At 33.4% G+C, this 61370-nt stretch overlaps 2 protein-coding genes across 3 annotated transcripts; one reads left to right on the top strand and one right to left on the bottom strand.

Annotated features, from left to right (window-relative positions):
- Positions 1–29479: 29479 nt before the first annotated feature.
- LOC108771370 (putative leucine-rich repeat-containing protein DDB_G0290503) lies at positions 29480–56754 on the top strand. Of its 2 annotated transcripts, none has more exons than XM_018536642.1 (10): positions 29480–29689; positions 34935–35075; positions 36998–37124; positions 49521–49759; positions 50559–51060; positions 51298–52783; positions 54058–54825; positions 55172–55338; positions 55424–55623; positions 56028–56754. In XM_018536642.1, the coding sequence occupies exons 1-10, from the start codon at positions 29522–29524 to the stop codon at positions 56064–56066; spliced, it is 3837 nt and encodes a 1278-aa protein (XP_018392144.1). In that variant the 5' UTR covers positions 29480–29521; the 3' UTR covers positions 56067–56754. The 2 variants fall into 2 exon arrangements, with proteins under 2 accessions (XP_018392144.1, XP_018392143.1); XM_018536641.1 differs by having other exon boundaries at positions 51280–52783.
- A 2122-nt stretch (positions 56755–58876) lies between these two features.
- LOC108783599 (uncharacterized) lies at positions 58877–60982 on the bottom strand. Its single transcript, XM_018552200.1, has 5 exons — positions 60886–60982; positions 60212–60383; positions 59677–60136; positions 59287–59513; positions 58877–59136 (listed from the first exon to the last, which is right to left on the bottom strand). The coding sequence occupies exons 1-5, from the start codon at positions 60980–60982 to the stop codon at positions 59058–59060; spliced, it is 1035 nt and encodes a 344-aa protein (XP_018407702.1). The 3' UTR covers positions 58877–59057.
- Positions 60983–61370: the final 388 nt, after the last annotated feature.

The following is a 61370-nucleotide window of genomic DNA, read 5'->3' as shown; positions in this document are numbered from 1 at the left end:
TATATATATAAATAAAATATAATTATATATATTTTAATCTTAGTTTTAAAATTTTGAAATTATTTTATAATCAGCTACTACAGATATTTACTCGTATTTAAAGTGTCATCATTATCATTGTTGTTACTTTACGTGCATTTAAAAAGCGACAATGTTGATTGCTTTGTCTCGTATAAAATTAAAATAAAAAGGATTTTGTATAATATACATTATTATATTATGGTTAATGCAATTATTTGTATAGCTTTTCCTTTTTTGTTTTAGTTTTATAAGAGAGAGGAGAGAGAGAGAGAGAGAGAGGCACACTAAAATAACAGTAACAATTATATAAATAATGACATTTGAAAAAAATATTGTAGTATTTGATTATAAAACGATTTTGGAATTTAACAAAACCAATACTCGATTAATTTATTTTAACATTTTTTTCTTCACGTATAGATACGTACAAAGCGTATGACATTCAACAATGTGTGCATACGATGGTATTATTCTGTTCCATAATTCCTGATTCTCCGTACCTACCAATGAGGAAACGTGGCGAACTTTACTTGACTCAAAAGTATCTTGACAGCCCTATTCATCACATAAGGTAGCACTCAGATCCATAACACTCAACACGATAATGACTGCGAGAGCTCAGTGAGAGCTTTTATTTCGCGAGACATGTCGGCGGCGTCGCGTTGATGCATCGATTTACGCGTCTATGGACTTCAGAGTACGTGTGTGTACAATTCAGTGAATGCAATTCGCTCGTTGCAGATGCATCGAATGAGCGCGAGTCCAGTAAACGTAATCGGACCTCGGAGAAGTGCATTCAGTACGTTTGTACCAAGCGAATTAATGCACCTGGTTGTATGCGTCGCATTTATAGTCATTTCCTGTAGCATATAGAGTATGTTGAAACAACTGGACGTTATTTGGATATTATCTAACAAATTAAATTTATCTCTTAGTGATAAATTATTAATGAAATAAATTATTAATGACAGAAGTAATACAAAATAATGCAATTTAGAGATATTTACAGAGATATATAATTGATAGGAAAAAAACAAGTTTATAGATTGTTTATATTCTTTACGTCTGTAATATGATATACACACAGAAAAAAATTTTTAATTTTGAAACAGATCAAACGAAGCGTAAAAAATAGTATAAATGATAATGTCATTACACATATGAGAGTACACATATCCTTTAATTTATTAATATCTCGTCTGCGCACTAATTTAAGTTTTGTAGTAAAAAATTCTTGATTCAATAAAACAGAGATTACCGCGTAGATTTTTGAGAAACTTACTATACTCTTTTTCGCGATTTTCCACCGAAAAATTCCATCGTGTGAATTGGGGAAGAGGTTTATTCTCTCATATAATTTTCCGCATGCGTATTCAACTGTGTAATTAATGCAGACATATGCAAATGCGCAATTTACGACTAGCAAAAAATGCCATTGGATTTCATATTATAACGTCTTTTTTAAAGCTACAAGTCAACTTTTCACACGTATTGGTCTCTATAATCAAATCACTTGATTTACCTTCAATACTCCGGCGCTTTCTCGAGTGTTAAAAAATCTCGCTGGTAAATATTTGAAGTGGAGATTATTTTCTCTCTCTGTAAAATTTTCGAAAACGTTATTGTTTTATCGGAAAAACTTCCGCTAATCGAAGCCCCGTCTATTCTCCGGTTATTATTTCCGTAGAATATCTCGGCTCTCTGATTAATGCGGACATATGCAAATGCGCAACGCATAACAGGCGAGACAATGTCTAGTATATCGCATAATCACGTTGTTTTAATGTCAGAAACACGTAATTGTGTAAATTTATTTTGTGATTTACGTTTCACTCTTTTTTTATGGGGTTTTACTTTTTACATGGCCGAAAAATCTCTCGATGTTACTAATTTCCACGGAAACTCTGTGGAATCCCACATTAGATATAATAACGGTCTTTTTTTCTAATTTACTTTGGTGATCGGTGTATTCTTTCATATTATTTCCGCATTTTCTTCCGTTTAATTAATGCGGACATACGTAAATGTGCAATGTAACAATGCGAAAAAATGCCGCAATATCTCTCTGCGATTTCACGTTATTACGTATTTTTTTAAATTGATGGCAGATTCTTATGAAGGCACATACCGAATTCACGTTATATTCTTTTGCGTAATTTTACTCCTATACTCATGAAAAAAAGATTCTTAAGTGAAATATTCAAAAGAACAATTAGCCAAGAGCACATTTTTTTTTTTACATAATTTAACTGCGTGTTCCATTTTCTGTAATTTGTTTCTGTTAAAATTTCTCCATTTCTACCGATATATATAACAGGGCGCGGTCTACTTAAATTAAAACCATGAACATTTTTTCGCATCATTAAAAATAAGTGAAATATTCCAGATCTTCAATTAAAGTGTCCGTCCTGTACGTGTAATTTTTAAATGTACAATGCATTTAATACGTTTGATTGATGCGGATATGCAATAAAAACGCGAAACACAATGTATAAAGATATAAATGTCGCGGTACATCCCGCTGCTCCACCCTCACCTTGGCCGCTTGCTTTTCGCGCAGTGTTACATACATGAATATATTTTATACGTGTACGTACTTTGAAATACGTAGCTAAAAGGTCGCAGAGCGGAAAATGAAATTCATGCGCCTATCGTAGCGCCATATATCCCTCACGTCCGAATAATCCGCGAGAAATTTTATCTCCCCCGTCATTGCTCGCGGATAGTCTTCGGATGCACACGCCTCATCGCTGTCGCGTCGTTCGTTCGTTCGTTCGTTCGTCCGCTTCCTTTTTTTGCTGTGCAATTTCCGTAGCACGCGGACTCGTCGATATTCATTCCCGTTTCCCTCTGGTCCGTACGCGCCAGCAGCGGCGCGGAACATTCGACGGAGGATTGATTTGTCCGTAATGTCGGAAGGAGAGGAGGTATAGCAGCACCAGCGTTCTCGCGCGTCTGATAACCGTTCGATCATTCTACTTCTAAACGGATTACCAGCAGATATACAAGAGGGAAACGACAGCTGATTTTCAACTCGATATTGCGTATAAAGACGTTAGCAACTTTGGTTATATTACAGAAAATGTTTATATCGTGGGAAAGAACAGAAGAGAAATTTCACGAATGTTGTTTTTCTTTTACTTGTCTTACTTCGTTTCCCTTTAAAGTGAATATTTAGTTTTTTTATATTAATTTTGTTTCGAATTAAAGTTTTTTTTGTATGCATATAAACTGTTCTGACATGTTATTCGAGATATGTCGTATTTATATAATATATATAAAATATTTTGAAACGTGATTTTGTATACTACAACAATGTTTGCGAAACAAACGAAACCAGAACGTAAGTATAATTTATTCTTGAATATGAAAGAGTTAATTTGTGCATTACCTCAGAATTTCTCGGAAAAACTTAGAAAACTTTTCTTTAACGCTGAAAAAAAATCAACAATTTAAGAATTTTAATAAGTTATTGGAATTTTATAGTTTTCTCTCGATTTTTTAATTAAGGCTGTTATTAGAACTGGAATGAAAGTGATTTTTATTCTTATTTGATCTCGAAATTTTACTGAGTTTACGATCAATTTATCGTGATTAAATTGCAGAATATTACTGAAGAAAAAAAGAAATCAAAAAATATGAAATTTACGGTTCACCAACGTCAGTTAATCTTACCTTAATTGATTCTCCGTCCCTTTCTGGCGTAACTGCTAAAAAGAAGCAGTTATTTAAAATAAAATTAAAGTTAACCGATGGCAAAAACGATAGCTAAAAGATTTCCTTATAAAATGATGTATGGAAAATTGGAAAATATGTGACGCATACTATTAATTACTTACACAATATATTCGTTATTTTTTACTATATCTGTAATTTTTTTCTCACGCAGAATTATATTTTGAAATTGATGATTCTACATTTTTCGTAAACTTTTCCAAAATTCTCTTTTAAAGTGCAAGTAGGTATGTGTATTCAACATCGCTCTCTCAAAACACCGCTATTAATCAAGCGCACTAAAGGGCGCAATTCCAGGGGTACTAGGGAATCTCCCACAATTGCCAAATAAATTATCGCTGACGAGATGTACGAGGCAGAAAAGAAAACGTGTCTATAAATCTTTTACGCGCGTGTCACGCGGTAATCAATTCGACAAGCCAATCTGACACGGGAAACGAGAACGCAACGAACATGTACGCCGTATTTTTCGTTTCGGCACAAAAATCGGATTGATTTTTAGCAGTCGTCTCGTAAATTCCACGTCCATTAAGGCATCATCTCCATATTCGAAGTTCGGGCTTCCTGCTATCGCCCGATTTTGCGCTATTTCTATGCTAATCCATTATATCATAGTCACGATCTTTATATCTGAGAAATTTAGCACGTGATTGATCGAAAAACAATATGACGACAGGTTGTTGTACTGTTTTTATGTCATTATGTAAAATTACTAAAAACTAAAAACTTAAACTTGGAGCTGAATTCTGGTGTCAATTTTTTTATGATATTCTTTATAATTCGCATACGCGAAAGGAAAAAGATTGATCTATTATTCATTGTCTGTTCGTGATAAAGTATCTAGACACAGAAAAATATCGTTCTGTTGCTAAGAAGTCATTATTCATTTTACTTTCTTAATTTCTTTTAAATGACGGTGTTGTCTTTAACAAAGAATAATTTTTTTACTATCTTCAGATATATTTATTTTAAATTTAAAAAAATACTCATTATTATGTACTCAAAACAAGAATTTATTTTCTTTTGAAGAACATTATAAAATATATCGAAGAAGCTTTAAAGACAAATCGAATTTAATTTAATATTATAATTTGGATAAAAGTATTAAACTATTAAGAGTCACATAAAATTGATATTTATAATAACTTAAGTGTGATGCGTACAGCTTTGCCGATATAATGAATTTTTGAAATAAGTACCTAAAACGAGTAATTATTATTTTCATGTATAGTACATATGTATACGTCTGTGTTTCTATAGCTTTGCTATATGCTTCGAGCTTTCCAAATGTACCGAGATTCCGATACATTTGCGTACGCAGCACATAAATCACAGGTTGTGTCGTCACGTAACCGAATAGGCTGGAATTAATTAACAATGTAAAATCTTGCAGCGATCTCTCCCTAACATGCATTATACAATATCCAAAGTTGTGTGATTTATATATACTGCGTGGACAAAAACCAAGGTCTACATAGGATGCTCGCTGATAGACTCATTTCACGAACAACAAAACATTCAGAGTTTTAAATTGGCTATTTTATTTTTTTCGTAGCTACTAAGTTTTAACAATAAATTGCATAACTATATTAAGATTTTATAAAAGAAATTATTGGATAATTTGTAATTACAAACAGTCTATTATACGTAAATAAAACTAAAAGAGACTGAAAATGAATAATTGTGCTAATATTTTCCGTGGTTTATCAAAGTAAAATCCTGGTTTTATCAAAGTAAAACTAACGCAAAGTATAATATATATTTGATTTGTGCGAATACAATTGTGGCTTTGTAGGCGAAAGGATGGGAAACGAAAAGGAAGTTGAAAAAAGACAAAAGCTCCTTTCATTCACGTTCATCCATTTGTGGCGCAATGCGATTGCAGCGGGATCAGCACTATGTCTAACTGTTTTAATTAAAATATTCATTTATATTGGTTATACTCTATTTAAACATATAATATTTTAAAACTAAAAAATGTACGTATTTGTAAATACCTTAAAAATATTTTGCATTTATTTGCTATCTGTAGGATTTGTTTTGACTATTTTTGAGGGAGGAGAACGTATGCTTCAATTACTCTATATCCACGTTGTCGTTTGGGAAACTGTATTTGAATTCGGTGCATTCGCTTTAATCAAAGCGTTTGACCCTTGTATATATACGGCTTATATGTATATAACTTCCGCTTCTGTTACAGTTGTGTCGTTACTTGTTTACTATAAATAAGCTGTTTCTAGTTACGAATGGCAGTTGATTCGCGACCCTTTCACCGTGCACTTGCTGCAGAAATAACAATTTGTTGAGATGTAGAAAGTGATAAGCTTGTAAATATACATACGCATGCTTCGCCACGCGAAGCGTACACGTGATTCGCATAAAAGTGAAATTTCTCGTCAACTCGCTTCTCTAACAGAATAGTGCCAATTTTAACAAAAGCCAGTCGACGAGATACCGTATCTTCGACCTTAACAGAGAGAGAGAAAGAGGGGGGGGGGGGTAGGATGGGAGAGAAACGAACTCACGATTGCCAGAGATGAAGCACTAGAAGTGAAATCGAATCTCTCCATAATCGAGAAAGAATATTGATCTACGAGCAACGCAAGTATATTGAAATAGCGCGAGAGGATTACATTTTTATCATCTAAGAATTACGTATAATATATGGAAAAAAAGTCGAACGAAATATTAACTTGTACAAGTAAATATTAAATTAAGTTTATAGGAATTGTATCTAGTAATATATTTTTATTTGATCTTTTAATAATTTTATTAATTTTCTTCTATGATATTTAATAGCTAACGGTATCATAAAAATTCCGATATTGTTTTTCTTTATTTTACACAACGAATTAATCGCATACATTTGTGGATAAAAATATGAAATACGAGTGTAAAAAAAACTGTTCTAAGTGTATATTTATTATAAAAATATTCTAAGTGTATATTTTGTGACGCTATGTACGAATTTTGCTACATGGAGATTGAATTGAAATAACTTTTTCAGTATATAACGAAAACCTATTTCAAGTATTCTGATTGTAGAGACCATTTGTTAATTTAATGTTTATTAATTTTGTGCTATTTAATTTATTTAAACAACGCAATGGAATTAAAATAAATTTAATGTTATTTTTTTTACAATTGCAAATATTATATTTAGCATTATTTGGCCGTTGTGCGATTTTTATTCTTTATTTAAGATTTACGGAGAACTCTCCAATTCCATTTGAGAGTCCATTTAAGTTGCAATGAATTCAACGAGCCATTTCGGAAATAAGTGCATCGCCAAAGAAGGTGGCTTTCCCATGTTGGAATCGAAATTTATTCCAGACATGTACGTTCAACCCTGACCCTGCTCAAAGCCTGGAACTTAGACCGAAACCAGAACCGGGGCAAGAACGCAAAGAGAATAGATATAAGAGACAGGCGCGGAAAAGAGAAAGCGAGAATAACACTCGGCAGCGCTAAAAGATATTAAAGAAGTACTGTGCTATTAGATTGTTACATATGAAAAAATAGCTGCTTTAGAAAATTAATACTTTGCAGAAGTGAGATGCGTTCTCATAAAGTACGTATCTCACTTTGAATACACATTTTATTAATTGATTATTATATACCAGAATGTTATAATGTATCGGTTGATGCTATTTTGAATGCATATATTTTCTGAATTTGCACCGGAATGTACTTTTTGTTATATAATAAAAGTTATTCTCCCAAAATTTATTTATTAATAAATTTAATAACTTGTTAATTAATTAAAGTAAAATATGCAAACGAAAAATCGATAAGTACAGAAATGTGCAAATAAAAATCTATTAATTAAGGTTGTTTTACGAATTTAATGTAATTTGTATGCATGTATCGTGAAGTGTGTGTATTGGCCTTCTCAAAATTATTTTGTTAATATTTTTATTAGAAGTGGGCAAATAAAAATTTGAAATGTGCGTATACATAATATGTGCAAATGATGAGCAACTGAATGAGCTACAGAGAGTTAATTTTTTTTATGTTGGAGGGCTAACTTTACACGGGTCAGATGGTGGGTGCACATCGCTCGATGTGTCACCGTATTACCCATTGAAATGTGATTGCATCAGGGACGAGAAAACATCTAATACGATTATTTCCTCCGAACAATTAACCTGTTTATCAGCGCGTGTAATTAACTTCTGCGATCGGCAGCTGCTAATTTATCGACTATTTTTAACGAAGCAAATACCTATTTCGGGTTCATTCATTTCACTTAAGAAGTATTAATTATTAAGAATTTTAGTATCGTTTTATTGAAATATTTACGGGTAATAATTTCAATAACGATATTTAGATTCGAATGTATCTTTCATCGAGCTTGGAGTTTTTCGTTAATTTAAACGTAATTTATTCACTTGCAAGTGGAGAGCGCGGATTAATACATGGTCACTATATAGAATATAATTGAAGTAATAAAAGTCTACGATATAACTCGTATCGCTCGTTTATTAATAATAACACATACCTTTCATTACTTTTGTACATACGAAATATATTATACAATACATACTGAATTTTAATTGCATCTTATTGGTTCGTGATTGTATTAGTCGTTAACTCGACTTTATTAATTACACATTCGTTGCTTTAATTTGTGAGATTTACGGGTGTCGAACGAATCATGAAGCTTTATATCCTTTTCGTGTTATTTTCAATCGCGTTTTGATGAGATTTTGTATACAGTGTGCGCTAATAACGTCGGAACTGCCGTGCAAAGTATCGCGCGATTATCCTGTTCCAATTAATATGCGTATTTGTAATTAACTGTTTTCTCATACTGTGTCGTGAATGTTACGAATTTAATTTTTCACAGTCTATCCATCTTTGTTTATTGATATTACTTTAATGGCACCAGAGAGTAATCGTTTCGTTTTTTATAATCAGCTGAAACGTGCAATCAGCATATATAATTCAAAGATAAAAAGAGTCTCAGAGATAAAAAAAACCCTCAGTTTTATTTCTAAGATTGATTCTGTAATAGGGCCATAAGCTATATAAAAAATTGATCAATCGTAGTCGATTATTCTTCTTAAATTCGATTGTGATTGGTCAATTTCTTACCGCTTACTCACCCTATTGTGAAATCGACTTAATCAAAATTACACTTATTGTAGGGTTAATAAAAATCATGTTTAAAATATATTTTTAAACATGTTCAAAATATGTTTAACCAATGTTTTAAACATGTTTCAAGCATGTTTTATAAAATAATGTTTAAAACATAATATTTTAAAAAAAGCACAACACAATTTTTTTTTTCAATACTTTTTGATTTTAAGATTCATGTGACGACTATAAAGGTTGAAGTCTCTTTCTTATCTCTAATTCTTTTTTTAATAAGACATTTAAATGTGATCGAAAGAAGATTTCAAGAACATGATATTTTTGATATTTGGAGTTTCGCTTCTTCAAGTGAATATTAGCTTTGTTCATCCGGATAAGATTTGTCTTATGTGACGTCGTCAGTGAAATATCTTATTTTACATGGCTATATTGGACCACTTCTTGGTTCATGGCAAACATTTCCGCGAAGTAATTGCGTCTTACGCAAACTCCGTTCTTTTTCGATAATTCAAGGCCCAGTGCAGAGAATCAAACTCACCAAAGTTTTGCTTCTCCACTCGCGCGTTCATTCGTTAGCATATCCATCGAAAGCTTTTGACGAATCGATGCTGCTTTTCTTGGCTCTTAAAGAAGTTTCGTTGGCTGCGGGTGCTCCTCTGATGCTTCTTTCCCACACCATGACATTTTAACTTTTATTCGATCTTACTACTAGACCTTTCATCACGCTTATCGATATTTGCTCGTCGATAGCTAGTCGAACTCTCGATCATGGCATGATTATAAGGCTCATTAAAAGGTGCACCAAAAGGAAGTTCAAAAATAAGAACTTCTCCTTGTTCAAAACTTTAATTTCGTTTTCAAACGGTTATTTAAATACCAAGTTTGAAAGAACTTTGCTAGTTCCTATCGATTATATTGAATAATAGAAGATTATAATAAAATAATAGAAGAAAAAGTGGGGAAAAAGAAGCGATAAACAAACGTTAAGATAGATTGTCTTATTGTTAGACTCCTTGAATTTACAACTCTGTGAATATAGGAGAGAGTGGAGGAATTACGAGCACAGGGTAAACGCGAACGATCTATACTATTGCAGTAGGTACAACAATAGAGTAGTGATAACCTCTCATTTCTCGCATCCAGTGATAATCCGATATAGTCTGTTAGTTCCGTACTATACATGAGAGCATAACGCACATGCCGTTTAAAATAAACATTACATGTTTTCGATGATATTAGTTCAGGAAAGAATAAGGAATTGCAAATATCGAAGAAAAAATTAAATAAAACCAACGATTATTTGTCAATTGTAGAATTCTTTATTTAAAGAATATCGACTTTAGACTACAATAATTAACATTTATACATTATTAAAGTAAACATTAATGTAAACTATAAGGGTATGTTAAGTTAGCACCCCATATATATATACTATAGTACTCAGGAGTTCTGATTAGAGTTCCCACTTCCTTTTGACGAGACGAAGAGTTCCTTATAGTTAATAACAAGAGTTCCGCTCAATAAACATTTTTTTACATTTTTTAAAAATCGGGTGCTAATTTCGAGGTCGCATAGTTCTGATCAGCTTAACACTATTAACTTAATACTATTTTGTGAATACCTAGAGTTCTTGATACATAAAAAACATTTTTGAAATATAATAAAGTTTAAAAAAAATAGTGGAAATTTTTGAAAATTTTTTTGAGAGTACCGAGTAGTTCTGTTCGGAGTTCTGGACAGTTCTCGGCGAGTTCTGTCGAAAAGTATCAGGGTTCAAAGCGATTGGACTAATAGTTTCCAAGATATACTCAAAAAATTGTTGATCTTCTGACAAATGTCGCTGTATCTTGCAAACCGTTGGTCCAATCGCTTTTTGACCTTACAGTTTTCGATAGAACTCGTCGAGAACTATAAGAAACGCTACTCAGAACTACTCGGTACTCTCAAAAAATTTTCCGACAAAAAAATTTCAAGTCAAAATTTTTTGGGAGTACCGAGTAGTTCTGATCAGAGTTCTGGACAGTTCTCGGCGAATTCTGTCGAAAAGTATCAGGGCTCAAAGCGATTGGACCAACGGTTTCCGAGATATACTCACTTTAAAAATTGTTGATCTTGTGACAAATGTCGCTGTATCTTGCAAACCGTTGGTCCAATCGCTTTTCCACCTTACAGTTTTCGATAGAACTCGTCGAGTACTATAAGAAACGCAACTCAGAACTACTCGGTACTCTCAAAAAAATTTTCAAAGTTTTCTACTATTTTTTTTAAACTTTATTATATTTCAAAAATGTTTTTTATGTATCAAGAACTCTAGGTATTCACAAAATACTTCTGTTAAGCTGATCAGAACTATGCGATCTTGAATTTCGTTAAAAAGTTAGCACCCCATTTTTAAAAAATTATTAAAAAATGATTATTAAGCGTATATATCATTAAAAATCATAGAGAACTCTTCGTATCGTCAAAAAGAAGCAGGAATTATCATCAGAACTATTGTATCTAAAAATTAATTTTTCAAAAATTTTTAATTTTTTTTTATTATTCGAAAATTTTTTTACATATCAGGAACTCTAGGCAATCGCAAATTGAAGCTATTACGTCGCTCAGAACTATTCCACCTCGAAATTCGATAAAAAGTTAGCATCCCATTTTTTAAAAATGTAAAAAAAATGTTTATTGAGCGGAACTCTTGTTATTAACTATAGGGAACTCTTCGTCTCGTCAAAAGGAAGTGGGAACTCTAATCAGAACTCCTGAGTACTATAGTTGAGGTGCTAACTTAACATACCCAAACTATAATGTTTAACGAAAAGCAAAACCGATTCTGTATTGTCCTGCATGGTAAATAATTATATAGAGCAAGGATTTTGTTTTTTCTTTAAAATTATATATAGTTGTTTGTATTTTCATACTACGTGAATGTTAATTATTATAATTTGAAGTTAAATAACTGGAATATCCTTTGAATAAACATTTCTATCAATTAACAAATAATCATCGGTTTGATTTAATTGTTTTTTCAGGTGTTGACAGTTCTCGTAATTCTGTAACTTGATATTCTTTAAAACGAATAAATGCAAGAAGTAGGTACTTCTACGAGTTAGAATCAACTTGTGGAAATACTATCGTTTTAATTCGCGATCGAAGATTGCTCTACACCGATAAATGTTCGTGGGACATTTATTAGCGCGACTAAATCTCTCTCTCTCTCTCTCTTTGCATAGGGTGGATTGTTACAAGAACACAGTACAGAGTCTGCGGTATTTCGCTAGCCAGAAGATCGTATTACATAGCGGATACGCAATACGATGGCAACGCTTGTGTCTATCAGATTTCCGTTTCGCTTTGCGAAGTGGTAATCTGTCCAAGTTTCAGATTTATTCCAGTTTCGACACGCAGCTCGTAGCCGGACAGTATCTAGTCTTTAAATTACTTTTTAAACGAAACCGAATCGATGAATCAGTTATTATATACATTTTCACACACTGAAAAAAAAGTCTCGTAATAGCTATGGTGAAATAATAATTTTTTATTATATTAACCAAATACCATTAACCATTTGATTGACATTATTTCACCATGCATTTAATAGCTATTACTAGACTTTTTTTTCAGTGCATTCCAATTTCAGATTTATTGTGCTGACACCCACGATATATTACATATATTTCACTCATTTTTTCCAGATTTATAAGAAATGTTCGAAAAAAAGCTCTGAATATTCGCGTCTCTCTCTCTCGGGAAAATGGTTGACGCTAATATGCTCATGATGACATAATAGAGTAATGAACGGGGCCACGGGCAATGTACCTATGGTATATCGATCGGATGGACGTTACGCGGCGTCGCGAGAAGATGCGAGATCACAAGGCGCAAAAGTTGGGAATTTAGTTTAATTAAATCTCCCGATAATAAAATTGCAGGCACAATAATTCCTGACAACAGAATTTTGCTTAGCCCGAGCGCTCATGGGTCTTTGTTACTAATCAGCTTGGGTTAACTTTTTTTTTAGCTCAGGAGTTCCGTAAAAAGTTAAACGCAACTTATATTAAAATGCAATTCGGATATTATTAGAACACTCTTGTTTTACAGGGGAGTATCATTTTTTTATTACGATTTTTTAAATATAACTGATAATTGACTAATAATATGAATATTTTATGATTAATAATAATTAATGGCAACATCGATTATTCGATTAATGATTACTTCTATTACGATTATTTTATTAATTACACGATAAAAGTATTAATTATTGTTTGATTTTGTAACATTTTATATCTTTTTTATGATATATGTGTATTAAATATAGAATGCCATAATTTTTCAATAGAGACTATCTCCACCTAGTTGTCGCTATTTGGCGATAACAACGAATATCCGTGCACAATGTATTGTTCTTTATGATCGGCTTATGATGGAAACTTTAGTAATTAATGTAACTTTAGCGACTGCAGCGTTCTCGCTTTCGCTTCGACTGAATTTCGACATCGATTAAAGCCAGTCGTTATTGAACTTGGTTGAAACGCTTCCCCTCGTAATAACGTGCTGAAAATTTGCAAGTAACGGTGTCATTAAGCTAACTGGGTTGTAAAACAATCTATTGCTTTTCAAATAACATATCTCTTGTCTGTGTACTGCATATTGCGTCGAATATATATAGAGTGTCTGAAAAAAATCACCGTTTTTTTTAATGATTTTGTAGCAATCGAGTTTTTTTTAGCAATTTTGTTTTAATAATTATTTAATTTTTACTGGTGTTCTCTCTACTGGTTTCTCCATATACTTCTTAAATTATTTAAAGAACTTCCAGATGATATAAGTGGTTCATATGCCTGAAACACCCTGTATATACTCCACCGAATGCCGCAATGAACAATGGTGCCTTCATCAATTGCGACAGCGCGCTGATGTCGTGTTCGTTATCACGTGGTGAATGCCACTCGATATCCGGTGCCGTGCATTACGCCTCGCGGTTGTGTGTGCGCCAAAATTCTGCCCCTGCTCACAAATTTTCCCGAAAATGAGATGGCATACCTCGCTCACAGTCGAAATTGAAGATGCTTCATGTTCGAACCGTAAGTTTCATTGTTGTCGTCGTCACGTTTCTATGACGACCACAAACTTGTTCGATAAACGCTGAATAATAAGTCGGTGGTTCATTGCGGCACGAATGTGAATACCTCTGATAATATTCCGCGGTGCTTTAACAAGCAAGCATTATTGCAATACTATTCCGTGATTATGTCAGAGACATTCTCTTTATTATTAAAGAGAAAACAACGAGAATATGTTAAAATTGAATTAATAAAAATTCTGTTCTAAAATCTAGTTAAAATATGATTTTGCTATCTTAATTGCAAATTAATTGATTAATTTAGTTGACAATTAAGATGGCTATTTATTTAAAAATGACGTCAAATTGATCATTCGAGATGATGTCTAGTAATTTTTTATTAAATGTTCGTGCCGTGACTCTACATTTATATTCGTGTGTATTTTTATTGAGCACTTGAAGGAGCTTGACCCAAGTCAAGATAAATTCCCTCACTCACTCACTCACCCATTCCCTTCCGAGTCGAGTAGTCGCACAGAGACTCATATGGTCGGATTGGTCCTGTTTTGTATCACGGAGACGGCCAGGCCAGGAAATAAGCGTCCGTTGTCGACACTCACTCCTACTACCAACAACGAGCTATCCTGAATTGAATGACCGGCTTGTTACGCACTAATTTCGATTAAGTAAGACTAGGGACGGCAAAGAATCTCTGTTCATTGGCTTCGTTTATAACGGTATGGCACTGAGAGTAATGTCTTTTTATAGTGGAACTCATGAAAAACGAAATCGCAGATCGGTAAAACGAAATTCCGCCATGTTTGCTACAGAACTAGAAATCAGGGAAATATCAGAGAAATTAAAAATAGTCACGGAAATCAGGGAAAATGTCAGGAAATTTTGCACAATTTTTTGGAAAATTAAAATACTTGGCTTTAAAGAAATTTAATATGCGTCACATCAGACCTATGTTTTATTATGTTTAATTGTTGTCTTAACAAAATAAATCAGGATGGAACTACAAAAATTTTTTAATATTGTTGAAAGTATCAGGGAAAATAATGAAATTTTATCTGAAAATCAAAAAAAAGTTATGGAATTTTAGAATGAGGAATTTTTTGTGGCAAGCCTGCTCGTACCACACTGAAAAAAGTTTGATAACAGCTACCAAATGTTCAGTGAAATAATTCCAATTAAATATTTAATTAATATAACTGAAAGTAATCTTATTTTTTAACAATTTTTTAAATAATTAAAAACAATTATTTAGAAAGTATTATTGAACATAATAATATAACCAATCGTTTGTTAATGCTCACTAAATGTTTAGAAAAGTAAAATTATTTTTAGTTATATTAATAAGAGAACATTTAATTATGGAATTATTTCATTCAATATTTGATAGCCATCATTAGATTTTTTTCAGTATGCGTAATTGTTGCGTACATTATACGTGAATAAATATGTATAAAAGACTGATCGCTAATTTTATACTTTGTTATCTCTTTTTTTTTTATAATATATTTAAAAATCGAAAATATATCTTATTTTATCATTAAACGCATTTTAATTTTTTCTTAAAGTACATTATATACATTATAGAAGATAATTGAATGTACCTTATTATCTTTGTTTCTCTCAAATGAGATTACATCTATTAAGACAGTATTGCGAGTCATAAAATATCTTGCACGAACACAACGTGTAAATAATAATCTTCTACCACAATTTTCTTACTAACAGCTTTGTAGGGGAAAAATCATAAATAAGACTTAATTTAAGTCTTTAATATATATTATATACTATCGTCACTCTCTTTACTATCTACTTTAACACCTTAATGCTACACAAATACTTCGTAAATAAAACATTCGCTTGGAAATAAGCTAAAATTTTAATTATTGCAATAAATTAATTTATACGATATATGCATAAGTCTCTCGTATCAAGCACATTTTCCATTTTCGGGTGGCATATTCATCAGTGGGAGCCGACTTTTCCGATAGAACGAACGGGCCGCGGTTGAAATACGGGAACCGCAGAAGGAACGTAATCCGGCAACGATATTTCGATTCTACATCCTCGCGGTTTCACGTAGGTGCAAAAAGCACACTCGTTACTACGTAGAAAGGTGTACTGCGTGCGAATGTCGGATTATAAATTTGAAACAGGATCATACATCCTCGCGAGCGAGAGGATGCTTCTTTTTTGTGCGCGGGCTTGCCCTGCCGGAAAAAGGATATACTGGATCGGTAAATCTTCTCGACGTTGATGAGACAAGGTTCACTCTTTATACGTAATTGTAATTTTCTCTTAGGAAAATGTTGGCTCTAATATGCGCCTGATGCTTATCTCGTAATTGTGATTTATTGGCCGCACCTTGGTCGTTCGACTGAAGTACGAAAACTGCAAGACAGCAATAGAGAACTACAGTGAAATTTTTAAAGTATTATTACAGGATAATGGAGATATTAATTCTAAATAAGCGATGGAATTTTTATCAGACTAAGAGGATATTAACTAAATTCATTTTAAGGTTCTTTTATTTTCAATTCAATTATATTTATCGAAGATATATCGTATCATTATCCGTTATATTCATATACTGTCGATAATATCCGCAAATTATTGTTTTATGTTTTTATTTTAACGTTCGAAATTCAGACTAAAATTCTGAATTAGTAGTGAAGTATTATTTGAAAATGATTGAAAAGTACTGTTTGTGTTAGAATTGTAGTTTTATAACTCACTTTCTTAATTTTTTTGAATGAAATCTCACTTTAAAGAGTGGAAATTGAACTAGTTTTGAAAAAGAGTGGCTCAATTTTCAATCTTTAAGAGTGAGATTTCACTCTTTGAAGTGACAATTCACTCTAAAAGTTTTAGAGAGCAAGTGAGTTTAGGAGTTTAGATTACGTTTTAAAAAATTCTTTAAGTCAGAAAAAGAGCAATGTAATAAAATATTAGTCCGTGAGTAGAGGTATTATGATTTCACAATATGTTTCTTTTTTGTAGATTTAAACTAACAGAATATTATCGAAACAAATAAAAGGGTAGAATGAGTGCAACAAAGTCGAATGCAGTGCTAAATTTTTCGTTAGTACGCGAAATGTACATTTAAAGTATTTATGATATGGAAAAACATTATTTGAGAAATATTTAAAAGAAGATTATCTATATAAAAATTGTGCTTATTTATTAAAAATTCATCTAGAAAGAGAGAGAGAGATTTTGTTTAAATATTTTATTTACTTCTGTTTTTATATTCATGATAATTACTTTATTTCGCGTTTAACGGTTATTATATAATTTTTTGAGTTACTACAATATTAGAAAACATATGAAATCCATCGTGCATTTAATAATGTAGATTTGATACGTTTCGTAACCATCGATTTTTCACACTTGAACTCTGGCGTTTACTAAGTTCGTCCCCGATCGGAACCAACGTAATTGGAGAGAACTCGGAAGTTCTTGGTCTATCCTGTACTACTATCCCAACTCTCCGTCTGAACTTTCCGTCATCCGAGACTCACCGCGGCAGCTCTCCAATTGCCGCGAGAAAGTAAAAAGCGCATAATTAACGGACTCCCGGCAAATGTGAGCGTGCTTTTAGCCTGCGCGACCTTCTTTTTCGATCAATGTCTGAATTGCACCAGTTTTAAATGTGAAGAAAAAAGTGTAACCAGTTTATTTCCGTAATATTATTCCGTAACTTACCACGTATGCATTGTTCTTAGTTCAAGAGCGTAAATGTTGATACATTTCTAGTAGATAATTCTAGTAATTCAACTCTCAGATTAAATAAAACGGACTCTGCAAGAAAAACCTTATTGTGGAACATAATAAATGTGAATTTTGCGCTCTCGTCTCTTAAATATTATTAACTATTATTACAGACTATCCTTTCTTCGTGAATCAAATGCAGTCGTTCATTGACTACACAATGATATAATTTAATAAACAAAGTTTTTTAGAAAATAAATTTCAATGTTTCACAAATCATTAAAATTTTGTAATATTAACTTTGAAATACGATTTCGGTATAATAATAAAGTACAGATAAATAAAAATACTTATGTTTTTTTAAAGTATGCTTTTTCTTTTTGGTCTCGTTCTTTTTCTGCAAGCAATTAAAAATAACAATTCTTAAGTTATGTCGTTATTGTAACAAATTAACGGTAGCTTTCTTATCGAGTATATTTCATTATTTTGTTTCCAAATTCTTATTTAGCAAGATAATATATCAAAAATTATTATAGATAAAGCGATACACTTATGTGCACTATATAGTTGAATATTAGTAGTTGTCATATCACGCGATTGTATTATTTTTGTTATAATATTAATTATTAGTCATTCCGCCGTAGATTATCAATTAAATTTATGATAAATAGTATTAATTATTATTGATGTATAATAAACACAGAATACGATGAAAAGTTGACATCGCGCAACTAGCCGAATTCCGCTTCGAGAGAGAGAGAGTTAAATCACGTTGCGCTGGTTAATTAATCCGCATGAGTTGTTTGAGCAAAACGCATGTGTGCCTCGCGTATACAGTATTAATATTATACTATCATCTTTCACAAGACTAAAAACATTCATGTCATACGCATGATTAGAAAACAACAAAGGTACGCAATTAATTGTGTCGACAAAAACGAGGAACACCTGCTCGCGGCGTTTTCCTCGAGGAAATTCCCCAATGTTTCCGCTTAGATTATATCGTTTTAAAGCAGCTTACTTTTGCTTAATTCCTCGTTTGAATTATCACCCTTTTTGTCGCGTACTCGTCCCATGGATAAACGCGTTTTATAACTTTTTATCTGTTAAAATTGTAAGGTGAGAAAAACATGTATTTTTACGACCAGCAGAATTGTGTTGATTTACTTACTTAATTCAACCTTGTTTTAAATTATTTCTGTACCTGAGAGAGAGAGAGAGAGAGAGAGAGAGAGAGAGAGAGAGAGAGAGAAGTATGAGCGGTATTTACAATAAAAATCATATAAATCTCAAGCAATTCGTGTTCTTGTTAATTTGCACAACACCCATATTAGCAACAGTGTTAACTCCTCTTTAGAAATGGCGAAATGAAGCATAAAATTTCTTCATTGAATTTATGAAAAATCATACAATCGCGTAAAAATGTTTTCCGCATTTTGCATTTTAAACGATGAATATCTGAATTCACGATCTCGTAATTTTTCCATATAATCCGGAATTCCGAGAAGGAAAAAGATAATACACGAGATATTTAAAAACTCTTTTTTCCTTTATAAGTTCGAACTTAGCAATATCAAGTACTTGAATCTTTTCTCACAAGAGAAAAAAGAAGTTATCTCTTTCAAGAGGTACGGCATCTACTTGAGGAACTTGAGATATTTAAGTAAAATGAGGAAAAGTGAAAAAGGAAATGAGAGAAAAAAAAACTATAATAAATGTTATAACGGCAACATCATGAGGTTGATAACAGTAATCACGGCGATTGTAGCAATTACAATAATGATGACAGCAAGAAATACGAAGACGGTAACGATGTCAGAAAACGGAATTGATACACAAAGATGCTCAGACTATGAATTACAAACGAATTGATAATTTTGTTATTTACGTTGTACACGTTTATTTTCTCGTTATCCCGTGTGGAGATGAATTCTAAAAAGCAAAAGTAATTTTCCAGAGTTGTGACACACAAAATTATAAAAAATCAGGAAAAAGTTAGGAAATTTTGCAGAATTTCCTGGAAGATTGAAATTCTTGGCTTTTATAAAGGAATTTAATATGCGTATATCACACCTACGCAGTTTTGAAATACTTATACCAACTTATTGATAATAATAAATGTAAGCAGTGTTAATATTAATAATAATTTGTTATGTTAAATTGCTCTCTCAATAAAATGGCTGACGGTTTTCAAATTTGGACGAAAACAAAAAAAAATTTTTAATATTGGAAGCGTTAGAAAGTCGCGAAGTTTTGTCTGGAAATTAGAGAGAGTTTATGGCGTTTTAGAAAATATGAGGAATTTGTGACAACCCTAGTTCTTACTAAAATGTATCCTTTGTCCGTTCTGTGCGTATGGCAACGGCAGCGATAACGGGGGTTTAGGGCCGGCCGCGAGACCGCGAGGGGTGGTACGCGCCGCGCTGCGCGATACGCGACGCAACGCGGCGCGGCGCGACGCGGCCTCCTCGGCCACGCAGTTCGTCGACGAGCGTCGCACCGTGTGTTTGCGTGCTGCGTATCTTCTCTCTGTCTCCACTGTTTCTCACACCGTTCCGTAAAGTTTGACAGTTCGCGTAGACACTAATTGCGTTTGACTAATCCGATCGCGCGACTCTTTCGCGCGTCTCGATCCATTTCCTGACGTTTTGTTTTTTTTTTTTCCCCCGAGGGACAAATTAAATTTTATCTAACGGCCCAATGAGAGAGTCTCTCGTTTTTTTTGTCTCGCGGTCGATAATAAACCGGCTTGCCTAGGATGTCCGGCAGTTCGTGTGTTTGTTGAATCGCCGCGATTTTCGAGACGCCCCACGCGCGTCGGCCGTGTTGTCAATAAAAATCTTTATATCAATGAGAACGTCATTCCGTTGTGCTTCATTAATCTGAACGAAATCGCAAGCTGTCTTCACGATTTTACGTCACGTCACTTGTACGAAATATAAATTTAACTTTAGAATTTCAAGTTCATCGACTCCGCGCAGACTTCGTATGAGCGCATTACTAAGTGAGTAACGAGATGCACTCTTATCAGTTGCAACGGGGAAATTGCAGTAAAGATAAAATAGACAAAACTTGTTGTAATTTATTTTCTACTGGATCTCGTTAAATAACGGGATGCTTAAATTTATTTTCAATGACTTAATTATAAGATTGTATTTCTGACGTCTCCAGAAATTAAGAATCTAAAATCTAAAAAAAAAAAGATTTAAGAAAAATTTACTTGCTTGTCTTTTGATTGCATTCATTTGATTCGCCTTTTCATTCGTTTGTATATTGGAGAATTAAAAAATTTAATACGCATTTAATATAACATCTAGTGCTCAATTATGAGAGAATTCAATTTTCTTAACGTTATTTGACCTCTTTATTCTTCGTTTCTGTGAGAAATGAATTTGAAAAGCTTGGAAGCCTTGTTATTACTTGTATTTTCGTAACTAGTCAAGAGGGTAACTTAATTATTTTTTGAGATATTGTCCCGACAAAAAAAAGTTATGAGGTTATTGCAACTATTTGTACTTAAAAATACAGATGTAATAATATTTATCTATTTAATTCCTAAGACTTTACTTTAAAAAAAAAGTACTCGTGTTAGATTAAGATCGTATACATGTACAAATTTGAAGAAATTAAGCGTATATTTAATTTTTAAAAATTCTAGAATTTAATTTTTTATTTATGTATTGATATTAATATTTTGACTGCCATGTCACTCGTATTCGCGTAAATTTTCACAAAAGGCATTCATTTGTGGGTGACGGTTTTATTTTTCTGATTAAGAATAATTTTACTAACTATTTCAAACATTAAAGAAGTAAGATAAATTATGTTTTTAAGGAACAGAGCATTAAAATAATTGACTACAGAGCCTTGGTCTGTAATAAATACTTACATAGCACTACCATAAATTGAGGTAAATGTTCCATATCTAACAAAAAATAAACTTAAAAAGTTTTATTAAAAATAATTTTAATTTTCGTAACATATTTTTAATATTGTAGTAGTTTTCCTTTCACTTATATTATTGTCTTTTTCAAGAAAATGCAATAAATTGCACTTATTACCAAGGCTGTATATTTATTAAACTCAATACTGAAATCAGACAATCGAAATTAAATCGATTTTTAGTTAAAAGACATTTTTTTTAAAGCAGTAATTTATTTTATTCTATAAGTTCAATTCGCTCATTCAAAGATTTATTTCCTAGAAATTTTAACAAATAAATTAGGCCACTGTTACAGCAAATCTTTCAATTCCAATGTTTGTATGAATTATACATCAAATCACATTTCAAGCGTATAATCTACATGCAGATGTAAATTACTGTCACATTCGTTTCCACACATAGATGCTCAGCTCGGGATTACACTACTTCAAATCACGTTACCGTGCGGTAGACAGCTCTCGCAAGCTTGATGCAGAACTTGGAATTGTATCATCGAAATAACTTTACCAAGTTCGATAGAGTTACGATTCTCGTAAAATGTATCTTCGCTTACCTGCTACATCGTATAATAGTACTTATCATTATATGCATGAGTGCTTATTGCGGATCGACCGCGCGCACGTTAATACTATTTGAAGCAATTAACGTATCTTCCCTTTGAACGATATTCTTTAGACGGAAATAAATTTCCCCTGGAGATTAAAAGAGTTGAAGTACTCTGTTTACATAACCGTACTTATTGAAAATCAAGCTTGCATAAAAAAGAGATTTTTTTTAAATATCGAATATCTATCGAATATAAAATAAGTTTTTAGTGTATTTTATAAATTTTTCATATATATAGGAGAAACATCTTATTTCTTTTTATATTTATTACGAGAAAAGTTGTACGCATCTTTTCACTTTAAAAACAGCATTTAATCCAACAATAGTCGCAGCGACGGATTAAAAACCTTGAGTAACTCATCAGTAGTCGGCGCATTAAAATTTGTTTATGAAAAGGACGGAAACTCAGAATGACTAGAGAACTGGAAATTTTCGGAGCTTCCGAAACTCCGTCATTGAATTAAGCTTCAAATTGTATCCGCGTTCGCGCACTCCGCAGGAATTGAAAGTCAAACTGACATCCGCGGAAACGAAACTGAAACGCACAGCCGCTGTTCGGAGATTATATTTCCGTAGTTCGTCCGTCCGACGAGGAGTGCACCTTGAATCGTGATACGTACAACTTTGATGAGCCAGGAAATAGAGACGAGACAAGTTAGTCTCCCTGTGGAGTATGCCACCTCTGAGGAGAAATCGTGTCAGACGATTTTACACGATACGAAATTGGCTGTTCTTTGTACGCGAAAACTTCATTTTGTTATGCATATTTTGCACGCTGAAAGAGGAAATTCTGTGACGAAAAGACATGCTTATGTCGGAAATTTTAGACGATTAATTTCGAGTTTTTCTGTTGTATTCTCGTATAATTTAGAAAGTATTATTTATTATTTTGAGAGATACATATAATATATATAATCTACAAAATTAAAAATACACAACATGATAGTAAAATGATATTAATATTAATAATATAAATCGCGCAGGAAATTGTTATGAAATTAACAATAAATTTGTTGATAAATATTTTTATTTATAAGAATAATAAAATGTGTTATATGTACAAAATACAATATAAGTTAAATGGAAAAAAATTTTTTACTTTGCGGATATACAATAGAAAAGACCTTTATGCTTTTATGTAATATTATCGTTGCAGCTGTTACGGGTATTTCAAGAGCAGAGGAAAAATTTTCAAAACCACGTTGCGTGTACCTTTAACCCAACTCTTTTTTTTTTATTTCACTTTTTCAAACGTGACAATCTAGAGAAAATGTTTAGAATATTTGTCGGAAATATTTGTAGAGGAGAACATTACGGAGAGAGCGTTGCGTCAAAGAAGATGGAAAATTTAGTTATAACTTTTAACAAACTGTGCAAGTTTTCTACGTAATCAAATGTGTGTGGATTCGTTCTTTCGCGACCTTTGACATTTTTACATTTTGTGAATGATTTAAAAATAGAACATCTCTTACGTTTTCGCGGAAAGAATCGCTATGATGATAATGGCGCATAAGAAGCGGTCGTTGAATCTGATTTTCCTGTTTAGTCTTGCTCAGTCGCCACGGGGTACGTCCTTGGAAGCGTACCGCTGCCGCAAAATTACCGTTCCTTCTCTCCTGGCTTCCTCGGCTTCCACGTGCAACAGACGAATCGTAAATTCCACGGTCGACAGCCAAGATGCTCGAAAGACCCACTTCGTTCGTGCCGGTCTAATTCATTCCGAGTCGACAAGGTATACACATAGCTGACGACGGGGTGCGAATACCGCGAATTGCATTTTCAATTAAAAACCCGTTTACCGTCTTGCTCGTCAGTTCGCTCTACTAACGCCTGGTTCGCTAACGTTTTACTAATTTACATCAGGTTTCTCTTGCGGGACGTCACAGATCGCAGTATTAAGATATTGCGCGCGAAACGTTATACTTACTATATATCAATACACAGAACGATTTTGCCCAAGTATTTCAAAATTTAGGTTGATTCAGATATGAAAACAATTTTATATTTAATATGAATATAATTTTATACGTAATGTGAGCCATTAAAATAATTATGTAAAAAAACTCTAGCAAAGCTACATAAAATTTTGACATTTTATACAATAATCAATTCGAGTATCTTATTAGAATTACTTTGATAATTCGGATATTTCCAGATTTTGTGTAATTTGTTATTCTCCTCACTGCTAAATATTTTAAATTCGATCACAAACTCAGATTGCAAAAATAGTCTCTCTCTGCGAAATGTTAACAGTGCAATTAAATCTTTCCAATAAAGTACACCGTTTTCGGGAATTGTGAATGAATATTATATGAAAAGAATAATATTTGTTGAAGTTTCTAAAATTATCTAGATATAAATTTAATCTAAAATAACTTTGTTGGGCCATCAAAATAATTATGTAGGACACTTAAATTGATTGCGAGAATGTCTAAACTTTTTGCACAGTATATGGTTAATATTCTTAATTAATTTATAATAGTCCCACAAATTATATATATATATATAGTTAAATTTTTAGATATTTTAGTATTTGAAATTTTTAAATAAAATCGTTCTTTCCGTGAAGACACGTGTTTTATGTAATTAATTTGATGGTCTAATAAAATTATTTTAAAATTTATATTGCTAAATTTTTAGCTACACGTTCTCAAAGTTTTTTTTTTCGTGTAGAAATAAAAGAAATTTTTTTACGTTAGGTTTCCCATTCTACACGACTCGCTTATTTACTGGCTTTGTGCATTCGCTGATATTACGTACGCTGGTTGCGCTTTTCTCTAGGGTGTTTTTAACTTTAATCTCATCTATTATGCCGCGCACGTGTGTATGTGTTTTATCGTAGTATGAAAATTGACAGAATGCGACACTGTAAGCCGCATCTGTACCGCATAATAATCAGGCTCGATAAAAACCTGTTGAATTCCGTGACGAAATTATTCACACGTCTTCATATATGTATAGAAAAATATTGAAGCAGAGAGAGAGAGAAAAGATGTTATTCTGTCAAACTTTCATACCGAGGGAGGATCGATTCTAAGTGGATCAAAGAAATCCACGGATGAAAACTAGCTCAGCGACTTTCTGAGAAATGTCTCGTGTAATTTACTCTCGGTCCCTTTCTTTCATTAAGTCGATTCAGGCCGTTTCAGTTGGATCCTACACACGTCTAAATTTCAACGATCTCTCGCCACGCCTCGGGAAAACTGACTTGGTCGACGGTTTTCGCGAATTACGCCGAAATCTAATTTGCGCGCCTCGCTATCCGGGCTTTGCATGCTAAATTGGATAGCCATCAACGCGCGCTGTCGCGCAAAACCGTCGTCGGCTATACGAGAGACGTGGCCACGCGGCAAGGCGTGTTCTCTCATTTCCATAAATTGATATGCACTTCTGCTTGCCCTGTGTATGTACGAGTTGTCACGCCGTGCCGTGCCGCGTCGCGCCGCGCCGCGCCGCGCCGCGCCGCGCTGTACCGTGCTGAGCTGTGCCCGTAAACGCGGCAACTCGTTTAACCATCTTGCGAGGCGCACGTTATGTGCTCCGTTTATATCTGAAGAGAATATTCGGTCGCCCGAATAAATTTCTTCAGTCGGAAGAGAGAGAGAGTGTAAGAAAAAAAAAGAGAGAACGCGACACACGTAAACTCCGGTTTTATATTAATATTTTATACGAGAAAAAGGAACACTATGGATATACGTAATAAAGTACATATGTAGGTATATACATGTACTAACGTACAATCTGCATGTAGAGTATTTACACGAAAAGAACAGTTTTGCTGGATTATTTAAAAATTTAACTAGATACAGATCTGAAAAGAAATTTTGTTGGACCATCAAAATAATTATGTAAGATATTTAAGCTGATCGTTAGAATGTCAAAATTTTTTGTAGCATCGTTGTCATCATGCTTGAGTTTTTTTACAGGGATATTTTGATGATTTAATAAAATGATTTTCAGATTTATATCTGGCTCAAATTTTTAGGTATTTCAGTAAAATGGTTCTTTCTGTATGTGGATATATTTCTTTTTAAATGCTGAAAAATGTGTCAAGTATTTTGAAATCAAGTATTTTATAATAAATGTGTCAATGTATTTTCTAAAATATTTTTAGGCTTATTTTTCGTATAACATTTTAAAAATTTCATATTGATACGTATTCCCGATACTTTCGTGAACTGTGAAACACTCTTCGAAGTATTTACGTAGTTTGAGTTAAAGATTAGGATCGTGATTCTCTCTCTATTTTATATATCTAATATATATATTATTCTTAGCTGTGAGATCAAGTGAAAATAGATTCGCGCGCGATTCTTAACCGGGTGAAAACTTGATTAATACTTATCGTAACCTTCATTGATGCGCTGCTATTATTAATAATTCATTTGAACTATATTCGGATGTCTTCGTTCTAAATATTAAAAATTTTTAAGAATTGTAAAATTTAATGAAAAATTGGATTTTTCCTCAAAAAGATTATGCTATTAAAAAAATATGTAATATATTTATTTTAATAATGTTTTTTTTAAATATTAACAAAAACTGCCATGAACCATGAAACTGAATAGCGCTTTTATAGTACGCTTGTATTGTGTAGTAAATGTCAAATTTGGAATATTAGATTTCTTTCGATTCATTCCATAATCTTGAAAAGAACGGCTAAAAAATTTAATTTTAATAGGAATTTTGATGAAATTTTAATAGCCTTTGTCTCGAAATTTTGCCCGTGACTTTCAACAAAGACGATATGAACGTAACTTCATTCTTCGGGCTGGGTCCTAAGATAGAGCCCATTATCGTGTCTTATATTCCTACTTTATAAACGAGGAGCGAGAGAATTATCGGGTCACGAGGCGAGGCACGACGCCAAGAGACGCAGGCGTCTCCCTGTTCCTTAGTGTCGAACTTGACGAAATGCCGAATCGTAATATCGCACAGATTTCGAATTTCCAGCACAGCCAAACGCTCCCAACGCGGCTCATTTTTCATCCCACATCTTTTTTGCGGAAAAGTCCATAAATCCAGTCTTTACATCGATTTTGCGCGTCAGCTCACTTCTTTTATAAAGAAAATGAGAAAGTTGTAGATTATTCGATGTTGAATACTAAGAAGAATGGATATCTCAAGGGAGAAAGGAAGCTCTGATCAGACTATAGATCTGATGATCAAAATAACTACAAGTTCCTTTGTAATACGTTCCGTCTATAGAAAAGGTGTCCTACTTTTCTATCTGATCACAATTGAGAATGACAGGTGTCCCTCCTAGCTATGAAGTCAATCTTTAATCAAAATAAGATACGAATAGTTTTTGTAGTTACAAACGATGAAAGTTGCCAAGTTATTTTTTAATGACAAACGATAAAATTGTTTACTTGCGTTCTTGAGCGAACTTCAAGTAATTTTCACCTTTTTACTTCGATAAGATTTTAATTTAAACATTAGTTTCCAAAGTACATAACATTAAAACTTGAAAACTAGCAAAACTTCCGAAATTTGCTGTTCTATGTCGCGATAGTTCTGTCGAGGAAAAATTAAATCTTTGTAAATAATTGTATTAAAATTTTATTTAGTAAAAACTTGTTACTTTCAATATTTTATTATGAACAGTGTCTTAAATTGCTTATTATAAACAATTTGAAAGTAGCACATTTATATAAGTCCAGAAATGAATATAATGTCTTTATGTGCCATATTTTGCTAAGTAGCTGTATGCTTTATTTCACATAAAGCTTATGTGGGGACACATAAAGTTTGTAATGTGAAGATTGAAAATTGACGATATATCTGCATCTTTATCTGTCTATCCGGTATGGTTTTGCACGTTACGTGCATTACGGGCCATTCGATACGCTGCCGTCCTGAATCTTTAAAGCGCTACGTGTCGATTCGTGTCAAGTGGCTTATAAATGGAAAGCAACGTACTACACTCGCATATCGTTCAATGGCGGATTTATCGATAGATGGTCGCTGAGGACCTTTAAATCTCAAGGATTTCCACAAATTATTCTGCGGATCTACAATGTCCTATAAGATAAAAGGCGGACGTCACATTAACATTTTAACCGAGAGATAGAGGACGTTGACTTAAAAAAAAAATTACCAAGCTTACCAATATCTACATGGAAATTACAGTTTCGTCGTTTAAACAACATTTGCTATTCAAACAGAAATTTAATTAGATACTGATGTGAAATAATTTTGTTGGACTATTAAAATAATTATGTAAGATGCTCAAAATTATCGCTAAAGTGTTACAATTTTTTACAATATTGCTCATCACGCTTGAGCGTCTTATATAGTTCTTTCGATATATTAAATAATATGCAATATATATAGTCCAACAAATTTATTTTTATATCTGTATCTACAGCTAAATTTTCAGATATTTCAGTAAAACTGTTCTTTATGTATTAATAATTGTTTTTAATTTTAAAAGAAGACATGAAGTATTATTATACCAAGATAATATTAAATTATCGATTATTAAAATTATTAAAACTTTAATGCAATTGGACGAGGTTTTTCATAAAAAAAATACAAAGACGTTATAATAAAACGCGATAATATCTATCATCGTTTAAATTATCTTCCTTTTTCAATTAACGAATTAATTGCGTTATGATAAATTCTGCAGTATTATATTGAGTACACGCGCAGAATAACAGATAATATTCATTTGCTTTGAGTAAATATCGTGTTATTGCCGGTGCGTCACTCTCCAATCGCTAATTACAAAATATATACCTTTAATTATAGGATTAAAATAACGATGTTAAATAAATGGCGAATTTCTAGAGATGGCGAAAAATAACGAGGTCAATGACAAGAGAAAATTTTTTCTATCTTCTAACAATTTTTCCATTTTAACATGAATATTATTTTTCAATTAAGATAATCTTTAGATAAGACGAATTTATCGATAAAATTTTTTATTTATATTTTTCTCTTACAAGCAGCATCCCTAATACTACAACAAAAAAAGAGATTCGCCTTTTTTATTCCTAGTTAACAAATGTTTTTCGAGAGTTAAGATAAATCCCCTATATTTTGTAGAAGTTTGTGGTGTCTCCAAATTTATTCTGGGACAAATATTTTGGGGAAATTACTCTAGCGAAACAATAAGTACGCGACCTTGCGATTTCGTTAACACGACACAACACTGTTTCTTTTTCCAAGCCGCCCTTATCACCGTATCGCATCTGTGAGAGTGTGCGAAGGAGAATAAACGAGAAACACATTTTCGACAAGGTTGGTTTTTGCGTTAACGTAAATCGTATAGAGGCGAAACTTGGTCGAGCGTGCGGTTTTGCGGGCTGGTCCATGCCACTGCGAGGATGCTGGCGTGCGTCTATCCGCGAGAAAACTTCGAGGTGAAAACCGTGGCGGTAAAGCTGCATCACGGAAAATCCAAGAGGAAGTCCAAGTCCGTCCCAGCGAAGGAAAAACTTCCTTCAGACGCCACAGAGACGGAATGCAACAACGGCGAGCGAGTAAGCAGCGAGGTAAGGTTCTACTCGGTGCACTTTGCCGTCTCGCTTTTCGCTCCGCCAACGCGAACAGAACTCTGCACATATATGAATAAATACTTAGGAGTTGGGAAACAAGGTGTTTGACTATTTTCTGACTGTGTATCGTTAAATCGTACTAGAGCCATGATTATATGGAAATACATATCAAGAACGAATCGAGTTTTCCGATATTTTATTAGATATTCATCGAAAAATGTTATAGTTTAGTTAAAAGTGACGCTGCGATAAAGTTAATAAAAAAAAATCCATTTACATGTTATTATATTTAAAACGTATGCATTAATTTTGCGCGCGTCGTTAAAGCTTTACCGTTTAAAAGTTTTAATTGTTAAAAGTTTTAGTTATCCATTCTTAATTAAAACGCACGTATGCCTGAAATATTCTAGTTTTACAGGAATGATCGAATAAATATTATGGAAAATCGTTTCATTGAATTCTCCGTATTTACATTTTTATCAATGTACCGTATAACTCTCGCTGAAGCAAGTATATAATCACCATAATTACAGGCTTGCTCTTTCTCTGCTTAAGTCTAGCTATTGTACTTTCTATACACTTACGTTTTTTTTACTTTCCTTTGTGAAGCGTTAGCTTATACTTATTTCCTTTTAATCAGGAAGTAGAAAAGGATGCAGCTAGAGAAGAGAGAGCAGGCCTTGTTAGTTTCATTTGTGACTTCATTCATATCGTCCATTAATTCTCTCTCTTCCCTGTCTCTTTCCCTTTCTACGGTCTATAATGTTGTAGAATGTCAATTTTCACATTATTTAAATATCTCGAGAAGTCGTGGAATATTTCCGTCTCAACTCGAAATCTACAAAGAGACTGCGAGTGGAAATTGTATTAAACCTTGTAATCGTAATTGAAGAAGCTCCGAGTCAGAAATACGAATTAATTATACACTTCTGCTTTTTTGCATTTTGTCTTTCACGTATAGCGATGACGAGTCGCGGCTTTCATTAATTTCACGAATGGACGCGCCCGAAAAAAAAAAAAAAGAGGAGACTTCAACTCGAGCCGGCGCCTCGCCGAAACGAACAAACTGCCGATTACGGCTTCTTCCGTGCTACCTGTTTTCAGACTCTTCGAAATTAATTTTGCAGGCGAATAGTCCAGGCGGATCATCCCCCGGGGATTATCCGTTCCTACAAGAATCCGCGCCTCCGTGAGAAATTTCTTTTTCGTTTACGTGTTCCCTCGAGGGAACATCTTTTCGCAACTTTCCCGCCCATTCACGCAAGGAAACGAATTCTTGGCTGGTTATCGGCCGGAGAGATTACCTTTCTTTTCTTTCTTATATTTCTTTCCAAGAAGCTGGTCAGATCAATTGAGGACTCGGCGTGAAAGGATTGCAACCGCTGATACTCTTGCGGCAAGCGTAATTATCTTTTGTCAAAAGTACTCTCGAAGATAAATGGATAAAGAAAATGTGAAGAATGTACTTTGTAAAAAATTGATATTTTCGAGAAAAGCAGCATTTTCTAAGATTTTTAGTTCTGATTATATTATACTTTTTATATATCAAACTTTTAACGATAAGCATAAGGATAATAAAACACGCTTGAACCTATACTATAAAAAAATAAAATGGTAATTTTAACTTAAAAACGTATAGTAAACTTTCTGAGACGTGAAAAACATTCAAACTGATATTTTTGTGTTAATTTTAAGATTTTGGTATATCTGAGACAGTCGTTAAGTTAAATTTAATTTTTTTACATTTACATTTTCAGTGTAAGTTGTAAATTTGATGTGCAAAGCGCGCAATTGATAAACTGCGTTCGTTAAAAACACATATACTGGAACACGTGTGAAGCGTGAAACGTGACGAGAGTGACCCAGAAAACTCCGAGCGTTCGTTTTTACAGGTTAAAGTAGCATAATGTATGTATCTCGCAGACTGCTGTATGTATCATAACGGAATGGCGGGATAATGAAATTGAATGGGATCGGAGGCAAGTCGTTCGTTCTGCCGGCGGAGCTGTCGGGAAATGACTCCCTTTTCATTTCTCTTGGCGATCGCACGATACGTCCAACGCAGCTCCGCCGCCGCCGTTTCGTTTGCCATTCTCGACCGCGTTCGCGCAACTAGCCGGCTCGAAACAATTAACTGTCACGCGAGTGAGCGCGCGCGCGGAATGAAAAGAGGCGGAAGCTGGAACGGCGCGGGGCCTCCGCCGAAGGCGTCCGTATTATATTGTATTATCTTCCTCGTTCAAAACGGGCGCGTCATTGTGTTGTGCCGAGCGATGCGATACTTTCGCTGTAAGTGCCGCTTCGAGATCGCTCGATTCGCACCGGGAGACGTGGTCGACGCAAACGATTGTGTGTTACGGCTAAGATTAATTTAACAATAATATATTGTCCAAAGTTATCGATACATATACTCAGCCGGATACTCAGCTCAACTCAACTTTCGACAGATATTCTGATCCCTCGTTATTCGTTGCTTGAATTATACACGAGGCTTCAGAACTTTGAATCCGCGGGGTAACTTTGAGTAGATACGATTAAATTGTCTTGAATGGCGAAGAAGCGAAATTCGGTCTTTCATCTTTTTGTTCTTTGTATTAAAAGTATACTCTTTTATTCCGTGTTTTATTTAAACGTACTTTGTGAGTGTTTTCTTTTTCTATGAACAAAAGAATACAAAGTGTTACTAATTCGATTTTTTAATATGAAAAAAGACACGAATAATTTATCTATCAATAAGCGCGATGGAAGGTTTTCCTATATTGTGGTTACGAATATTGGAAAGTGGTGTGGTGCAGCAAGTTTTACTTTTATTACACTTTTGTGACTCGCGGATGTAAAAACGCAATAAGAAACATAGTAAAAGCGTAACTGTGCGCGCAAGCGAATTTCCATGAGAATGCATTTTACTTCGAGCACGAAATAGAACGAAATCAAGAAACGAGAGAAAACCCTTTCGCGATCTGTTCTCCACGGGGACAACCGATCAGGAAACCGATATTTTCATCGGTGCGCGCATTTATTTCGCACCCATCCTGTTGGCCGTCGTCGTCGAGCGCGCACTTTCATTGACGTACGAAGGTTGCACGGAGTCCTTGTCACGGTGGAATTCGAAGGGCCGCACGCCCGACCTTGGGATTCTACCTGGTATCGGACGCGGCGCGCCGCGGCCGACCCTCTCCGGATGATGGTATACGGGAGATGAAACAAAAAGAGGCACGAACGCGCACACACATCTCTCGCGATCGGTCCAGCATCTCTCTCTCAAAATCCAGCACGATTTACGCGCCATTGAATTGCATCTTCTCTTTAATGTTGCAAAAAGAATTTAGAGAGCATGTAAATGAAGAGAATAATATACTTAAGTCCAGAGGTGAAAGAAAAACTAGAAACTTTGAATTAAAAAATTCAGTAAAAAAAGAAACAGTTTTTTTTTCTTGATCCCTATGGAAGTTTTTTACTCGAGTATATTTTTTCGGGCATTTAACGATTTTCACGCTGTACTATTGTTCTAGAATTCAGTTTTTGCATTCATCCAAAAGATTTCTGTGAAAAGATAGCTTTAAAAGATAGAATGTAATGCAATGTCTAAGTGATCATGAATACAAATATAATTCTTTGGGCGATATTTTATACTGTTTTCGGAATATAAAAGTAAATGTCCCATGCTGTTGTTAACACAAGTAATACTTTATTAGAACAATTGACGCTGCTTTTATTGTATATTTGTTGTAATTATATATATTCTAAAATATAAATTAATAAAACAAAACTTTTTTCATTGAACTATCTCTAATTTTTTTTAAATCGAGGTTATGTTAGGACGTGTGTTGTTTTGTTTGCCTTAATAATTAAAATTTAGAATACGTACAATTACTATATTACACAATAAAACAGTATCAATTATGCTAATAAAGTATAATACTACCTACGTTAATAACAGTATGGGAGTCATTGTTTATTTAGCTTTTAAAATCACAGGAAAATATAAAATGTCTGTTGTTCATACAATTATAAGCGATACTGTACTTTACAGATTATTATTAATATTCTATAAAGAATATCAAGTAATTCACAATGCAAGGATATTTTCGCCTTGATTTAAAATTATAAAGTCAAAAAATATTAAATAATGTCGAAATGACACAAATATCAAATATTGTAAGAATGAATATATCAAGAAAATAAATTTGATATCTTAATATGTTCAACATGATTGTGTCATTTTGGTTGAAAACCTTTTTATTATTAAGAAATCCGTTTTTAACTTAATATTTTTCTTTAAAATAAAAAAAACCTGGTTTCTTTTTCATCTTCAAACTATAGCACATTGCATTTTTTATTGCTTGTGTTTTAGTAAATTACTAAAAATTCTGTATTTTGTGTGGCGTAATTTTGGTAGTTTAAAACGCAAACAGCCCGGCAGAAAAAAATACCGTATGCCGTAGGTTTTAATCACCGTGGACAGACTGTTTATAGATAGGAGAAATTAATTTGTTAATGCAAATGACTTGATAGTTTCGGTTTGTCGCATGCATTAAACGAAGGACTCTCCTACGTTTACTTAGACACTCGTGGGCGGTATCTAATTAAGTCAGAATTTCGGTGAAAGGTGAATAGAATGAAGTATGCCAGTCGTTTGATCCTCGAATCTTCTGATTTAAATTCCTCGAATTTCTTTTCTTTCTTATGGAGATGTATTAAGATGGATGTGTCAATCCTTACAAAGGATATGAAAAATTCCAAGATGAAATATTTAAACTTTAATTTCTTTTACTTCTAAATATTTTATTTTTTAAGAAAACATTTCAATGTATCTGATAAAACATGTAATGTGTTTATCACATACGACATATGTATTACATATGTTATACATAGTTTTTAATATTTTGTTTTTTGATAAGTAATACATGTTAAAAGAAAGAAATTTTAAATTATAGTCTTAAATTCTTGGTTCAACATGAGAATTTTTCGGTATATTTAAAAAAATATTCCCGAAGAATTTATCTGAGCAAATAACGACGCGTAATTATTTTACGCGCTGTGCACTTCACGGAAGCGTTCGTGGAAGGTCAAGAAACAACGAAGGCCCCGTTGATCAAAAGCCGATATTCGAGATGTAATTAATCGCCAATTCCGCGCCTTCTGTCGCCCGTTCGTACCTATTCGCGCGTTCCTCGTTGTCGTTGTTTTACCTTGGCACATACATTCGTATGCTTACGTGCATTTAATCTCGCTGTTTCAGTTAGCAGTGGGCGGGGGTGGTGCTGTGCTGGTGCTCAGCGAGCTTGAAAGCATGGCGGCCAGGCAACAGCGGGAAATCGCTCAGCAAAGGCGCCTCCTGGAGCAGAAAGAGGCCCGCTTAGCCGTGCTTCGAGGCGCACAGGTGAGTTCTCTTCCATCATTTTCGTGGACTAAGATAAAGTACTACTTGGAATCATATTTCATAATTTTTACCGTACAATTGATGAAAGTTGTCATTGAAAGAGTACCGACTTCAAACCGAAAAATAAAACTAATAGCATATAAAAGACGCAAGCAATAAGTTAACTTTTTTTTTCATTTGTTACTACTTATGTTATCGCCTTATTAAAGTACTTATTGGAAAAAGGAAATTTTCTTTTTATTCTTGAAAATTGAAATTTTTAACTGTGCTTTTTTTAAACTCTCTCTTTCTGAAAACATTGTGTTTTTGATATCATTTTTTCTTGATAATGTAAAATATTGACAAATCAGTAATAAGAATTATATACACGTTTGCGTACATTCACGTACATTCTCGTGCGTTCGCGAGTTTTATAAAAAAATTAGAGCGAGAGAGAGAGAGAGAGAGACTAGAAGACAATACTCAACGCAGAATAGAATATTGTTCTTTATACTTTTTTTATTAGGAGGTTCAATTTGTGGTTCCACTTGTAGAAAATAAAAGATGGTTCGTGGAATCTCCATATTCTAATAATTTTTAATACATTGTTTGCGTTGTTCATACTTCAAATTATTTCAAAATTACATTAAAAATTTCTCTGATCTTATCTGGAATTTTGAACAAATATAACTGAAAAATCTAAGAATTTTCAGGAAATTTTTTTGTAAGATTTCACAATAAACACTCTGCTAATGTTCTGGACTATGGATTCGAAAAAATCATTTGATTCGTTTACTGCTTGTTTAGTTGTTTTTCGATGTACCACTAGTTTAACATTTATGAAGTTTAATGACTCTATATATGTATATATATACATAATGTGTCAACCCTTAATGACTCGAGCGTTCGTTATGCGTTCTCTCTCCCTCAAAGATCACGGTGAGGGAGATCGATAGTATGCTTATGCAGTTACCGTTACAATGACCTTCACGACTGAGCAGCCTTGATCTCGAAGAGCGGTCTCGAAGAGGGAATGGGTCCCCAGTGGACCTATTCTCCGAGATCGCGTAATCTTGTTTCGCAATTCCATCGAAGTTGATAATGGCAAATTAAACTCGCGAATGAGAAATTATGAAGAAGCGTTTTTTTTCTCCTTGTTTCTCGACCTGTAAATTCATCCCCCAATCAGGCTACTATAGAAAATCTATAGATACGTTGTTGAAATTCAGGTTTTTGAAATAGATAGTTCTGTACAAACGTGAATTTGCGTTCGCGATAATGTTACTAATGGTGAATTTGATTAATCGTAGTACACTAGATTAGTACACATTAAAGGCTGCTTTATAAAGTATCTAAATACAGTGGCATATAATATAATCAACTTTGACAATGAAACAATGCATGTATATATTCTTGAATAATGTATATTCTGCTATACATATATTGTGCTGAATAACGTTAATACTATTTGATATTTAATCATGTGAAATATTTATATTTAACTTTTTACTAATATCATGTACAGCTACCTTTATTATGCACTAATCTATAGTGAACAAAATTTACTAAATTATATTACCTGTTTCTTTTTTAATAGTACTAATTAAACATTTACTTATAAATATGTATTCAATAAAAAAATACTTTATACAAATTAATGGTCTATACCAAATAAATATATGTTTACATTTAGTAAATATTTAGTTAGTACTATTCAAATAAATATTTATTAAAAATTATAGTTATTTTTTCAATGCAGTAATGTAAGAGAGAGATAGAGAGAGAGAGAGAGAGAGAGAGAGAGAAGAGAGAAGAGAGAAGAGAGTGACCGAATTCACTATAGATTTTATTTCCTTTCTATCTTAATCCATTTACTGTGTTAACTGTATATTCATTGTCTATACTCTATAGTGATCGCGTTCACGCACTGTTTACCGTTTCAGGAGCCAGCACAGCAGGACAGACTCGCTAGATTGAGGCACAAGCTGGACCAGCAACAAAGCAAGCTGAATCGACTGCGATTACTCAGATCGCAGACGGACCAGTCGCGTGTCAACAATGCGACATTGAGTAAGTCCATTATCTCTTGCATTTCCCAATCCTTCGACATTTGAGCTGCACGATATCCTCGATAAGAACAGAAAATCTATTCCTTTTTAATCTATCTAAACAATTTACGTCGATTTATTGAAACGTTTTTATTTACAATATATTGTTTTATGAAATAAAGAATAATTTTCCGAATTGTCATACGACAAAAAAACCTTACAAAATCGATAGTTATCGAAAAGTTCACTTGAAAAGTGGCATATACACAATAATTTTATCCGATACTTTTCAGTAATAATCTGTATTATAAAATGTATTGTTAAATATACTAGATATGCACTTTTTTCTGTGCCAGATTCCATCATTTTATGAAAAAACGTGCCGATTGATATCTTTTTCATCCATTTTTATTTTTTGTGATTGTGTATATGTAAACTAAACAATTACCCAGATTAATTTGCACAGAGGATCGATAGAGGATCAGTTGTGGGTCGCGTACTCTCGATTTTGATTGGTAGCCACTGTCAGACAATCAACAAACGAAACCCATTTGATATGCGCATGATATTATATATTATTTTATTTTCTTTATTGTTAATTGAATATTAGAGGAAGATAAAATAATACGTTATGCGCATCATTCGTGAAACGGAACGCACCCTATGACTCTAATTAGCACTATATTTGTCATATTATTTTTGTTTCATTTCTATTTTAATAATGGTTGAACCAATCAAATTTCGCATGGATATGCTCAATGAGTATACGAAAGTGAGGTTATTTTGAATTCATGTCATGTTAGTGAATGAAAACTAGGATCAAGTTTTGAGAATGGCGTATACCATTGTGAATAACAACAAGCTTCTTTTATTCGCAATTCGTATTATAAGTTTAATCACGTGGTCGCGAAAGAGTTGGACGAATGCATGTGGACACACACACACACGCGCGCGCGCGCGCGCGCGCGCGTGCGCGTAAATCATACTGTCGATAATTATTCGTTGATTCATTGATAAAAAAGTATATTGATTGACGCGTTTTTTGCGAAACGAATAAATCAAGTAGAAAAAATTATTGCTTGATTATATATTAAATTAGTTTTATTAAATATTTAAATATGAACTTCAAATGCTTAATTAAAGATTAATGGGGAAAATTATGAGGAAAACCGCGAAGCTCTTAATTGACTGGAAATTAATTCGTATTCCCTTTTATGCATAAAATGAAAATGTATTTTTCTAGACTGTCATCAATTTTTTCAGTATTAAGAGAGGGAGGGTGGACGCGCGGGTTAACGCGACACATACAAATTTTAATGGAATAAAAATTCGTCCCTCTCGACATTCGTTTTCTAAATTGAAATGTTTTAAACGTTTGTCTTTCAAACCTTTCGAATTTGTACGTGTACCTATCTGCCTTTGTAGAGCGGATTGATGTATCGATGTCATCACTACGCTACACTCTGATTCAATTCGTAAAAGCTGCGCGTGGCTCGGCTCGCGTGTGCATACCTTGTTAATTGAGCATTGTTCAGATCGTTACGTCTATACGGCGTAATGGAAAACGATAGCTGTGGTTTGCAATGCGACACGCCGTCGCGATAATAACTCCGAACGAAAGGGCGAAATACGCTGCGCACGCTTCGTTACGGATATTCTCTAACGAATCGATGCGGCAGAAAAACGTCGGTTATGAGCCGGCGACAGCACCTGCGACGGAAAAAAATTGCAATGATCCAGGGATCTCTTGTCGCGTTTAATAAACGATTGCACCGTGGGTGTACTTGGCGGACAATGGAGAATATACTCCGTCAAAAGCGTTCTCTATAAAAAGATTTCTCTCAAATACTCCGTTTGACATTTAAATAGCTGTACAATTGACGTAATTTCTGTACATGAAAAAAATCCAGAAAGATCTTTTTTTATTTAATTTGATGTACGTAATAAAAATTGCGCATGTTTTAGTCTTGTAAAGGTCATAATTTTATTCTCTTTGGAATATTTAATCAAGATTCACATGCATGAGTAATAATATAATTTTAGTTTTTGTATTTTTGCCATGTAGTGTGTTCGATATTGATTTGGGAATGCAATTTTATTCTATATTTTATCATGCACCGTTTTTATTTAAAAGCAAGTAACATAAACCAACAATCAGTATTTCTAATTAAATTTTTAATTTAAAAAGATTAATACAATTTATTCAAATCTGCACATGTGAGAGAGAAGGAAAAAGAGAAAAAGGAGGGACTGAGATTTTTCCAATTTTATTAAAAAAACTTAGGAAATATAAAACTATAATTTTTTGGACCTCTGGCAAGAATCCGCAAAACTTCTCACAGTAATTGCCAAAGATTTATCATACTGTTATGTCAAGAGAGGCGACATCTTCGCCCTTCGCTCCTTTCAATTTCTAATCACGCCCAACTGTTCTATTGTCTTTTGCTGAGTGTTGAAAGTTTCAGTGCCAAACTTGTTGCAATTTGCTGCAAGCTAAAATGATTTGGCAAGAAATCTTCCGGCAGGGAACTCCGCACCAACGTACATCTCTGCCGTATTTCCCGGCAGACTCGTACACAGCGGACTAATTTATTATGCAATGCATGGAGTCAACTGTATTCGAAGATTTTTCATTACTTGAACATTTTTGTAAAATTGCTATTAAATTCATAATATTTGTACGCAGTAAAATATTAATTTTGGATATAGATACAAGAAATCTTGAAAAGAGCGTGCGAAAAAATTCAGAGTACATAGTTATATAACGTATCTTTGTATATTCACATTTAAGGAAAATTATGTTATGATATTAAAGCAAAGAATATGTTTAAATTTAAATTCATAATTTTTAACTCTTAGGACATAGACGATTTTTTGTCTTTTATCACGATGAGTCGTTCTATCTTCATTCATTACTTTTTCATATTAATCGTTATAGTACGCACGATTGGATTTTATTCTTGTTTTTTTTTTAAATACCAGGAGCACTTTGCGAAAATGCGCTTCATCCCTATCCTTTTCTTTTTTTTAAATACACAACTTTACAAATTTTTAAAGAAATTATATACGTTAAAGTAAAAATTATATAATTTTTGTGTATTTATAAAAGTGATGAAAACAAGTCGAGACTATCTATTATGTACGAGTATAATATAAATTATTGTGTAATATATTAAAAATGAATAAATTTCTATATTTAAAAAAACATATATGTATAATATTATAAGTACTTGATACTGTTGTTATTTTAAGGAAAAGGAATATGCAAGACACGAATGACCAAATCAAATGTACTAAGAGAAATATATCGTAGAATATGAGTTAAAATATTTGGTTAGAACATTTCTTAATTTGCTGCGAGAGCATATGATGGTTCACGTAGAACGATTATTTCTTCTCAAAATGTGAAATACTTGAACGGAATGTTAAATTTCCGTTAACGTGTGAAGATAAAAACGCTAACTTCCGTCGTTTGAATTCCAGCAATCTATTTTCGTAGATCGGCGATATCTCTCGTCGACGGGAATCCATCTCGTTTCGGTAAACGTGATAAGGGAGGTTTATCCTGTCTTCACATTGGGAAGCGCGATTAATCTTCGGTGCCGCACGGTCAGCGACATCGAGCATATTTCCAGCTGGGTTTATACTTTGCCGGTTTATAAATGAAATCCAAATACAAATCGATGGTTCGAAAATGGTCCGCGTGCTCGCTATTCACGGCCGAGAATCATCCCCGGAAAATAAATTGGAAAGATTCGACCAGGGCCGACCGACCGCGCGTTTCGTTTCCGCGCTACGCTTTTATAGAATGCAATTGCGCGGAACTCATCCGCGGTCGCACTGGCTGGTAAATCATTCTCGGACAGACGCCGAAATATTTGAATCGTCCAAAAGCGAGGAAATTGCGGGGAAACAGGAAACTTCTTAATTCTTTAACATGATTCGCATTTCGCCTATAATATATTCTCGGTGAGAAACTCATTTGATTGAAATAATTAAATCTTTTGTTTGGGAGATATGTACAATTAAATAAATCCTTTAATTGATGTAACAAAATAATTTAATTGGAAAACTTTATATTAATATAGAAATTTAAAGAGCAAAATTATTAATTGAATAAATCTAAGTTTTTGGTATTTTATTCCAACTTTGTTCATTAAACCAAACTTGTATGTTAATATTATTAAATTTCTTATTAATTTTGCATCTCTATCTAAAATTGATTAGAGTGTAAGAATTCTGAAACTGGGATAGAAAGTCGTTAAAGCTAACCGAATCATCTGTAGAAATCCTAATGGAGGCCCGAAAGAGTTCACTTTGATGAGAGAGAGGGAGGGTGTGTCCACTCGACACTGTCGATGACTGTCGAGTTACGAACCTTTCGCGGGTGCATTATTTATAATGTCGTATTTTTTTTATCAGAGAATCTGGGAAAAGAGTCTAATTGCATCAGTTGAAATTCTAATTGAAAATCAACAAATCAGAATTTTCTGCAGTAAAAGAAATGATATTGTAACAACAATATTATATTTTAATTGACAATAATTTTGTTAATTCAATAACACTATTAATGTAACAAATATATCATGCTTTTGTTTTAATAGTTTGTTTTATCAATACACTGTTATTAAATCGATAAAATTATTTTTGATTAAAGTAATACTGTTCATATAACATTATTTTTTTTAGTGGATTAAATCTAGTTGGAATAACTAGAATTTTGATTGACATGTGTGATTAAAATTTTCTGATTCGTACATTTTTAACCAGAAATTTTTTTTTTAGTATGTGCATCTTACTAGCAGCAGTGTCTCCTCTGCTTAGCGCGTTCAACAACAAATATATTTTTTCATGAGATCTTACATTTTCTTTTTATCAATGATGATATTTTTTCTTAATACCCTGAGAGAAATGTTTTGTTGTGTATAACCGTTTATTTTGTGAATATGTGATAAACGAAAACTTTTCGTTTTTTTTTTTCATTTAAAAATTGTGTTGCTCTAATTAAAATGTGGTTAGAATAACTAGATTTCGATTAGAACACAGTTTTGAAATGAAAAAATAAGAAAGATTTTTTAGTCATACATCCACAAAATAAATACTTGTACATATCAAAACATTTCTGTTTGTGTAGAAGTATATAACAGGTTCAGTTAACAATATCGTTTAACTAAAAAATTTTATTTTGTTCTACCAAATAGGTTTCTCAGTGTATTTGCCGTCAAAATTGAATAGGCCCAGAAAGCGAGCTGTGTATAACTACTTATACCTACAGAAAACTAAATATCAATATATAAAAAAATTAATTTTTTGTGAGAGAGAGAGAGAGAGAGAGAGAGAGAGAGAGAGAGAGATTTCACAGCGGAAAAAGAAGCTGAATTCTCGGCGATTGCTCTCTCTTGAACAAACATCAATTTCGCTGAGCAAATTACATGTTGATGCGATGATATGTCGTAATAATAACTATTACGATCGTAACAGTTGAATCTAGGTGGTAGTTCGTTACATTGAATTGCTCTTGCGATTTATTCGATCGATCGATCCGTTGTTCGTTCGAGCGGGTAACGTTCGCGAAACGATAACGCCAGATCCGATCGTCCGAGCGGCTCTTTTTCTCCTCATCACTGCGGAATTCGCGCACCGATCGAAACAAACGCGACGCTCCCCTTTACCTTTTATATGTGAACATACGTTGCACGATATTGACACGCAACACGTGTGACCACACCCAATGGAACATGCTATGCGCGTATGTAGGCTTGCCATAATTTTCATGACCCAATCTCTAACGCGAAAAAAAAGATTGGATTTTATTTACACGTCAAAATAATACTTGGTACACAAATAATCTCGTAGTAGTGTCGAATTGTTTTGTTTTATTAATTCTCATTTCCATTAATATTTATTGATTTTAATCTCGGTTATTTTCGTTTTTTCTAATTCCTATAAAATGCAATTATACCGTAATTAGTGTAATTGATTAATTTATGCCTGTTTCTACCAAGGTAAATTAATTTTCTCTTTAAAATTTTTAGAGTGAATTTTACTGTGATTGATAGAAATAATTAAATTAGAGTAAGTTAAATCGTATAACGAGCATAAATAAATCAGTTAAAGTATTGCATTACCGTCGATTATAGGAAAAATACCACATTACTATATCTGTTTGTTTTAAATCGTAATGTGAGTGTTCTAACGTTGTGATCGCTTTTTCTGATTTCATAGAGTACATTTGATGGATATTACATTTTTAGTAAAGTATAATAAAAGCTAGTAAATGAAAAGCAAATAAGATACAGCTGTATTTCCGCGGAAATGTATGCGCGCGCGTTTTGCTAAAAATAGAAATATATAAAGTGGATAAAAAGAAGACCGATTATTACACGTTACAGTTTTTTTTTTTTGCAAAAATATCCCTAACAAAAGAGGAATTAGGATTGAACAATTCGAGTCGTTTATAGTTACGAAATTAATAAAGAATATTTGAATATAACGTTGACACTTGAATAAAGAAAATTTCATATGTTGGACGTTTTAAATCGCAGATAGAACGCTTGACAGCTATTGGAATCCTGGTTGCTCTGGTACAATTTCGTATGGCGCGAGTCCGCCCATATGCATTTTCATAGAGCATTTTCATCGTTTCACGTTGCGTTGTGTGTGTACGATGTTGGTAAATTCGATCAGTTTCGCACACTTCCCGTCGAGCACCGTGTAAATTCCGTCATCGCTCTGAAATTGATTATAGACTCTTAAGATAACAAGAAATGAAGTGCGACTAAAGATTTCGGCCCTTTTGTATTAATATAGCAAAATATCAAGATATAAATGGTAAATAAAATTGACATTTTTATTCAAGAAATGCAATCGCAATTATAATGTTTCTTAAATTCACGTATTGTTTTTTAGTTATAATACTAACTAAAAAAGATGATTTTAAAGAACTAAAGATTTTTAGTGTGCGTTTTACTACTATTAGCACAATTGACTATATTTGCATGGTTAAAACAACTATAATGCGACCAATTTTTTTTATCTCGGTGTATTTGTCTCTCTCTCTCTCTCTCTAGAATAAAGTTATTAATTTTCTTTTAACGAGAATCGAAGGCAATAACTCGTCTGTAAAATTGAATGAAAGATTTAACGACGTGCATTAGAGTCTCAGTTTTATGTGCTCTCTTATATCGAAACGATCTGATATCTTTGCACGTTTTCAAGGATGATGCTTTCCTCTCTTGACGTGTGAAATAACATTTTCATATGATTCGTCCGTGTGCGAAAGAGGTTTACGTGAAGAAATTAAATATTATCGTGGAACGGTCGAGTAAAATTCCGAAGCAACGACAGCGCGACATGTCATTTGCCGTGCATTTAAGCGATGCAACGTGGCGACGTGGATGAATCTATTGTTTAGCGCCGCAGTTGCGTCGCGCTTTATCCTGTGCACATTCGCGCGTGTAAAACGCGGACGCATTCGATTGCAGGCGCGGGACGTCGATCGATGGAAAACCTCGTACATATAGACTGTTCTTCAACCGAGGAAGGTCGATAGTTTGACAGGCGATTGTATAAAAGTATAAAGCATAGCCGCACTGCAAAGAGAAAAAATTCTTGTAAACATGGACCACGTGAATGAATCGTGAAATATATCGAGCTTGAAAATTGATTTTTTATAGAGTTTTAATTGTACTACTATTCCTTTGTTATTCAAGATGCTGAAACGTTAAAGTTATATATTACACGTATTTTTTAGCAAAATGAAAAAACTTATCGATTTTTTTATATTGCATTTGTGAAAGCAAATACAAAAAGTTTAGCGACGATTTAGAACCTGGATAAAAAATTAGTTCAATAAGAGGTACATGTTTCAAAAAAAATAATTTAGATAAAATGAGAAAATTTTAAACTACAAAATTGTATTGTTAAATATAAATATTGATCTTATTATACTGTTGCATATGCTTATATATATTTCTTTTTGTATGTGGAAGTATCTACTTATTTTTAATTCCAGTCACTTTTTGCACAGACTTGATATATCTTTAAACATCAGACAGTTATTCGTTATCTTCGTTTCTTTTACCATTCTTTATTCTCTTTATAATTGCTTTATTTCAGTCGTAATGCTCGTGCGTTTGTCGTATGTCGATACTTACGTACCTACTCTGCGGTATTCGTACATATTCTTGTGTATTTGTATGTGCATTACATTGTAAACCGGAAATAAAGAGATATGCTTGGTGGATTTTAATTGGTTATATGAAATAATAGAAATTATAGAAATAATAGAAAAATATTTTTCTATTTGAAATAATAGAAAAATATCCATGTCTTTTTAGAGGCACGAAATTTTTTCAACATTCAAAATATTTTGAATACATCAGTATTTTTATTTTTAATATAAAACATATTTATTTTGCGAGGTAAAAAGAACGAAGACAAAATATATGCGGTATTCATTTGATTATACATCTAATGAAATTTTAATAAGAATAATAGACGTAAATGTGTGTGTGTGTGTGTGTGTGTGTGTGTGTGTGTGTGTGCGCAGTGACATTTGAAAATGAAGAATATATCATAGGCAAAAAAGAAGTATGATAACCTTCAGCTAACCTTGTTCAAGAATTTTGACTGGCAAGAAGAAGTCGATTAGTCATAGGATCTATTATTAAAATTGCAAAGCATTCTGCGACAAGGAAAGTAGAAAAAGTGTTGAAGGTGGGCGAGACTCGTTTCCGGAATAAGAAAGAATCTCAAGGAGCTTTTGGTGGCTGTGAAATTGCCTTTGAATAGACTGACGACGGAACGTGACGTTCGCGAGAAAACGAGTTCAAGGAACGTCTCTCAACAAGTTGAGCGTTCGAGAATTTTGCGTTCTTCGATACTTTACGAATATATTCGCCCCGCGGGCTTTATGTGTATGTATGTATCCCAAGTGGCGCGAATGGGCGGGCGGCATGCATAATGAGAGGCATTTGATTTCGTTGGCAAGACTAGCAACGATTGGCTTTCATGTCGGAGCACTATCACATTTCTCTAGATTCTCTCTCGTTCCCATGTGTGTTGAAGTTAACATTGGTTTAACCGTTCCCCTCTTTAGGGCGTTAGAAAAGTTTCGAATGTTTTTACGTTGGTTGAAAACTGTAACAATTAAATGTCTGATTCTCTTTATTATTTGTCCTGTTTACAATAATAAAGAAATAAGTTAAATTATTAAATTATTCTTCGTAGAATTACATTTGTCTTTATACATATAGTTGACTTTTGCGTCGTAAAACTATAATATCCGAATACATTTGAGCAGTTTAAAGCATTCATACGATTAACCGATTCTCTTCTTCTGAAAATAAAAGTAGAAAAGACAATAAACCTCAATCAACCTTAATCGGTGAGACTTTTAAAGCACGTTTCGTCGTTTAATTTAGCGTCAATATCGCCAATAGTCATTAAACTTAACTGTAGTTCAATTGTTTTGTTGGTTCTTTTTGGATTCTGCCTGCAAAAGGAGATAAAGAGACAATTGAACTACCATTGAAGTTAATTGGTGTTGGCGAAATTGATTCTAAATTAAATTCAACTACGATAAAAGTTGAATTACGTGAAAAGAAAATCAGCTTTCGATCCTTTCGTACATACACCCACACAAAATATTCACAAAATATCGCTCACCAGTCGTTCACGCTTGAACTTTTTGCGCAATCGCATTTCTATACACACACACACACACACACACACACACACAATTGATATTGCGTTATCTCACTTAGCATAAATAATGTAAATTCTTGTTACATACATAATAATATTGTCGAAAAGTTAAATTTGACACAAATTGAGAAATTACTTATGAGATTTAACAAACCTCAGGCTAAATGTATTGTACTAACAATAAGATCTTGTTTTTTCGTAGGACAATCTCTCTCTCGGCTTTCGTGCCCATTGCTCACGGCTTTATCCTTTGTTTTTTCAATCCTGTTGCAGTTTATTGTTTATTTTTAATATTGTACTTTATTATTGTAATTCATCGTTTTTTAAATATTTTATTGTTACATTGTTATATATAATCTTGTATAACTGTATATATCTTTGCTATTTTATTCTTCATAAATTATTATTACCGCTTTACTTTTTTTTAACTTTGTATATCTTTATATATTTTTTTTAATCTATTGTACTTTCTTTTTGCTTACTTTTATGTTTTTAAAAGCAACGTTTAAACGTTTCTCTCTCTCTCTCTCTCTCTCTCTCTCTCTCTCTCTCTCTCTCTCTCTCTCTTCTTTTCTCTTTTTTCCCATTGCTTTAATCATCTGTTCGATCGGCAAATTCATTGCCATATAAGTGAACACGTGTCGATCGATCTATGCCAATTGGCAAAAATGCTGATCGGCATGCCGATGGCTTAACAGACTACGGTCGACAAACAACACAAAAGGAGAAGTCAAGCCAAATCATCTATTTGGTATGCAAAAGCCGGTCTGCTCTTCGTAACTTGAAATCTGAAACGCTGTCAGAGTATTAGTAAAAGTTAACTTTGAAATTTCATTGATTCTCCGTTTTGTGAAGCAGTTAGCAGAAACAATGCGTTAAGAAAGGATTGCTACTGCTTTTGAGAGAATAACACAATAACTCTAAAGAAATAAACGAAATTAAAGAGAAAAATTTAAGAAAAGACGAGGTTTTTTCTTTAAATTTTTTTTCTCCTTATCAATTACTTGTTTTATACTAAAATATCTTATTTTATCCGATCGTTTATAAGGTATAGCAATGAATCATGAATAATTTCTTGGATAATTAGATTTTTAAAAGAATTATTTGCGATATGTATATATAATATATATTTCAATTAATGTCCTTACCATTCAGCAGATATTTTGCTGAGCTGAATGTATTGGAACACCCATTAATCGGTTTCGTATAAATTAGAATTGCATTGACAATTTCGACGGCTATGGGATTACGAGGAAATAATGAAAGACCATAAAGGATGCCGTTCCTGGGTAGATAGATAGTACTCAGGGAGTCGACCGGGTACCAATCCAGAATTCGATAATGGAATTCCAGGTCACAGCAGATCGCTCTGTACGGCCAATACGGAGTTCCGTGTAGCAATATGTGGTAGGTTTAGTGGTCCATCGCGCACGTATAATAACTTTCTAATCTGATACGAAGTACGCCCATTGCGTTCCTTAGCGCTTAAGATGAGATAACAGCCAATAGAATCCACGAAAGTGTATCGCTCTTAGATAAGTCACCCAGCGATGATTAATGCGCCCGTTAATACGACGTGTCATCCCCTGGCGTGTATTTTCGTAACGTCCGTTGGTGTTGGGTACAGGGTGTACCTCGGAGAGCCCAATTTATTATATCGAATGTCAAAGGCTACGTAAATCTCGCTCATTTTCCTGCATCAATCTCATCCGACGTATTTCACAATGAGATGTATCTCGCAGTAATATCAGCTAGATTTAAAAAGTTTCACGTTGTGAATAAATTATTTAATGAAGATTAGCCATGCAAAATAAATAACATGCATGGAAAGAACGGCGTTACTGAAGTTTCTAAAAACATAGATACAAATCTAAAAATAAATTTTTTGTTAGATTATTAAAAAAATATATAGAACGTTCTTTTTACTAGACTTACAATTTTTTGCAGCTTATTATGCTTGAGTTTTCTGCATAATTCTCTTAATGGTTCAACAAAATTATTTTCAGATCTGTATCTAGATTTTAGATAAATATACTTTAGCAAAACTATCCTTTCCGTGCATCTAAATGAGTGAAGAAAGTTATTTTATCCAGACGGATTTTAATACCTAATAATAATTTTGTATAAATTTGTACAATTTCCGGTTTGAGCAAACTGCATGCCGATTTGTCGATCGTGAAACACAGTCCTATAGAGATTGATGCTAGGATACATAATATCATAAATTAAATTTCTAAGCACTTTTAATATTAGTATTATTATATAGTATAGTTTAAAATAATTTTTAAACCATAACTTATTGAGAAAAATATTACCTCAGTTGAGATTCGAACCAATTTGACCATCAAAATATATGCTGATATTAACAAAATAAATTGATTATAGAACAGAAATGTAAGCCAAAGTTTTACACGGCAAAATATATTAAACAATAATCAGTTAATATAATTGATGAGTGACAATTCTCTAAATATCTTTAAATTATGAAAAAGTGACAATCCAAGTGAATAATCCATTAAATTATTTGAAACCTCACACATAAAAATCAATAAGAGCTTTTTATCGTTACAGCTTTTATAAAATATATATTTCTAATTTGTATTATTCCTTTTTGTCCTTATTTTCTTTTTACTTATTTTATTTTACTTTTATTATTTTTATTTTTTTTGTTCTTACTTTAATCTCATTATTCCTCTTCTTCCATTCGTAGCTTCCGATCTGGACTGTATCAGAGCCCTATTCAATGAGAAGGAGAAAGAACTCTCGTTGGCCGTAGCGAAGGTTGAGGAGCTGACTCGGCAACTGGAGGAACTCCGAGGTCGTCAGAATGCTCCCGCCGGTGGTGGAAGCGCCGGTAGCATCGGGGGCAGTCTCACGGGTGCTACCGGCAATGGACATTTGGTCACCCCGGCCAGTGCCGAATTGGAGAAACTCAGGAGGGAGCTTATGGTAAGCTTACGTCGATTATGGTCTCAAGAGAGCCGACCTTGTCTCGCAAAAGCGCATGGGAACATCATCGTATTTGTCCCATTTTCAATCTATGCTAATGAAGTACAAACCAATTATATTATATTTACATATTTATAGAACGACCTAGAATTTGTGGAAAACAGGTGTACAATATTATTCTAAATTATATGATTTAAATCCGATTTTTTCTTGATTGTTATCAGCTGTCGAGATATACGTATATACTAATAATTTTTCTAATTTATTTTGAAATAGTTTTTCCGGAGCATAACAGAATGTTGTTTATCGTTTAATTATTAATTTGTGGAAAATTTACTTTAATGAAATAAATAATAAAAATATAAATTGTTAATATTTGGAAAATTTTGTTGATAAATTAATAATTTCATTTTTTATAAATATGTTATTTTATCTTCGTACTGAATATTTATTAAATATTTAGATATAAATATTTAATTTAATGATGTGCCTTCATTTTTGTGTTCATTACTTTTTTATATGATAAAGAGAAACAAGAGTTTTTTTTTAATAAACGATAATTTTAAAATAGAAATTACTGAGATTATCTCAATTTTTTTAAAAATATGGAGAAACATATTTTTTATACTTTTTAATTATAATAATTGTTAATAATTAAAAGTGGTACCTTAATATATGTTTATATTTGATAATGAATTAATCATAGCGATAATTTTATACGTGCATTTCAAGCGTTTTATAAGATACAAGGAAATGTCCATAAAGAAAAAATCAAATTTATTTCTTAAATTTGTTGCAGTATCGCAACAAAATGAACGAACAGCAAAACCAAGTAGTATCTCAACAACGGCAGGCCTTGGCACAACGGCAGGCTGAGATGGCGTCGATAGACGCGCGAATAGCTCAACTTCAAAGTCGTCTCCAGCGCAAGAGAGCATTGAATCAACGATTAACGCAAGTGGGTCCTAATGGCGGTGGTGTTAACAACACAGGATTCCCGGACACAAAGCTCGATGGTTTTAACAACAGCGGGAAGTTAAGACCGGCCGGTAATATCGCCGCGATCGAGCCGTATTCACATATACCGAACGACAATGATTTCAATCTAAACAAAAACGACCCCAAGTACCAGACACTGCCATACAACACCAAGTTTACAATGAACTTCAAGGCTATAGAAGACGACGTGAACAAAAATAAAATACAGCATTCAGCGAGCGCCTCCCAGTTGGGACAACGGCCGACCTTTCAGCAATACGGACATCAAATCGTTCACAGCCAGTCACAGTCTCACATACAGGGTAAGTGTTTCACTCGCAATTTAATATTTAAAACATTAAGCATCCACATAATTACTTATAACGTTAAAATTATTTGAAGGTTTTTTTTTATCGAAAAGATAATTTACCATAAATACTTGTAAATCAATGGCCGACACTATAAATATAGAATCGTTATTTCATCAACAAATAACAAACATGATTTTAAATTTGGATCTAATTATCGTCAAAAATATTTAGGACAATCTCAATTATTAGGAAGCAATCAACAGCAACAGCAGCATAATCAAAATCTCGGCAATCAACCCACGACAATCCAATCGAGTTGCAACTACAATAACAATAATAACAACAATAACAGCAACAATCTCATCTGTAATACTGCGCATAACTTTAACCCGGACAATTTGTCGCAAGGTCTTCGTCTTCATCAGGGTCATCAACATCAACAGCAATCGCAGACGCAGCAACAGCAGCAGCATCAAAATAGCAATCTCCAGCAGAAGCAACACAATGTAACCAGCGGTGTATCGACAACGTCGAATCTTGTCGGTGTTACCGTTCCGTCAATCGTACAAACCACGCAGAACCAACATCGAAATCTGCAGCAGACCGTAGGTGGTCATCAAAAACCAGTGTCGAGCGTGGCACCAAGTTTTTCAGTCAAGTCACAGATCTATCAAACCTCCTCGACCAAGATCCATCCGGTTATGCCGCAGACTTTAAGCCTACTAGGTCGCGGACATAACAATGCGGCGCAAAACTACATCGGCAATAATCAGCAGTTAGCGACGACGAATACGCAGCTACAATCTAATGCCGGGAATCAGGAAACGAATTATAGACATGGTTATCCTGTTACTCAACAGCAACAGTATCCAAATCAGACGACGAACATTCACGCATCTTCTCCGGCAGCAGTATATCAGATCCAGAGTTCGTCTAATCTCGTCGGTCTTCACAATACCGCCACGACTTTCGGCAATTCTTCTCAGAAGTACAATCAATCGTCACAAGTGTTGAGTTCGAACGATCTCGCGCAAAACCAGGATCAAATACCGAATAATCAGAAAACTAAATTCGAATCGAATAAGAACCAGGATAAGTTCGAACATGCATTATCGCCTAGCAATAAACATGAACAGCAGCAGCAGCAGATTAGATATGATCAGAATCTCACGGGCAAGTACGAGTTGCAGCAACAGAGTAACAAGCACGATCCAATTGGAAGTCAAGCCAAACATGACCAGCATTTGCACAATATTAAGTACGAACCTGGTTGTCAGAGTTCGCAACAGCACGAGGGAAGATTATCAAACAAATATGATCATAATTCAACATTCAAACACGAACCTTCGAGTGCCGGTCAATACAAACCGGAGTATAAGTCTGAGCCGAACAAGTATGAAAGCAGTGGCCAAAGCAAATTCGAGATGATGTCAGCCAAATACGAACCAAATTCCACGACGAAACACGGGATCGATCATGTGGCCGCCAAGTTCGAAATCCCTGCGAAAACACCAGATAGGCCATTCGAATTCGACAAGCCGACGACAAAGAGCAACGACGGTGAAAGAAAGAATTTTAACGAACCGCGAATAGAGGATAAGACGAAACCGGCATTGCCGCCGAAACCGAGCAAACCGAATCCGCCACCAAGACTTACTCATCACGAGAAGATCGATGTATCGTCATCCGAAGGAATCAACGAGTGCAAGATAACTAATACAAATCTTAATTCGAGGTTCGTATACGCTTCCGATTTTTAAATGATAATCTTGTAAGAAATGAGAAAGAATTAGGTATGAAGTTGCATAGTAAACTTTGAGAATTATGATCTTATGTTATATTCTTATTATATTGACTGTTTCTATTGAAGTGTACTGTGTAAAGTACTCTATATAAATGATTACTCTACTTGTTAAATATTTTCATTGCAAAAGGATTTTTGAAAAAAAATTCCAAAATTGAAACTGATAATATTTTATTAGATATCTTATCCACAAATTAAGGAAGTTAACAATTTTGAATATATTAAACAGAGTTTTGCATTTTAAAAATACTCTTATGCATAATTTATTCAAAAAATATTTTGTTCAAATATCCTGATTTAAAGTTCTCCCTATTTTAAAATTTTTATTATTATTTATAATATACAAAAGGCTTTTATCCATGTTGTAATTTAAATCCGTTTAAACACTTCACATTTTCTTCACACCCCTCGTAGAATTATAATATTATCAAGGAATTCATCGAACAATTCACGCGGATTCAGATTGCGGAATGACAAAACAATTACTGGGTTAATTATAAATGTTAATTAGTTCGCGATCGATTTGGCCAGTGAATCGAAGCCTGTCTCGAATAATAGACACCGAAATAGAATCGCGGCTCCGCGGAGACGACATGGGCCCGCGCTCCTCTTAGTGTTCACGAGTTCTCCGATTAGTGCACGCCAGTGATACATACGATTAACATGCCTGCAATTGCCAGGCGATGATTTTGTGCACGATTAGTCGCGAATCAATGTTCAATTACGCGGCTGTTAATAACATCTGTCTGTTGGATTGTTGATAGACATATCAAACGACAGCCAGATCAGATACAATCGTGCAATTTCATCGTAGTTTTTATTTATGCTCTTTGTGATTTATATGCAGCCGATCGACGATTCTATACAATTATTCAAGATTTACAAAATATTGAATGGGATTTCGGCATTGCACATTATATTTGATTTTCCTTTTATCAGAGTGGATAGAGAATTGTAAGTTTTGATCTGGATAATTCGCGTTATTTATATTTTATCTTTTGCCGATTTTTTTATAATACAATACCAAGCACAATATTTAAATTAATTTTTTAAGATTAATATATTTAATTTGGAAATAAAATTTAGTTTAATTAGCTACAGTCTTTCATCACTCTCAATTTATCTATGTAATCAATATAGTATAATAATAATCCAATTAATTATTAATTTTCTAATTTCCAAATTTGATTTTATAAATTTCACAGATCGGATAAAGACGAGGATATACCACCGATTCCTACATCAGAACCGCCTGAATCTCCTACGGAAACACAGCTGGCTAATCATCAGATTATCAAAGCTCGGCCGTTAACGCTGAAGAAAGTACCGATATCAGAGCAACCGAAGCTGAGATACGCCAAATCCAATGTTCACGTATCGATAAATCGCCGAATTGAGATGCCCCCGGCCTTCCTGTTTCCGGAGACAGAAATTCCGGCAGATCTCATGCAGACTGATCAACAGCAGCAACATCAACAGCAAATCATAGACACTACGGACAGTTGCAAGATTATCAACGAAGATAATAACGGTGACGGTGAGAGACTGGAGGAAGCGGATATCATCGACGCTCTGAATGTAATCAACATAGAGGATAAGCCGTCGAAGATGAAGACCGATTCGGAATTGACCGGGGGAACCGGGGGTGAAATGGAGATAGACGGAAGCAAGATATCGGAAGTAATGAGGAGAAAGAAGGGAAATCTTAAGTCGACGAGCACAGGAGGCAGTGGTGGCAAGGTCAATCTATCCAGGCGAGTGTCGTTTGACCCACTGGCGTTGCTACTCGACGCTAGTCTCGAGGGAGAACTCGAGCTCGTAAAGAAAACCGCGAAAGAGGTCGCCAATCCGAGCTCCGCCAATGATGAAGGTATTACCGCTCTGCATAACGCCATATGCGCCGGTCACCTCGAGATCGTCAAATTCCTCGTAGAATTCGGCTGCGACGTTAATGCCCAGGACAGCGATGGATGGTAAATTGAACACTGTGTTTTTTTTTCGACAATTGCGTGAAAGAGAATAATTTGCTAAACGAAATTGTATTCTTTACTAGATTTCAAGTAGCTTTATTTTTTATTTAAAGTCTATAAAAATATATTATGTAATATAAATGAAAATTAAAATATGATCTTCGATAAACTCTTTAAAAAAATCTGATCCCAAAAAGATTCGTTATTAAAAAATTAAAAGAGATTATACATATTATAATATAAAAATTAAAGTCTATTATAATATGTATCATTCTAAAAAAATTATTAGTTTATATGCAAAATATTTTAAATCTACTATAAATATTTAAATTTAATATGTTTCCCTTAGGACGCCGTTACACTGCGCCGCCAGTTGTAATAATTTATCTATGGTGAGATTTTTGGTTGAACATGGTGCTTGCATTTTCGCAACCACCCTTTCAGATCATGAGACCGCCGCGGAAAAATGTGAGGAGGATGAAGAAGGATTCGACGGATGTTCGGAGTATTTGTACAGTCAGTATCATCGAAGCAAAATCTAAAATCAATTATAGTACAAAAGATTTCACGTTTGTGAAAAAACGTCTTTTTACACATACAGGTGTTCAAGAAAAATTGGGGATTATGAATAACGGCCAGGTATATGCGGTTTTTGATTACGAAGCACAACACGCTGACGAACTCTCATTGAAGAACGGCGACTCCGTAGTCGTACTTCGGAAGGGGGATGATAACGAACGGGAATGGTGGTGGAGCAAACTCGGACATAAAGAAGGTTACGTACCTCGAAATTTATTAGGGGTAAGTATAACTGATTATAAACGCGACTGATTATAAGCGAGTTTTTTTTCAAGTTGAGCAAAATATCGCGAAATTACATTTGATGTTATATCAAAATACTAAATTTTTTAAAAAATATACTTGATACACGAATATCAAAAAATATAATATTGCTAAATATACCAAAATATATTTTAAATAAAAAAAATAAACTTCAAAAAATTTTATGTACGAGAAAAATAAATTCCAGTTCTCTACATTTCAAGTATATAATTTTAAATATTACTTTTTAAGTATAAAAATATATATTAAAAAGTTTGTATGATACAAAATTCTCTCTACATAGTATTTTACATTTTAAATATTTTTACTAATTTCTAACAGTGTATGTGTGAAACATAAAAATGTTGCATTATATGTTTCAGTTATATCCTAGAGTACAGCCAGCGAAAACAGTTGATTAAAATGTTCGCAGAATATCCGATGATTACGACAGTATTCGATTTGCAGCTTTATCTTGTTAATTGTTATAACTGATAACACGATACATAGGCACTTTAGTAAATATTTAATAGCATTGCCATCCGAACGGATACGGATATCGCGAAGCGGGAATCTACCCAATTTTTTAACAAGTGTAGTAATCTTCTAATTACACAGCACACGTATGTCACTTTTCTTATAGCTCATAGAATGAGATTGCGTCATCGTGGATTTCAATGATTTTAATCGGCTACGATTTAGCATAGATCCGCGAGTCGAATGATCGTACAGATACACGTCATCCATAATTATTGGCGATGTATGAAATATGGCAATGCATTTTCCTCTATTATTTTTTTTTTTTTCACATTTTCATAGGATGTTTTAATAACAGATTGCACAACTATTGGCCGGATGTCTGTCCGATTTTACATTTGTCAATTTATAGCTGCACAGGCATTCTCAACTCAACTTTCTATTTGAAAGTTTAGTTAAGAATTGAGAGAGAAATGTTGCCTCTCTCAATGACATGTCTCATTTGCACTCGCAAATCATTAAATTATTTATATAACGATATACTTTTAATGTACATTATTCGGATATTGTGATTTGTTTCGAAGAAAGAATTTTATTTTTTTATTACACAGGCTTTTCTGGGATTGACAAAAGTGCACGCATAGCTTTAATTCTTGTGAAATTTTGAGATGATTCTTATTAATGGATTTCTCGCCCTGTAGCAAGTTAAATTTTAGATATGCAAATAAATAATGAAATATTATTCGTTGTTTAATATAAAGTATTTTACTTTTGCTTTTTGTACTTGTACAAAATTTTAATTTAAGCCTTTAGTTTTTAAGATATTGTATGTCTCCAAATTTGATAAATTGTAAGAAAATAATTGCGCGCGAATATTTTCCTTATAATTGTCTGAAAATTTTACAAATGCTATATGTCCATTTTGTATCGATTTTAGATCCTGTGATTTATGCGTGAGCATTGGCTTTACAAGTTTTATCATTTTAATTTGCTTCACCTAAATGCTTAAGTTTAGATGAGGTCAGATTATATTGTTTCATTACTTGCTCAGGATATTTTGATATGGATTGTTGGAGTCTCGCGGATTTCGTTTTTTCGATCTCCGATCTTTCTTTTAGAGTTGTTCCTAAACGACGCGTAACATAATCTTGCCGATACGCACGATAAACGATACGAGTTAGTGTTTCAAACGACGATGTGCAATTATATGAAAAAACGTAAATAGAGTACTAAAGAAATATCGATGATACGTTTCGATTGTGCCCAACCATATTACTGATACGATATGTACATAAATATATATATATATATATATACACATACACACACGTGTATATATAAATATATGTATGTGTGTGTGTGTGTATATATAATGCCTGATTTGTCATATAATACTTAGATGGGCATGTACCAGGTAACGATCGTCTCCCGATTGAATAGACCACTGTCAGGAATTTTCTAAGCATCGCTATTGTGCTCTTGTAATAGATATGTACAGATGTATCATATATGCGAATGCGAGTCGCTTGGAGGATTTCTAACTGTTTATCAAGTGACATATGTGCCTTTCGAAAGTAATAATGGATAGATTACGTAAGAAAATACGATATATTATGACGAATAAATTGTTTTTAATAAAAAAAATACGATTTTTGTGTTAGTCCATTCCCTGTACGATTTACAATAAATACGTTAAAATACATTATAAATACATAGTAACGCTAATTACAATTGCATTGGTCGTATAAAAATACTCTAATATATAAAAATATTATTCGGCGATATACAATGATTTCGATACCTTTAAATATATTAAGTTTTAATAAATAGAGAAAGATTGCTGTACAATACGACACAGAATAATGCATAACATATAAAAACATGTCTTTGATTCTATACACACTAAATTATACATCTTTGTTTCAGTAAATTTATTTTATATAAAAGAGGAATGTATAATTTATAACAGGTAAAAGTATAAGCAAAAATGCACACAAGACAATTTTACGACAAAATTAAGATATCATTTATGCAAATTATCCAGACTAAATAAGTTATTCTTTTTTATTTACATTTTGACAAATATACCAATTAATAAAACTATTTCTTTAAACGAAAAATGGTTTCTACTGTTTGATCTTTCTACTGATTTCTATGAAGCATAAAATTTTCTTTAGCAGCAATCTCTCGCTTCTTTATTACTCTCAATACCATTTGTACTCTCAATAAATGTTTTTATTAGAAATTTTAATTTGTACTTATTTTTTCTATACTTTACTCTAACAATTATCAATAAGTTAACAATTTTTTTCATCTATGGGTTAATATAAATTATCTGTAGCCTTTAAAATAAAAACGTTTAAAGAGAGTATCAAAACAAATTCAATTTGTTTTGTATCAGCCAACGTCGAAAAAGTGAATAATATATATCAGTATATTTTTCATATATATTATTCACATGTCAGTGTATGCATAAGCGCAGTCAGCTGGATAAATATGTAAATATAAAACACGTTTGTGTTTCACATCGATATATATACATATACAGGATAATTAAAAATATTTAATGTTATATGTACAAAAACAAAAATATGCAGTTGTATGGAGACAACCACTTCACATTTTGCAGTCACACAGACACAAAAGGACCACAGTGACATGGAATTCTTCAGGAGGATTATTTCGATGTTCAATTTTTCGAGAGAAAGGAAAATTGATATCATGAGAAAATTACCTCTCGAAATTTTTTCTCCTCTATTTTTAATTTTCAAAATTATGTCTGCAACAATTTCACTAGTTATTTCTATCACTGGTTAATATTGATTAATCCTATCGCAAATATCATCCTGTATACGAATACATGTCAATATTAGGCTATCACACATGGAAAATATTTAAATAAAATTATCATGTTTGTGATCTCATAGAAGGAAAGTCTAAGTCTCGTGCTTTGCTTCCTTCGCTATCTGTAGACAAATTTGAAAATCTTCACATTCTGCGGCTATAGTTTCGAGACTGAAAATAATTAATTAGTAATTAATGCTCAAAAACTATTAATTCACTAATTCTGTCTTAAATCTGATATAATGCTTCCTCGTATTATGTGTAATCTATAAAAAAAATAGACAAAAAGAAAAAATGAAAATTGCTCTTTATTTTATATACCTTTCAATGTAAATGTTTAGAACTGATGTTTCAAAATTCCCTCTTCTTATAGCTTCAGTACAAAATTGTGATAAAATCTTAAAGCATTTCCGTGTAATGTTATGGGAACCCTGATTTTCCCATTCTGGTAATTCCCTAGTAATTTTCCATGCTTCTAATGCATAGCGCATTAATGAAATCCAGTGCTGAGACTCTTGCAATATTCTTCCTTGATCATTCAGAGCTTTCTAAAGAAACGAATTGCAAAAACAATTATTACTAATGTTTAATAAGTTGAGCAATAATTACATTATTAATTGATCAAATTCTTGCATATAAAGGAAGAGAATAATCTCACACAAATAAAATAGTCTTATTATCTTAACTTGATATCGTAATATATATGCAAACCTGAAATGCGTCCAAATGTATGTAAACACAACTGTACGTGGAATCATCGGTCAAATTAGACATAAATACAAGACTGGCATAAATATTTTGTCGCAGGACAAATAATTTTTCTATCAGCGGCTGAATATCCGCAACTGGCATCTTCTTGGAAAGGACATTGCAAAGCTTCTCGTTTTCACGCATTGTACCTTCGTCTTGTGCGTATACCAGTTCCATAATCAATTGCACGAGTTGCTCGTGACTGAGACCACGCAAACCATTTGCCAAATTATTATTGGATCGTACTCTCGATGTATTTGTGTCTGACATTCGAGAAGGTAACGATGTCTTCTTACTCTCTGGTACAGTAAAACTGGATTGACGAGTATCGATAAGAGAAAGCCTCTTTCTAGCAGTATCCCTCAATACTCTTGTTGATGTCGATGGACTTTTAACTGGTGTGCGGTCTCTGGAACTTAAACTAAGTCAAAAATTATCAAACTTCTTCAAACATGTTATTAGCTTTCTTATAAATGTACGTCCGGATATATTATACCTAAACAAACTATGTCGTTTGTAAGTATCAAGATCAGGAGACCAAACTATAGACCTACGTCGACCTCTCTTTTGAATGACAAGTTCGTCAGGGCTCTGTGGTGAATTCCAATCATCAGGTAATCTGTTCAGCCAATTCTGCAGCGTACTTACATCCATGTTACGATATGTTGCTAAAATGTATTTCACAAATTATCAAAACATCTTAATATATAAAACAATAATCATAGGCTAATATAGTTGATTTTTTAAGATAGTCTTAAGTATAATCCTAAATTGTCAAAAATAATCACGGAGTCATATTAGCATTTTAATTTAAAATTATCTTGAAATAAGAACTAATTATAAATACTAGCCATTATTGATTTATATATATATATATATATATATATATATATATATATATTTAAGATCATAACAATCAAAGTATAAAATACTAGTATTTTAGAGACATTACTTAAGATTGTCTTATAATAAGAACGAACTATGAATTTTGGCAGAGTTACTATGGTTCGTGAAAACCCGGCGTGAGAGGTTAGGTAGATTTTCGCAACGTCACGCTCGCACAAACCAAATATATCGCAAAAACAAGTCGCGCATAGGAAAATACGACAACTAATTTGCGAAACATAGAGAAAAGGCACGACGTAACGACGTTCAAAGTATGGAGCGCACCTGGAGTTGAATTGGCGGGAATCATCAGCGGACCCTCGAGACGTAACTGTCCAGCGCGCGGAGAAGGGTCTAGAGTCTCTCGTAGCTGTCTCGCCATCGTAGTGCTCATTGAGTTTGCGCGGCGATATCTCCTGATGTTGCCACGGAGAAATTTGGTGAGTTTCGTCGCGAAACTCCAACAAAACACCCGTCAATAATACACGTCCGCAAATTGTCAACTGCTGTCAACCGGTGTTATTGTTGTCCACCATATTACAATGGCTGCATTCCACTCCCAACGCTCACGAGCATAGTTTTTCCTTGTTTGACATTTGATAAACAACAAGGATGAAATGATTCCACGAGCGTGTGAGCGTTAAATGGAACGCAACCAATGTTACACAACACTTGGATGCTCTGCGCGTGCGCATGATTGGATAGAGGCAGAGAGAAGCCTGAGAGCGGCCATGCCCGGGATTTAGCTGTTACTTTATTTTGAAACGCCA

Source organism: Cyphomyrmex costatus, unplaced genomic scaffold (genome assembly GCF_001594065.2).
Source record: "Cyphomyrmex costatus isolate MS0001 unplaced genomic scaffold, Ccosl1.0 scaffold157, whole genome shotgun sequence".
NCBI classification, from domain to species: domain Eukaryota; kingdom Metazoa; phylum Arthropoda; class Insecta; order Hymenoptera; family Formicidae; genus Cyphomyrmex; species Cyphomyrmex costatus.
This window is presented reverse-complemented; position numbering and strand designations above follow the sequence as displayed.

What these genes read in the sequence shown, in the direction of transcription:
- LOC108771370 (XM_018536641.1), top strand. Translation starts at nt 29,522, where the DNA reads ATGCTGGCGTGCGTCTATCCGCGAGAAAACTTCGAGGTGAAAACCGTG. An exon ending in TGTCAACAATGCGACATTGA is followed by an intron (nt 37,125 to 49,520) that starts GTAAGTCCATTA and finishes TTCCATTCGTAG; the next exon opens with CTTCCGATCTGGACTGTATC. An exon ending in ATGTTCGGAGTATTTGTACA is followed by an intron (nt 55,339 to 55,423) that starts GTCAGTATCATC and finishes TTACACATACAG; the next exon opens with GTGTTCAAGAAAAATTGGGG.
- LOC108783599 (XM_018552200.1), bottom strand. Translation starts at nt 60,982, where the DNA reads ATGGCGAGACAGCTACGAGAGACTCTAGACCCTTCTCCGCGCGCTGGA. An exon ending in TCCCGCCAATTCAACTCCAG is followed by an intron (nt 60,384 to 60,885) that starts GTGCGCTCCATA and finishes AATACATTTTAG; the next exon opens with CAACATATCGTAACATGGAT. An exon ending in CTAAACATTTACATTGAAAG is followed by an intron (nt 59,137 to 59,286) that starts GTATATAAAATA and finishes AATTATTTTCAG; the next exon opens with TCTCGAAACTATAGCCGCAG.